Raw genomic sequence first — 69,381 nt, forward strand, 5'->3', positions numbered from 1 at the left:
CCGGTCGGGCTCCCCGGACATCAGCTTTACGCAGTGGGCCAGGAAGCTGTCCGAGAGTCTCTCCAAAGGCGGCATGAGGCCGCTGGAAGCCCGGGAGGAGAAGAAGCCCGGGAGCCCGGGCACCGGGAAGGAGTGGGTCACGCGGGGAGCCGTGACGGGTCGCGACAACGGAGGGTTTGATGCAAGCGGCGAAGGGAGAGGACCTGCGGACAGAGACCTGGAGCTGGGGGCGTTGAACGTTTGCAAAGCAGAGAGGCTGCTCTGAGATGGTGCGTATCACTCGGTCTCCTGATGCTTTAACCCGTGACCGGCTCCAAACGTTACAGCAAGCCTCTTGAGGTGGTTTGGACCCGTGGAACCAGCAGACAAACCATAAATATTCTGTCAGTTTGCTGCAGTTTTTGTCTGTTTCATTATTGCTGCTGGCATGCAGCCCTCCCTTTGCGTTCACTGACAACCTTCTGTCATCTCCAACGGTTTTGCTGGTCGTCAGATGTCCGCCTCTCACAAACATTCCTCCCTCACTGCTCATTAATGCGTCTCTGATCCCTGCTGTGAAAAGAGGAAGCCTGTGGGGCCTTTTAATTAATGAGCCTGACCCGTTCTGCTCACCTTCACAGTTCTGCATTACTGTAGCCATCGGTTTGCATTTAACCAGCAATGGCAGGTAAAGGTGCAATTGCATTTTAATGGAACTCGGCAGTGCGTGTTGTGGCTGCAGGGATCAAATATGTCTCCTGTATTCACGTTCCTCCCTTCCACTCGTTCTTGATAGTTAACTTTAATGTGTTAATCTGATTACCATATGGGTTAAACCAGTTATTCTAAGGTATGGGAGTGTGTTAAATGACATGGTCAAGAACAATGAAAGCATATTGGACCGTGAGGCCGATTCTATGACTTAACTGTTAAATGTGAAAGAGCAGGGCAGGGGTTACAATGGAGGCCACTCATTTAAGCCACATGTTGTTTCTCATCGTCCTGAAGTAGACACTGTGCAATCAAACATGTCAAATGCTGTCTCTAAATGATATGTCTTTACATTCAACCCATCTCAGGGCAAAATATTCATTAAAATGAAGCAACGACAAAAGCATGTATCCAACATAAAAACCTTAATTTACAAAGTTCAGCTATGAAATAAATTAAAGAGTCTTTGCTGTGTCCGGAGTTCCATGCATTCCATAAAATAAACCTTATAGGCAATGATGTTTGGCAGGTAAAAATTAACATCATTTGGCCACAAATTACAAATAAAATGTGTGGTTGTTAATTAGATGGCGTCTTCAGAAACAAACACACTATGTTCTTTTATTAATAATTAATATAAGTATTTTCTGAGGGCGAGTTCTGCACGTCAACATTTTTTTCGTATCCATTATTATTTTCAGATGTATAAAATGACTTGATTGACACGTATCTAGTTGGGACGAAAAAAAATATTTTTCATCAAGTGGGGCTGAAATAAGGAAACCGAATCTCTCATTTCTAAATCCTGGCTTCGATCCTGACTAAGTGCCTGTGATAAGAGTTTTATTGCCGGGCATTCCCAACGAACACGGGCCTCCACCCAAAGACAACATTGCTATTGTAGCAGCCAGCCGCCTCGGCACAACGTGACAATCATTTAGACCTGAGAGTGGACAAATCGCATGGAGAGATAAGGTGGCAGTCTAAGTGATGATTGGCTTATCTGCATGCATTCATGTTTCTGTGTATTGTCAACGTGAAACTAGTAATGATAACGGGATTGTATCGATGTTTCACAGCAGTGGTCAGCTTAACCCTGTAGCCAAATGAACATTTAGACTTCGAAGTCCCTTTCAAAGAGTTAAATAACACAATTATTATGTCTGCTCATTGGATATTCATTTACGGAGGCAGAAGACTGCAAGCAGGATGAAACCGATCAGCCAATGCCAGTAAAGATGCAGCGTGATCGATCTGCTAAAACATTCTAAAAAAAGCAAAGGGTTTATGTATCGTGTTGGGGGGATACGTATGGACTGAAGCTACAGCCTGGTCCATCCCGTCCAGAATGTGGACAGTCTGACTGAAGTACTGTCCAGATGTGGCAGACACATGAGCCGTCATAGTTGGTGTGATTAGTTTCAAAGGGACAGAAGAGAAAAAGACTGTGGCATCATCCTGCTTCTCTGGGAGTACAGCACTCAGCCGACCGCCGACCAGCCGACCTGATGAACTTAATCACGTTGATATTGTTAATATCATTTGCTAATTGCAGCCTGTACTATTATACTAAACCTTTTTCTTTTTACAGGTGATGTCCAGCTGATGATGTTTTCCAAAGACTGCAGCAGATTGAAAACCTGGATCTATGAACTAAGGTCACTTTTTTGTTTTTATTTTTATCAGAAGACACTTTTTTTAATCAGGGAAAAGCCTGCGTCCCCAGCAAGGGAGAAGGGCCGTGCACGGAGGAAGAAAAAGGCCTTTTACAGAATTCCTATTTTGATGCGCTCATTTTGTGACGTATGTAAATATTTTTTCATGGGAATAAAGTTTACGTGAAAGCTGATGTCATTGTTGTCCGAGGGTGTTTGTGCGTGCATGTGACTGAGGAGGCTTTGGTGAAAGCAGCACAGTCACGCCAATACACATTGCGCAAGATATCGGTTTCCTTCTCTTCCTACCTTTTCATTGTTTGAATACGCCACAAAGGAAGCTGTTTTTCTCTCATTGGGGCTTTTTGAAATAAATCAACGAGCACCAGCTGCACTTGTTCTCTCTTTTGTTCCATCAAGCTTTTTCCAATCCACCGCGGTGAGACATCACATCTGGATCAGTGGATCCTTGAACGTAACCTAATCATGAAAGGAAGCCAGGTCCAACAACGGTGTCCTCCTCTCCTACTTACCGGCAGCCCAGAAAAGATCATTTTCTCCCCCAATTAATTTCACTCCCAACATGTTTCAAAACTGCTGATGCTCTGAATTTTTGCAGAAACTCAGCAGTGTCAGTTACTGCTATCACAGATTATCTGGACTCACTTGGCCTCGTCCTTCTTCATTTCATTACATGGCATTTAGCGGACGCTTTTATCCACAGCGACTTACAATAAGTGCATTTCAACCATAAGAATACACACGCAGAAGAACAAAGTGCATTCCGTGGTTTGTCTCGGCTGCAGAGGAGTGAGAGGAGTGGCTCAGGAAACCGTGCCAGGAAATGAGATTTGTGTGTCTCCCTGTATTTGATGCAGTAGGGGCGATCCGGCGAGAGGACGCCAGGAGCCCACAGAGCATTCCCACCGAACGATATAAGAGTATTCTAACAACCCTGCCGTGGTCATCCTTCATTCCGGACCTCCCAAGGACCCAGCTTGTTGCATTGCTAAAGATAAGAGCCAAGTACAAATGTAAGTGGTACAGTCAGTTAGTGTGTTAGTGGAGGTAGAGTCTGAAGATGTGAAGGCTCTCTGTGGTCCTGTACACGTCCTCTACAGCGAGACACTTTCTGGCAACCAATGCTGGTCGAAGTAAACCGAGCGTACAGCGGATGTAGTCTTGGTAGAGATCTACAGATCTCCACTTACACAATCACGCTTGTTGAGTGAAGGATTTCCTTTGTAGCTTTATTCTCAACGGGTGTTTCATCCAGCTAGTGGATGTTTGTGGACGCTTCAAATGCATAAAGGATTATCATGGACACAGCGGGACACGGTTTCAAAGCAGGGTGCACATTTGTAAAATGATATGAACAGAAAGATGAGGAAAGACATCTAAAACACTCCTTTATGACAACCTTCATTCATTCACTTTAACAAATGAACGTTAAATATCGATACACAGGTCATGTTCTAAACTACAGTGAACGGCTGTTGTGATTGTTTTGCATCTCTATGTAGTTGTTTGGCTACTCTTTGTTTTCACTTTGTAGTCAAATGTCCATATTTCGGGTCCTCGCTACAACTATTCGTAGATGAATCTATTGTATTTCAAGGAATTATTAGTATTCTCTCTAAGGTTTTTTGCCTCTTGGGGTACATACCTCAAATTGTTAATTTTCCATGCATATGCACATCGGATATTTCTTGAGTGTCATTTGGATTTAAAGAATTGTCTATAGCGCCCCCTAGAGGTAAACTCTTCCACACTCTTTGCCCCCATTCACCCATTGACTTCAAAATGTTCACATATGTGCTCTTGGTTATGCTCTACAATAAAGTAAATCATGGCATTTAAATGCGCCTGATTAGATTTTCTACCTTTTTTAGAATTTTGTCAAAATCATATTTTTGCCAACTCCTCCTAAACGTTGGTTCCGAAATCTTCTGGGGATCATTATTGGTTCATGGTCATCAAAATTAATAATGATCTTTAACTCTTGGAGTTTAGAAGATATAAATTAAAACAAATAACTCATAACTCATTCATGGACGATGTGGGTTCATTCAGAACGATTTGATTCTGTGACTTGAAATCGATTCAGTAACTTTACTGGACAGTGCAGGCAAAGTGTCTGAGATCCCTGTTGTTTCTTGTAAGGAAATCAGGTTTAAATTAATTATGGATATTATAAACAAGCAAACAAGCAATTCATGGCAAATGTAAAAAAAACATTTTATTTGAATCAAGTGCCATTTTCAATGTAAACATTACACAATAATTACACAATGTTTGGATCAATTCACAGAACCCCGGATTTTCAACCTCATCGTAGGGTCTCATGTCTTTACAGGTAAACTTGCTACTGTGATGTTGAGTTTGGTGCTGGAGGCCTGAGGTGTCTGCAGAGCTGAGTTACCTGCTGCTGCTGCAGCGGTGACGCTGCTAGAGGTCCTGACTGTCGGCGTTGTTTAATCCCACGGCGCCTTAGTAGACGGCCGGAAAGATTCAACGTGTTTCCCTGTTTTTTATTTGGCGTGACTAAAGTGCTAAAAAACAAACAAACACACACACATCCATACCGTTTTTGCAGTTTCCAAGTATCGATACAATCGATCATGTACTATTTCAATCGATTTGTAATCGATATATGTCGTCCGGAATGCCGATTTGCGGAGCACAGATCGGTTCAGTTGGATCGCAGCAATATAAATCGATGAATCGTTACACCCCTAATTTTCACACATTTGGTAGTCCGCCGTGAAACCTTTTATATGATCAGATTGGTTCAATGTGACCAGACGGGCTTCATTAAGTCACGACTGCCCTCTGTTAATATGCACCAGCTTCTGCACATTATTCATGCTGCGAAAAATATCACATCTCAAAATGCTGTTCTTAATAATCGTTTAATTTCTTTATATGCTCATGATGTTGTCTCATATGCTGACAAAGCTCCTATCTCCATCCCTCCTATCTTAAGAACATTTGAACATCTGTTCTTATAATTTACTTTTTAAGGCAGAACATGTAAATCAATAAATGTCAGGGTAGGGTAGGAAGGCAGGACCCAAGCGCAGACTCCTTAAACAAAAGAGACTTTAATCGTCCAAAAGGCCAACAGGCAAAAACGCACAGGAACCAGGGGAAGAACAGCAGGCAGGAACTACGAACATCCACGACCATAGACAATGGGACAGGAGACACACACGGCTTAAATACACTAGGGAGGTGCAGGTGATTGGACACGGCAGACAATCACAGGGGAAGACATGGCAGGAAGTGAAGCCAAAGCAGGGACACAAGAGGCAGGAAGCTACAAAATAAAACAGGAAACAAACCCACACCGTGACAGTATACAGTATGTGCAAACACACATCATTCTGCTTAAAGGCTCCTTTTACGTGCTAATTTAGATATTGTATCTTAATGGGATATTTTTGTAAATTTAAACTTAAGTAAAAGAGTACTAATAAAATCTCCTGAGACTGAACCTCCATCACATCAAAAGCCAGAAGAGCGCTGCTGCAGGACCTACAATGACCACTAACAGCTGAACGTAATCCCCGTCCCCCCTGTGACCCCATGCTGAGTGAAACGCTATCATGTTCCAGTGACCCAGAGAAGGTGTACAAGTGTTTGTGTGCGCACACACAGGCGCTCCCAAGCAGGCTGGCATCATGTGATGGAAAGACACAATAGGTGTGAGGTGAAACCTGAAGCCGTGGAGAAAGACAGACAGAGGGACACCTTAGAATCATATGTGGACTGGTGAGCGGTTCTGGACATTAGGGTGCAGTTCTAAATACACAGCTGAACATTTTCAAAATACTAAACTGTGGGTTGGGCACATGAAGAGTAAAGTGGTGCCTAACCACCCCCCCGATACGTTTTCCAACCCATTCGTTTGAAGACCCAGTTCATGCAGGTGTTACTTCTACACTAGAACATCTAATGTCCTGTTCTCTCCCCGTCGCCACCCTCACCAGCCTCCACTATTGTGCAATACATGCTATGCTTCTCCCACTGGTCTCCAGCTCAGGCCTGAGGTGAAAGGCAGTCCGTTTGGCTCAATGTTAAATCAAGAATACAATTTAAAGTACTTCTCCTTCCATCTCCTTCTACAGTAGCTTACAATGCAATATTAAAGAGCTGCGCTCCGTAAATGTTGGGTTACTTGCTAGAGACTTAAAACGTAGGATGGGAGCCGGAGACTTCCGTTATCAAGCTCCTCTTTTGTGGAACCAGCTTCCACTTTCGGTCCGGGTGGGTCATTGAGGAGGTGAAAGCTTGTAGTTGGCCGGCTCAGGTTGGCCTGGACCAGCTCTCAGGTTAGCGGTTATAGGGTTGCACTGCTTGGGGACAGACTGAGCTCCTCTGTCTTCTTCTCTCTCTCCTAATGTTGTATTCTGCTTACTAAAATATATGAATAATTTATGACACACTCATTGAACATTCAAACATTTTATTTTGTTCATGCTGTACACATCCTGGCAGAGGGATCCTCCTCTGCTGGTCTCCTTGAGGTTTCTTCACCTTCTTCATCTTTGTAAAAGGGGGGGGGGGCTGTACAAAATACATTTAATTTAATTGATTTCAGACATGTTATAACATTGTGGGGTTTAGCAAATCCAAAGCAATTAGAAGTCAACTTTTTGTGTTTCCTCCCTTCGCTGTGGTGCGTGTTGTTAAAACTGAGGATTCTTTTTTTGCGATCAATTGTTTATTTATGTCACGGTGTGGTTTTATTTCCTGTCTTATTTTGTAGTTTTCTGCTTCTTGTCTCCCTGGGTAACTTCACTTCCTGCCTTGTCCTGTCTTCCCCTGTGATTGTCTGCCGTGTCCAATCACCTGCACCTTCCCGGTGTATTTAAGCCATGTGTGTCTTTTGTCCCTTGTCGCGTCATTGAATGTCGTTCCTGAAAGTCTTTCATGGAAATGTCTTCCCCACGTTTGTGAGTTCCTGGTCCCCGTCCTGTCTGCGTTTTTCCCCTCGGCATTTTGATTTTGATATTTTGATTACTAAAGTAGTTTTTGTTGTGTTACACACTAAGAAATGAAGAAAAAGCTCCATCATTGTTTAGGATCATTGCTTAGAAGTAAAACAATTACTCCCCTGTTAGATAGTAATAGTCATACGTAAAAAAAAAAATTTATTTTAAAGATAAAACAATATCTGCATATTTATGTTTCAAGACTAAACAGTAAAACAAAAACGTATGAAAATGGGCAATTTACATAGAAGTTGATTTTTACATGTGGAGATGAAATCCTTTTCAGATATTTATTTCATAACAATAACATACATATTAATTTCCAATACCGATTAACACAATGGAGGGTGAAATTTCTGTCACATGAAATATGAGCGAATGTCTGAGGAGAACCAACGTGAATACATTACAAAACAAATCTTACTGAGATGAGTTGAACAGATTTTACTGGCAAGGTTAAATGTCTAGCACGTTTTAACAGAAAGGAAATTAAAAGCGAGTCACATAACCATTAAAAGGCTAAATGAAAAGAAAAGTACCTCAACAAAACAACAAAACAAGAATAAAAGTTTAAGACATAGAATACGGAAGTAAAAATGGTCAATTAAATGGAATACTTAAAATCATTGTTAATGTGTACAGTAATTATATGACTTAAATGACTATAAATTGTTTTGATTCATATAGCAATTATTTCATCTAACAAGCTAATGTAATAACTAATATCTAATAACACAAAGTGCAATTTTAACCCTAAACATCACTACGTGTATTGGAAAATCCCTCACAGTATATGCGCATTTTATCAAAACCATTTGGATGATTATGCAACATGTGCATTGACCATAACAATGTGTCATCGTGGCGTAACGTGCAGTACCGTAGTTAATGGTAATGGTTCAATACAAGCACTAATCCAATAGCTCTTCTGCATCTCCTGGTTAGGACGTCAGCTCATGACTCCATGTCCTGATTCTCCCTGAGTGACACCGTGTGGTGAATCGACCTGGAGGGGAATCATCATGTAACTGCACTGTTTCCTTTCAAATCCAACCAAAGTTGGCTCATGAATGACATTTTGAAGGGCTTACATGTTTAAATGCTACATAGGAACGTGCTGATATGCTCTGGTGTGTAAATGTATTCTCTATTGATATATGTGAATACGTAGTTACAGATTTAAACGACATTTTCTTTTAATACAGTAATGATTATTGTGTGAAGACACCTATTGCTTCTGCATCATTACATTACTGCACTATTAAAGGGTCACTTTCGGTTTCATCTTTCTTTCATGCTGAGGATGAAGGCCAGTGGGAGAGGAAGAGGAAGAGGGAGAGGGAGAGGAAGAGGGAGAGGAAGAGGAAGAGGAGGCCCAACCCAGTCCCTAACGTTCTGTCGCCTTGACTCCATCCACCTGCAAGCCGCTTGTCCTGCACACAGGGTCGCGGGGGGGGGATCTGTCCCAACTGGGTTCACTCTTAGGAGAAAAACTAAAAAGGGGCCTTTACGAAATGAAATGTCGGGTTCTGTTGTAATGTCTGTGTAACGTCTGTCGTGTCGTTGGGTAGGAACCTTCCGCATGTCCCCGATGTCTCCTGAGGGGGGGGGGTAAATAGAACAGGGTCCTCACAGAGCCGCGTGTGTCCGCGAGTCTCCCCAACACACAACACACCGCTGAGCAGTCTCCGTGCGACACGGAGCTCCACTTTACCACGCTTGTCTTAGAGCGTGAAGGCAACACGCGCCAGCTCTCCCGCTTAACGCGATCCTGCCAAACAAACACGACTCGTCCCTCAGCGAACGGCACCGGTCACGGCCGCGGCGTCTCCGACCAGCAGCCCGCCGACCGCAGCGTCTGAGTGCCGCTCCTCTCCGGCAGCACCAGCCGCTCGCCGGGCGCGTCGCTGGCAGCTGTGACGTAACTGGTTTCTGCTGCTCCGCTACGTTGTTGATCGGCGTGCTTTGTCCTCCTCGTCTCCTTTCCTTGGCCTCTGGTCGGCGGCGCAGAGGAGGGAGGAGGTGGACTGAAGCTCACGGTACGTGAACACGGCCCGGAGGAGCGACTCACAACTTCCTCCTTGAATCACCCACACAACGTCCACACGAGTCCGACTGTTGTCACACACATATATATATATATTACACACGCCATCGTGCCTCGTCTGCAGGCAGGAAGCAGCCAGACGGGCCAACGCGTGACTTTGAGTCATAAAAGCGCCTCACTATCATCCTGCTCGGTTTGCTGTTACATAAATAAACAGGGATTCAATGGATGATCCAATTTGCCGTCATATGGTCAATGCCCCAACATTAAGCTTTAACAAACAGACCTAAATGAATTAGTTAAGTTAGACGTGGTTAAAGGTGTTATGCAGCGTGTTGTCCTCTGTCTGTCTGAGGTGTGGCATAACCATTTCCAGGAACACTGAAGGGTTACTTTCGCTTTCGTTTTTCTGTGTCTGACAATGAAACCCAGCAGGCGAGGAGGAGGAGGAGCAGGAGGCGCTTTAAAAGCCGAAGGAGGAAGGGTGCCGGCCGAAACAAGCGGTTCCACTTCTGTGGAGATGATCCACAGCCGAGTCCTTTGAGCGAATAGGTAAGACCTGATCCCTGTCTCACTTCATCCGTGACCCTGTGCATGTGTTGTGAATGTGTCTGTGATCATAGACAAACCACTGGTTGGCTGTGCCTCTGTGGGGGGTCCGCTGCTTGGTCTTGGTGCGCAGCGTATGCTAATGTTTTCATTCAATGAGAAAGTGTGTCCAAACCTTGGACGGGTCCTGTGGTGTCCCCAGGACATCTCGAACCACACGACGCCCTGATGTTAGCATTGCCTGCCTCTTCCTTCCTCTCTCTACCAGTAAGGGTCATTCTCTGTTCAATACCTGTGTGTCTTTTCTCCGTCTGGCGTCAGTTGAAATGGAGCAGGTCCTGGAGGATGTGCTGGCCCTGCTGAAGGAGAACCCAGCTGGGATCCCCCTCAAAAAGTTAGCTGTGTTCTACAACCAGACATACCGCAGGAACCTGACTTTATCTTCCTTGGGCTTCAAAACGATTTCCTGCCTGGTGGAATCTTTGAGTGAACATCTAGTGGTGAGGGAGGACGTGGTGTTCCATAAGATCCACCAGCCTCACAATCAGCCGGCAGCTGGGACGCCGGGAACAGCCACCGAGGACAACGGGCCCGCAACTCCGCCGAGGAGGGGGGCGCGCGGTAGGACGGGTCGTGCTGGCCCGAGCTGCTCGGCGCCTGAACGGGACGCGAGCGCTCATCATGTGCCTCCCGCCGCCCACTGTCTCCCCGTCCACCCGCCGGCCGCTGCGTCCACGCCAGCAGAGACGTTGGTCAGTTCTGAAGACAAATGCACCACAGCAGTATTCTGATGTCTCTTTGGTTTCTAATGTATAACAGGGCACATTGATTGACGGCAGGTAGGTACGAGCCAGACGCTCCGTCTTTCATCCCAATGTTCTGCTAAATCCTGAATTAAAAAGTTGAAACATTAAGAATCAACAATGCTAATTGGGCTGCCGCTAGCTTGTTAGCAAAAAACCCTTATTTTTATGTCCGACAGAAGCTGTCAAATGCTTTTGGAAACATTCCTCGCTGTTGTGTCTTTTTTAGCTTTTCCTTCAGTTGTGGATTAAAACACATTTGGCAGGTACTACGTAAACGGGACTAGATGAAAATACTCTCTTTTGGCCTTCAAAATACTACAATCCCATATCTAATCTCATTGGGACTCAATAAAAAAGAAAACTTGCAGGCTTATATAATAGCTTGTCTTTGTCTATCTTAACCGTCTGTCCCTGTCTACCTTCTTACTCTACGTAAACCAGCACATATTTCTTTATGTGTTCCAGGTGAAGAACAAACCAAACGCCAACCAGCCAACTGCAGGTAGCCAAACCATGACACCATTACCTTCATGCCTTAAAACACACATTTACTCCTCCGTACTTCTAAAACCAAGTATGCGTTGACCCGTCCTTCCACAGCGGCGCTGGATCTTGAGAGAGACGCTAAAGAAGAAAAGCTGGGACAGTCCATCGTGACCAACTTCCTCTCTGACGCCAACTTCCCAGTGCTCGGGGCGAACGTCTCCTCGACCAAAGAGAAGAAAAACAAAATAAGAGATGCACCCAACTTCTTTCGAGAAGCTTATCACGCCCAGCTGAGAGAGGTCCACGGCGCCAACATGCGGGCCGCAGAGGCCATGGAGGAGAATGCGCGTGGGACCAGGAGGAACAGAGTCTTGGATCAGGATTCTGTCAGTAGTCTGGCGCAAGATGTGATTCGAGACATCGCTGCACAGGGAGAGCTGGTGACCGAAGAAAAGGTCAGTCGGTTGATCCATTCTGCTCCTACAATCATAAATGACTAGATTCAGATGTCTTTATTGGTTGCCTGGCAACTTCAAGGAAGGAAGTCTCTGCGCCGGGCCACATATTTATAAGTAACTTCAGATTTTCCTCCTGAATGTCAATGAAGTTGTGTATTGTTTAGCACAGCAGTCCCTTCCTCTCTGGCCTTTGCTGTTGTGTTACCTGATTACCAGTTCTGGTCACATTGGAACTTTCAGCTCCTAAAATGTCACGTATAGCTTCACGTTTCCTACACAGACTAATGCACTGTGTCTCATTTCCTCATCGTCCTCGCTACGTCCAGGTGATATGCGAGGTGTGCAGACTGATGCAGATTCCCTCTCTGGAGGCATACGGGATCAAACCATGGAAAATCCCCTCTTTAAAAGACCTTCAATACCTAATGAGAGAGATCAACATGTTCATAGAGGTTGGCACACATGCGTTTCCTAATACTGGTTTTTAAGTGGATGTGTGTCACCTATCAAAGAATTGCCTCTCCTTGTGTCAGTCTACTGCAGCAGTCACATCCATCTGCACCTTGTATGAGCTGGGCCAGTGCCTGGCTGGACTGAAGGACAAGAAGCGCTATGAGGAGCTGAACCTGGGGCCCCTCTGCAAACTGCCCCTCATCCACCGCATGTTCAAGATCGACACGAACACAAAGGATGACGACATTCACCAGATCGAGACAATTGACATCTTGAAGGTACGACGCACCAACGTACAGGCAGGGCCGCACCTTCGGACTGTGACTAAATGCCCTTCATTTCATGTCTTTATACAACTCAATGATGTGAACTGAAGCAGTGAATGTTTGGAATCGCAGCTTTGATTCAATGGATATAACAAGTACAGTAACAACTAGGAATTACAGCCGTCCCCATTTACAGGCGCTCGCAAGTCATCGGACAAACTGACATGGTTGTAATTATATGTAATTATATGGATTCTTTGAGAACGTCTCCCACGGACTAATACCAATACTATAGCCTCTGGTCAAATAGTTTGGAGTTACGTGAAGTCAATGAGCCATTTTTCATTGGTATTTTACATGAAAGTTTTTTTTTGATCGTTCATTTAATTCATTAAATTTGTATTTATTGACTTTACTGTACTTTACAGCACAAAGTACATGTAGTGAAATAAAATATCAACCAACTGTTAAAAAAACATTTTCTCATTTTTGGGAAAAAGTCCAAATCACAAAGGTCATGAAAGAAATAGAAATGAGCTAAAGAGGCTTCACAGCAGTGAGTCCATGTAGCTGCTGTGTCTTTGGCAACATGTGACCATCTCTGCCTGGTGGAACACTTGCTTAGTTCTATCTTGTCTGAACTTTTCATCATTTGGCCTTTATGCTTTTACTCTGTTTCCATTATCTAGCAAATCCGTGTGTTTCGGAAGCAGCAGAACAAGCCAAAAGTGGACCTGGCTGAGTTCATGAAGTATCTGGCCGACCACTACAGCTGCGACTCTCCCTACGAGCTGGGCATCAGGATACACAGCATCGCGCTGCCGATAGCGGTACGACTCGTGTAATAGTGAACTCTATCACATCCGTCCTATAAACTGTACCGAGCTGATACGTAACTTAATCTCAGCACATGTGACCCAGACACCGTCTATACTGGTGCCACTGACGGTACATGGGGTAGCGCTTATCTTCCTCTTATTGTAGCTGATTAAGTAGATCGACAGTACTCTTATTTAGTCACGTAAAGAAATGATGTCACTATTAGTCATTTTGATTCGTGGGAGGCGAGACACAGTAAGTATACTCACACCGCTACAATGCTAATGCTAATGTCACTAGCGCTGCCGCACACGAGCTCTGGTTGTCTTGATCACACTTGCTAACATTACGCACCACACACGTTCTTCCTGGAAGCAGTTTGCAACTCGTACAACACACTTTGCTTCCAAAAACACAGTAAGAATACATTTCTAAAGACGTGTTCCAACTGCCTCTCTGTCCCCTTCAGACCGTACTGAAGGTGAGTCGATGTGAGCACAGCATCATGGAGCAAGCCAGGGAGGTCATCCAGAGAGAGCTGGAGCAGGACATCTACGAGCGTCTGAGGAGGATCAAGAAGAGTGTGTTGGAGCCGTTGCAAGGAGCAGGTTGCTTCTCCTCCACAGGCAGCCTCGACCTCAGAAGAAAGTACGCCTCCTTGCCGGCGGCCGAGGTATCGATGGCAGTCTTCTCATGCGCAGAGGGGTTGTTCAATCCCAGGATGGCCAAGGTGGGTTCCACATACTGGCATCCCTCCATTCATTTGTCAAGTCCTTTCATTGCTCAACGATCCTTTGTCATGTCAATGACTTCCATGTCTGTGCCTTTTGTTTGATTTCCATTTCAGCACGTCCAGAACTTCCTTCTACAGGTGTCTGGTGACCAGCTGGCAAAGGCTCTGTTTCAGCTTGCAATATGTGGAGGCTCGCTGGCCGTCCCGTCCGGCCTGGTGCCCAAAGAAAAGGCCTCCATTAGGACCGAACCAACTAAGGTGGAGGACAAACCCACCACCTCCCTCCCCAGTGAAGGTACTGAGGCAGAATCTCGTGTTCCTGCCTCACATATGAACTCCTCTGATAATGTCCTCTTCGTGTGTCTGGTCCATCTTGGTCCATGATTTTGAGACGTGTCTGTCTTGTGTCTCTCAGCCAAAGTGAAGCAGTACCTTAAAGACAGCCTCTTCTCTCAGAGCACGGCCACCACTTTGGCCCACGTGGCCTCTTTGGAGAGGAAGGTGGCCAAACACTTCCAGGTCAAAGATTTTCTCTCTTTAGAGCAGGGCAACTTCCTGGAGTTCCTTGTGAAGCACATGCAGGTACACGTCTCAGTAGTACGTCTGTGTGGGTCCACGGTGTTTTGTCCTCAGGGATATGATGCTAATGTCCCCTGCATGTTGCAATGTGCAGCTGCTGCAGGACACTCTGGGCTCTGCTTTGCCTCTGTGCAGTGGCAGCATGGAACAGGCAGGCAGTGGTATCAGACCCACCAGACAAGACGTGTTTGAATTCATCACACAGTGTGGGGACATAAAGTCAACTAATCCAGACGAAGTGAGTCAGTTAGAGGTGCACACACACACACACATATACACGCTCTTCCTTTTCTCTGTTTCCTTGTAGCGTAAATGTTTCAGCAGGTGACAGAAACGTTCATCTTTGCCTTCGTCCTCCCAGCTTTCCCACATTGAGGCGGCGCTGAGAGACCACTACAGGGTCCGGGACAGTCGGGACCTTGGCTACGGCAACCTGCAAATGCTGGCAGGCCTGGTGCAGCGTCAGAGAGCGCTGGCCGGGGCCCGACTCAGCCCGGTCCACTACGAGTCGGCCCTGTTTGCCAAGCACAGCAAGACAAGGTGAGCAGCTTCTTAACAAGGAGGTACAGAGAATACGGGTGACCATTATCCTTTGAACCTACAAAGTTTTGTCCTGAGTTGTGTCGTCCTCTCTCTCCCCTGTGTGAACAGTGTGGACGGGGGGCAGGCGGTGGGGCGCCTAGGGGAGGTGTCCAAAGCCCAGGCCCTGGCCAGCTTAACCTCCTGCCCTCTACTGGAGGATTTAAGTGAGTGGAGTCAATGGGAACTGATCTTCAAACAAGCCCACGGCTCCCTTGGAGATTTCATCGAAAGAAACGCAGGTAGGATTTGTGCGAGTCCTTTTTAGTCAAACATGCCCGTTTGATGGAAGACAAGTTTTCCTGGGACCAGTTGGTTGATTTGCTTCTTTAATACAGCAAACACAGGCCTGGCAGCGTTGGAGGTGAGACCAGGTTTGCTCCTCAGGATCACCACACACACAGGAGACAAGTACTTCTCCAATGCTGCCATGACCCTTGACCCCGTGGGCACCGCCGGCCACCTGGTGTCCATGGTGGTAGCGGATGGGATCGTCAACGCTCCTACTGCCCTGCTGGCCAATCACATGCACACCTCCCTGGCAGCAGCCGTGGCTACAGAAGGTAGTGGGTCTATACTGGCTGATGGCTTCACACACGGCGTGTGTCATTGGTACTCATGTAGCATTTGTGTTCCTTAGATTTGACCCAGACTGAAGAGGACGTGTCATGTTACAGCAAAGTAGCCAAATTCCTCCTGGCATGTTTGACACGAATCCCCACCAGAACCTGCCAGGCGCTTATGAAGCAGGTCAGTGACTTCTACTCATCAAACAGGCCCCTTGAAGTTCTAATGAAATGACGGCTCACCAAGTGAGTGGAGCTGAGGGGGCGGGGGGGGCAGAGGGGGGCAGTCAGGACGGGGCGGGAATCAAGCCACATTAGTTTCACTCTGCATGCAACGTACTGGCGGGGCGCCATTTGTTACACTATGATACGCTGTAAAAAAGACACATATGGTTGTGTCCTGCTTCCTGGAGAACAGCTTTAACAATCCCAACGTTTCAGCGTGTCCGTGTGTCGGCCGCTTCACGCTGAGAAGCTAATCTGCGTTGCACCAACCATTTGACTTACGGCAGTTTGTGTTGAAACCGTCCTCTTTGCATTACACACAACTTCTTTTCACAACATGGTTGTCACACCAGTAATTACCGCAACATTGTTTTCTGTAATCCTGACCTTTGACTTGATTCCTAAATATGTGCTGAAAGGCGGTGCTTTGCTGTTGTGACTTGGATAAGCAGATGATGTGCATGTTCTGGATGAATGTGACTTGCAGGTGTTTTTGGAGCCTTTCTCTCGTGTCCTGGGCCAGGCCAAGACCAAACAGGTGCTGATCACTGTGGCCCAGTCGGACCACAAGCACACGAACCATCTGCATCGACTGGGGATCCTCCTGGGCATCACCGACTGGGTCAAAGACTACCAGAAAAAGCTGAACCCACAACCGAGCCAAGATTGCTACACGCACACGGCACCTGTGGAACACGCCATGGTCAGAACACCACTCCTAATTATTATTACGTTGGTCGTATACACGCAGCATCTGTTGCATGGAGGTCGTGAAGGAAATTCTATAACTTCAATATAATGATATCACAATCTCCCAAGAAAGTTTACGCTAAATTTCCAGCAACATTCCATGGAAAGTTGAGCTTGGGAATTTCTACCTTTTTTTTAGCAAAAGAATAAAACAGGGAACTTAAATGTAGTTGAGAAGAAGACTATGCAGCTGGTTGGGAACAGAAACCTAAAGGTAAAACGTTGTGCTGTTTCGTATATTGATTACTTGGTAAACTGAAGCCATGTTTGTTTCATGTAAGTCCATTTGTATACAGTCGGCCGGCTCTTCACAGCCGTGAGAGTAGGATGTATGTAGCGCAAGGGTAGAGAGGGGGCACCGGGAGCCGCAAGGTTGGTGCTTCGAGCCCCGGCTGCCCCATGTCGAAGTGCCCCTGAGCAAGACACCTAACCCCTAGTCGCTCTCTGGGCGATAATGGAAAAAAGCCACGGGTTAAATAAGTGGCTCCTGTTCACATGCGATGGCCGACAGTAGTGCGAGATGCACTGGTGGTTTGGTGCAGCATTAGCTTCTGGGGGTCCCGGCTGCCTTACCAGACCCTCTTTGTTCCGCCCCTCACTGGGACCCAAAGAAGGAGATTTGGGATCCAGGTTTGGGTGGTGATTGGTTTGGAGCCTGGAGGACTGATCAGGAGGCATCTATCCATCTTGGCGGCTCTTCGGGTACATCAGTCTCGCGAGAGACCCGAGGGTGGACTGAGAACGTGCTGCAGGGGTGTTACATGTAAAATGTACCATCACGACCGACCCTGGATGAGCAGAACTTTAGGTTATGGTTTCTTCTAAAGCTCAAAGCCCAAATGTACTCAAAGGGCGAACCAAATGGATTTGGTTTAAATATAAAGACGTGTTGCTGATTCAGCGATGCTTTCAGATTGGAGACAAAGCTATCAAACCCAACACTAAGTTCTAAATGCTGCACTACTCAAACCTTTTAGGTAATCAAGGATTTAATAGTTGAATCATCTTCCCTCTTGTTTACACTATATTTAACAAACCGATGTTTTAATCTTTTTTCTTTTTTTTGGACATCAGTCCAATGTGATGGATTCTGAGAGCGGCTCAGCTCTGAATATGAGTGAAGATGAGTGTCTTGAGGACAACACCGTGGACACCAGCTTTGCCTCCTCCCATCTCAATCCGAGTCCACAACAAGGTGAATTTTCACTTCCGACTAATTACGCCAGTTTTGCTTTTGATCTTTAACTGCTAAATGTGTTCCGCTGGCTGAGCAAGGTGAGGGCGCTGAGGGGGGCGAGGATGAGGAGGAGCTCTATGAGTTGTCCACGCTGCCTAAAGGAGACACATCAGATGTCAGCAGTGAAGCTGAAGGAGTCCAGGACCAGTCAGAAATGTCCAATCCCGCCAGTGGCCGAGCCACCTCAGATGTCCAAAGGGCCGTAGTCGAGGACATCAGGTCTGTCTTCATTCCGCCCCCGACAATAAGCTCCGCCACGTCCCCTGAGGTTGTCTGATTTCATTTAGCCGAGTGCTGCACCCTTTCCTGACAGGAAGAATGAGTTTGGTATTGGTGTGGAATTGACCGCTGCAGCGGAGAAGCTGATGCAGATCCACCAGGACCGACTCGGCCGCAGCTTAGACCGCCTGTCCACGGAACTCTACAGCAAAGACACCCACTTCGTCCTAGAACTCATTCAGGTGAATCCAATGTAATATTTACACCCACAAAGATGACTTCTGTCTCTAAATGTTTGGTTCAGATGCATCCAGCGGAGACATTTCTTGATGAAGTGGAGTAAATTATTTGCTTTTCAAACTACGGACCAGTTCAACTCAATTCGTTCAGAATCGTTCATTCTCCGCTTTTACCGCCCGCGGGCCGGCAGCACTGTGTCAAAGAGCAGAGGAGCTTTTTCCCGCCTCGCTCTGAACCTCTTCTATATCGCCCAGGAGCATTGCGCCCTCTAGTGGCCTCGGTTGGAAAAGCAGTGCAGTGACATTTTCCTGAGTAGCGAATTAAAATAAATAACAGAGTGTCTGTTTTTCTCTTGCAATAATGCCATTATTCTTTTGCCAACTTATGAACATAAGAAGCAAAGTGTCCTGCTTGCTACTTAAAAGCTAAAGTGCACGTGTTGCTCCCCAACGTGTCCATGATTACTGGAGGTAAAGTTCTCTTGTTCTGCTCGAGGTTTCTGAGCAAATCAAATACATGCAGATGACACGCGTCATCGATTTGTGAAGAACCGTCTGGCTTCTCCGTCCTCTCTCTTTACAGTGCGTGTCGATGAAGCGGGATGTACGGAGTGCGTGACTCGTGCTGATAAGATATATGGTACCAGGACTGGACTCACAAACACATCCATTTTATTTTCAGAAATGGTTCTGTGTCCATTCTGACTGGGCTCCGGCCTTGAAATGTGTTTTTTACTTACTACCGATTGAAGCCTCGTGGTTTTGCAGGGTTTCCATCCTTTATATAGTGATCGAGTGCGAGTTTTAATGTCTAATAGTTTGATTTGAAATCGGTCTCGTCGACCTCTTGGCCTCTTTGTTTCCGTTGCCTCAGAACGCTGATGACAACAGTTACCCGTCAGAGGTGGCTGCCGATCCCGCGCTGGTCTTTGTGCTGAAGAAGGACAGCATCACCGTTCTCAACAACGAGGTGGGCTTCCAGGAGAAGAACATCAGGGCCATCTGCGACGTGGGTCGCAGCACCAAGGGCAAACACAAATATGGATACATAGGTGGGTATTTACGTGCTGACTTCTGATTAGAAATTCTAACTCCACTTCAATTGAACTGCAGCAACACTTGTGATGCACTGAGCGACTGTGGTCAGTGGAGAGCAGTCGCCATTCTTTTGTTTTAGTTTAGTTCATTTTATTCAATAATTTAATATTTTGTATCTTATTATATTGTATATAATTTGTATCTTTTAATTCTATTTTCTTCCTTGTAATTGCTGCTGTGATACCAAAACCTCCCTCTTGAGGGATCAACAAAGTATCAATCTATCTACCTTCAATCACCGGCAGCTTGACCCCCGGCTCCTCTGGGCTCCTCTGGGTTCCTCTGGGTTCCTCGGGCTCCTCTGGGTTCCTCTGGGTTCCTCGGGCTCCTCTGGGTTCCTCTGGGGTCCTCGGGCTCCTCTGGGTTCCTCTGGGGTCCTCGGGTTCCTCTGGGCTCCTTTGGGGTTCTCGGGTTCCTCTGGACTCCTCTGGGCTCCTCTGGACTCCTCTGGGTTCCTCTGGACTCCTCTGGGCTCCTCTGGGCTCCTCAGGGCTCCTCTGGGGTCCTCGGGCAGGACATCAGACCCAGCGGTGCTCCTGTGGCTGTGACTGCAGTGTGTGAATGTTAGTCACTGGTGACACTGTCAGCAGGGTATGAATGCATGTGAATGGGAGAATAAGGACATGAAGTATATAAGAGCCACGTGTCATTTACTTGGTAACGCTGGTGTTGGGGTTAGAAAAGCGATCTATTGCCACATTAGAAGGTCCGTTAAAGGAAAACATGCCTCCTTTTCTGAGGACCAGTTGAACAAAGTCTCCCAATAGGTTTTGCTCCGTACAGCTCGGGTTCGGGGGGTTTCGGGGGGGTCCCGGCATCCACATGCTCCCCCCTGCAGGCTGATTATGTTCAAATATCCAAGTCAGCCAAATGACTGTAAAAAGCCTCGTCCATGACATGAATGACCCTGATTGCTCTTCTCATCATAGGTCAAAAGGGCATCGGCTTCAAATCTGTGTTTAAGGTGACGGATTGTCCAGAAATTCACTCCAATGGCTTTCACGTGCAATTCGACAAGACCTGCGGCCCCATGGGATACATCCTCCCCAACTGGAAGGAGGACGGGAGGCCTGTGGACACGCACGTGAAGGACCTGCATCAGCACAGGTCGGGCTTTGGATGTTCCTATGCTCCTTAATAACAACCAGCGGTGAGATGCTGATGCTGCCTTCGTTTGGTTCATCAGAGAGTCCCCATTAAATGTCTTATAAAGGACTGTGCTTTTCCTATTGGGAAACGTATTGTGTGAAATAGAATCATTAAAACGCAAAGATGCTTGTCAGTTCGTACACATGGCGATCTAACTGGTTTGGGGTGTGTATGCAAATACTACTACAGGAAGTATTCACAGCACGGTTTGCACATTTTGTTATGTTACAGCCTTATTCCACACAAGAAACCCCATGATGACAAAGTGAGACATGTTTTGAGGAACGTTTTGCAAATCTCTTAGAAATAAAGACCCATGTACATAAGTATCCACACTGATCATCCTGGAGATGTTTCTACAGCTTCTATGGATCTCACGTGACGGGTGTGCAAGCTTGTGTTGTGCGACTCGAGAAGACCTGAGGCTGTGACGGCTGCCAAAGGTGCTTCAGCAAAGTATTGAGCAAAAGCTCTGAATACGTTTTGTTCTTTCTTTTTAATACATTTGAAAACATTTAGATTTTCTTTTCTCACATGAAAATGAATCATTTGTGGAATAAGTCTGTAACATAACAGAATGTGGAAACTGAAGCGCTGTGAATACTTTCTGTACCTTCGGCAGTGATTGGGCTCCAATGCTGAGCATTGAATTCAGGAGAACCATATTCAGTCCGATGTGGTGGATTCCACTTGGCTTGTTGAGCGCTACAGTCAGTTTATTGCTCTTATTCTGCAACCGAAAAATATAAGACCTATAAAATTTAGTTAAATATTATTAAATAAATACATTTTTTTTCAAAGCAATTTAAGAAGAGTCGAAACGATATTAAACCCCAAAATACTTTTCATTTACTTTTTATTTTTATTTTGAATACATTTGTTGCATTTTTCAATGTTCCAAACAAAAACTAGTGGTGCTCATTAACTCCGGTGCGTCCACTCTCCTGATGACCTTCTGCCACGTCCACCTCCAACTTTCATCAGAAGTCACCTTCAACCGCTGAAAACTTCTTCCAGATCCTCTCCTCTGGAAGGAGCCACGGGTCCATATTGATTCATAAACCGCAGTCAGAACACGACATTCTAACTGCATCTGTTCTTCACCAGCTGGACCACCAAGATCTTCCTTCCTCTGCGCTCGGAGAGCCATCAGACCAGAAACCTCTTTCATGACGTGCACCCCTCCTTGCTGCTCTTTCTGCACCGCCTGAGATCCATCTCCATCTACAATGAGGTAGTCCTGCTACACAGGTTACAACTATGGGGGCTGGGGACCCGGAGGAGCACGCTGCTTGTGGATCGCAGGGTGTGAGTGGAGGTTTGGGGAGTAAATAGTTGTAGGTAGGGAGGTGCATGTCCATTTTTGCATGTATGGACCAGTAGAACTGTGTCAATCCGGAGTCGACAGGGAGCCGGTGTAGTAAGCGTAGTAGGCCTGATAAGCCATATATTGACTTATCGCACAATATACGAAAATGAGCGTGAGAGTTTTTCGTGCTGCGATATCCATGTTACATATAAACGAATGTCCCCAACATGTTAGTCGATCGCACCGCCCTCTCCTCTGCTGTCATTGTCGGAGGCGGGGCTTAGGCAGCAGACACCGACAGGTGAAGAGAAGCTAACTAAGTGACGTGTTCGTTTTCGTGACATCTACAGACAATTAGTGACTCACGCTCAACCAATGAGAACGCTGGATTTCATCCACCCGTGTTATAATCAGTGGCATAAAATAGTCGATGAATGTTGGTGCAATGATCACACAACAAAAATGGGTAGGATGGGTACAAGCCATTAAGACTCACCTGTTCTCCACACATCCACCACCTGCTGCATCTGTTTCCCTGCAGATTGAGAAGCGCCATGTGACCATGACTCGAAAGGACCTGAGTCACAATGTCTTAGAGGTGAAGCACACAGAGGGCACGGAGCGCTGGCTGGTGGTCAAAACCACTGTGCAGCCCAAGAAGGTAATGTAGACATTCAATGCATCAATCAGCCCGGCGTCCGTCGCACCCCATCGGCCACCGATCGCTGCGATGTGCTTCTGTGTTTTCACTCAGAACTGTCGTTCTTTCAAAAAATCTTTCCCTCTGCATCTTGTCAGCACATCAAATGGGAATTTATGACACAATCCAGACACTCGCATGAACAACAGCAAACCCCGACGCTCCGCCTCCTCCTTCATTTCCTCTTTCCTGCACCTCTGAAGAGAAGGAATAACTGATGGCTTCCCCTTTAGATCAAAGAAGATGTCGACTCCACCGAGCTCGCCCTGGCGTTCCAGCTCAACGACGACGCCACAGAAGGTGACGTGATCTGCCAACCACAGAAACAACCCGTGTTTGCCTACCTGCCCCTTCGCAGTTTTGGCTTTCGCTTTATCATCCAAGGTGAGAATGCGCTTTAGGATCATCAAACCATCCCAGCGTGGACATCGGTGCAACAAAAACTCCTCTTCTCCTTCAGGTGACTTCGACATCCCTTCCTCTCGTGAAGATGTTGACAGAGACAGCTCGTGGAACCAATGGCTTCGATCCGAGATAGCGCAGCTCTTCCTTCAGGCCATGGACGTCTTCACTGTGAGGATCAGCAGCTCCGCTTCACAGTCTCTAATTCGTCCTTCGCTGTTGTCTGTCGGTCAACAAGTGTCCCGTCGGCTCCTTTTTCCAGAACCACCCAGAGTTCCAGGGGCTGAAGGGCCTCAGCCGGTTCCTCCCGTTTGTCCCGCTGCCTGACGAGGTGCTGGATTTCTTTAAGCCTGTTGCCGGGCAGATTATTCAGATGCTCCGAGGCAAAGCGTTCCTGCCCACGCTCGGCTCAGGTATTCCTCACACGTTGAACGAAGCCCATCTCCGGCATCGCGGCATAACGGCGCTTTGCATGTGACCCTGAGGACGTTCCTCTGCTTGCCTCCTCGCCCAGACGCTACGGTTGTGTACAAGCTGCCCTCCCAAGTGGCCGTCTGTCACGACGCCGTGATCCGCGACGTGATCGGCGGAGACGAGCTAGAAAGGCACCTGTCTCTGTCCTACCTCCACCCGGATCTGAGCCCCGCGACGCCCACAGCGCTGCTCACACACCTCGGGGTGCGATCGCTGCGGGGGTCCGATGTCACCACGGTGACCACGGCCATGGCCAAGGAGCTGATGGAAGACATTCATTCAGGTGTGTGGATGAAAGGACCAAAGTAACACGATCAATACAAGATGATACATTTCTATAGAGCTATGACTCTGGTGGGACAGTAGCACCATGTTAAAATGAGGTATGAAAGTAAGATAGACCTTCATCAGTCATCCTTAGAAAATAGATCCAATTAACACGGATGTAATCTGAACATCAGACTAATTCCTGTGGAATGGAAGCGTCCATGTTTGAGTCCCGCCCGCTGTCTTCCAGATGGCGGCTTGCGTCAGCTGGCCAAGCTGCTGGTTTGCAACTTCCGGGCTCTGGAGCACGGCTACGGGGAGGAAGACATCCTGCAAACCCTCCGGGATCTGCCCATCATCCCACTGGCGGATGGACGTGTGGTGGCACTCAATCGGGAAGGAGTGTTCTTTCCGATGGAGGAAACCAAGACCAGAAAGAAGGACGCTGAGGCTCAGAAAGGTGATTTCCCTTACATGGACGTTGTTGGGATCCTTGAGTGTGCATTCCTGCATGCTTTTATCTTTCTGTGCAGATCATTGTTACAAAAAACTGCATTTAAGTAAACTGAGTAATTAGACATTTTCTCTCACATCCACGTCAAAATAACAATAAGCACTAAAAGATGTTTTCAACAAATAGTAAAAGAGCCCTTTTCTGCTTCTCACAAGGTTTGGAGACTCAAAATAACAAAGTCAATAGTTTTTCTTCAGTCCAATACTAATTAGTACAACTGCACTGCGACAAAAAGGTCCATTAGATGGTTCTAAACATGTCAAATGTGTCTCTGCTCCGGCTGGCAAGTTGATTTTATTCCTTGTCCTTTCACAGGCCCTCTGTCGGCTTTGTACAGGGATATAAATATCGTTCACCCCTCTCTGCTGAGCTGTGTGGAGCCTCTGGAAAGCCAACAGGTTCAAGAGCTGCTTCGAAGACTGGGAGTTCATCAACTGGAGCCTCAAGAGCTGCTGGAGCAGCACATCTACCCATCGATCCAGAACCAGCAGTGGAAGGTGCTGATCAACATCACAAACACGACGCTCTCTCTCTCTCTCCACCTCTCACCCCCTTGTTCCCTCCCTGGTTCCCCCACCAGCTAAAGCCCGAGGCCGTGGTGGTGAGCTACTTGGTTTTCATCAAGCTGCATTCCTCCTCCGGCCACGCTGGCGCCTCCACTGCAGTACCCGTCCTCACCAGCAGGGGCCTGCTGTGCCCGGCTGATGAAAAGGTGCACTTCTCCCAGGAGTACGGCAACGTGGACCTGACCAAGGAACTAGCTGGTGAGTAGATCCCCACAGCGCTCGTTGGCTCGTTCTGACCCCAAGAAGCCTGAGAACGTCTCTTTTATTCTGTTACATGTTTTAGTCATTGAGCAGATTTGCTTCAGTAGCCGTGTCCTCACCTGGGGACATCCTGATCATGTATTCATATTTTTGTATCTTGATAATCAATTATTTGCATTTTCTCTAGATTTTAATTGGGAACAACAGTAAAGAGCTGAACTTTCTGCGCTTTAATACACATAATATTTAAGAGGCTTTTTTGTTGTTTCTAACATAACGTGTATGACAGCAGATTAAAGACCTTCCAGCCAAAAGATGAGCTACCTTACCTTTAACTCATTGCAGCACATCAACTGATCAAACTAATGGTTCACCTGATTAGCAAGGCGAAATCATCTGTTCCATCTCCGAGGCCCTCCTCCGTTTCTTCTTGGTGTCATCCTCGTGTCTCCGTCTCCCTCCACCAGGCTGCGAATGGGTCTTGCTGAGTCCCTGCTATGTGCAGACAGATGGCGACGTCGCTGGGTGGAGGGAGCTCTTCAGCAGTCTGGGAGTCAGAGATGGTCTCATCATCCGCAAAGAGAGACGAACGCTCACTGCTCAAGAACTGGTGAGGAGCTTCTCCCTGAACATTTAGGAGTCGCACTCCAATTGTGCTGCAGAAAGAGCGGTTCGACTTTACAGACCAGAGGGAGTTTGTGAATGATGGAAAGCTAGACCGCTGGTAGACGGGCCGCAGGTGTCCACGTTGTAACATATTTACACAGAAGGATGATGCACAGAAAGAGTTTTTTAGTTTTAATCACCGGAAATAAATGTATTTTTACAAAAAGTGCCTGTAACACGGCACTAAACCGGCAGAAAAACGCCAATAAACGAGTAAGTTCTTCACATCTCCAACGTCTCGCCATTGATTCTTTAACGCCAAGTTTACGTGCAGCCGCTCTGTTTGCTTCTCCGCGGCCAGATGCTTTCCCGTAACTTAAATGCTGCATCATGTACATACATTAGTTGCACCGTTGTTTAAGCCACAGAATTCCAGAAGTCCAGAATTTACAGTAATTGATCCCTCATTTTATATTGGAAATATATATAGCCTGGAATATTATTGGCAAATAAGGTAAAGTGTCTGTGGTCGTCCCCCCAGGCCTCCTCCCCCTGGTCAGTGGAAGGTGCAGTGTGGCATCAGATTCCTGGAGCTGGCTATGTGCTGGATGACTACCCCTGTGAGGAGTTCCAGGCTCTGGCCACAGCCCAGCTTCCCGGACCCGTCCTCCTGCAGCAGAGGACGGCTTTGCTCGAGCTTTTGATGACCAACTGGGATAACGGGTAACAGACCCTCACCTACGTACCTACCTCGCTCTCCTCCCATGTCATGTTGTGTCAGTCATCACTGTAAACACCGAGGCTTCCTCTGCCTGTGGCTGGACCACTGAGTCCTTTCACAACACCAGATTAGCTTGCAGTGCCCTCTGGGAGTCTTAGGGTCATCCTGATGACCGGCGGGCCAGTTTGATAGACATGTGATATCTGCTTTGGAGCGTAGATGACAAGCTGCTTCGTAGTCATGGTGAGGGGACACTATCAGCTGCTACATGGATCCTGCTCACAACATCACATACTTATTGTTTGCACAGAGGGCTTTGAAAGTCGGCCTATTCAAAGCATCACCTTTCCTGTTTTCAGGCACCGCTACTCTCAGTACCTCACAGCTCAGGTGATCGGCGCCGATGGACAATCGATCAAAAGCACCAAGTCCTCCTTCTGCCACTTCCTGAGTTGTCTTGAGTGGGTGCCGGCTTATCGGCCACTGGAAGGAGAACAGAGAGAGAGAAAGTACCTGCGTCCAAACGCCGTGTACCTGGCCTCACCGGAGGTCACCCGCCTCCTGGGCACCCATGTTCATTATGTAGACATCGACCCCAGCGAGTTTAGCAGAGCTCTTGGTAAGATGGGTGAACTGCAGTGGACTCTGTGCTGTCCAGCTCCTTATTGAAACTCTTGTTGGACTTCCTTTAGGAATGAGACAAAGCATCTCGGTGGAGGCTCTGATTAACTACCTGAAGGAGTGGTGTGTTAAACCACGAGCAGACGGCCAGGAGCAGAGACCACCCACAGATGAGTTAGAGGGGGCCGATTTCACTTCCACGGTCCAGCACATCCACGATGTCTACAACTTCATCCATATGAACTGTCCCCAGAGCAGCCTGAGGGAGCTGTTCCATCGCACCCCTGCTGTCTTCATCGAGTACAACAGGTAGATCCTCAGAACCTTTCAGCTTCACGTCCACGTTTGGCCAATTGAGGCCATAAATCCACCCTTTCCCCCAGGCGAGATGGGGGGTGGTGCTCGGGACGTTTCTACCACCTGAAGGAGGTGTGCTGGAGCGACCCGACGGCCGTGTTCCAGCGCTACAGACAGCTGAGTGTCCAGCAGCCCATAGTCCTGGTTCCCTTCTACAACCCGCTGGACGGGATGAAAGCCTTCTTCACCAGAGTAACCACCTGATCCACAGTATTTCCCCACCAGGGACACGCCCTCATCTACACCGCTAACAGTCACAGAGAGATCTGCTCGCTGTGAATGGCTCCCTATCAGGGTGTCTAATAGCTATTTTTATATCTGACAAAGTAGCTTTTATAAATCTAACCAATTATTAGAGATTCGGCTTCAACACAGTTCATGTGCTTGTTACGTGAGGGATCTTTGACCCCACAAGCTAGTGAGATCTGGACGTGCTCCCTGTTTACTCGATGACACAGAATATTGTTCTTTCTATTCGGATATCCTCACGGTTCACATGGCAGTTTTAGGATGAAGGCTGCTCTGGCCGCTCTGTTGATGAACTGCACCATAACTAATGGACACACGTCTCTTGTGTGTAGCTGCTGAATGTAGATCTCAGTCCTACTATGAAGCAGTATGTCGGCTTGTTGGAGGTGATCTGTTCGTCATCGCCTTTACCGACGGCTGAGTTGCTGCAGGACGTGTCCGTGCTCTATGCCAAACTCGGTGAGCACATTTACATTTCCAGTCTTTTCTTCCATCTAGTGGCTCAGATACGTCGTTCCGTATGTCCAGACTTGGTTATTAGAGGCTCAGCAACGTGTTACATCCTCCTTCCGATCTCTGACTCTGGGGCTGTGCGTTGTAATGCAATGTTATGTTATTCTCTCTTTTCAACAGCTCAAAAGTGTAAAACAATATTCAGTGAGCAGGAAAACATCCCCCAGTCCGAACTCGATCCCAGCTACTGCTCCACGCTGAAGGGTAATGAACCCGCCTTCTTCTTTGATCTTTGTCTGTTCCTATTGGCTTCACTATTTACCGCAATGTATTAAATCCACCATCTGCCGGCGCAGCACATGATCAGGGTTTAGAATTACTGTGAGTTTCATGGTTTATTAAGAGGAGTCATAAATAGCTGCTGCGCCACCTCTGGGTATCCACATGACTTGGAAGAGTTGCTTCATTGAGCTGATATATTCTCCATTTGACACCCAGCTTTTAGTAAGACAAAATGGATCAGTATGATTATCTGATACTAATACATTTAATATGAGCTGACCGATATCTAATATTTGAGAGTCCACCTTTAATTCCCCCGTTTTGTTGCACCGTTGTGTTTATTAGGTTATTTAGTTGAAACTGTTGACTGTTTACCTTTAATTTAGATAACTTAAGTAACTAGTCACGGTCCATTTAGGGTTCAAGAGCAGAGAAGTTTGTAACTCTGCTTCCTGGTCTGAACTTTAGATTCTTAGAAATAAGTTCAGCTCCATCCAAAGTGGGATCAGACCAGGCTCGCCCCAAAGCGAAGCCCACGTTATTTACTGGGCACCACCTCCACAACCACACAGCATCATAATAACTGATGGTAATTGGGTTGGCATGGCTACATGGCTACATGGCTACATGGCTACATGTCCCACGTTGAGCTGCTCGGCGGCAGCACAGCGTGGGACGGCTTCCATGCAGAGAAGGTTTCCTCCCCAATGATGTTATTCTTCCTGTTAAAGGTCTTAAGAGGATCCTCAGCACATTTGAAGTCGATTCCATAATTTGTACCCTATGGTTGAATGCACTTATTGTACGTCGCTTTGGATAAAAGCGTCAGCTAAATGACATGTAATGTAATGTAATGTAATAATGTCTGCAGGAGGTGTTTGTTAAAGTTTTTTGGTCCATATCTTCTAAGAACAATGAGATTTTCCATTATTTTTATACATAGCACAGCATAAATGAGTTTTTCACAAAATTATAATTGGTGGACCATTTTGCTATTAAGAGCTTACAGTTCTCATAGACTTTGTTATAGTGCAGATGGAGCTGCGTAGATGTTTTCTTCTAGGTCAATCTGACAGGTTAAGCCATTCAAAGTAGGGTCGGTCGCTATTGGGCCATTTTTATTTTCCAAATCCGATGACCCTAAAATATCAAATGTTTCACTAGTCCTGATGTGTATGTGAAATGTGGGTAGTTTGGGGATACGATAAGGCCCCCAAAAAGGCAATTATTTACAGAATAAGAACTGCGGACGAGGTTGTCCTTTGCTCGGGCCTAATTAGGGAATAAACGCAGTGTGGAGAGTGACGGAGAAAGCCTCCATGCGTTTGGGGAATAATGTGAGTGCAAACATAACTTTGTTACCAGGGCTTTGTCTTCATGAAGCAGCAGTAGGTGATTAGAGATGAAGGGCCTCCACTGACACTGGCTCTCATGTTCAGGTATGGTGTCTGATAAGAGGGTCTTCCCCACCAAGGATAACAGCTGGGTGACTCTGGCACACAAACCCATGATTGCTGACAGCAAAGAGGTTGAAAAGATCTTCAAACCTCACAAGCAGATCTGTCTGCTCAACCTGCCGCCAGCAGGGAAGAAGGCCCCTCCCAGGACCAAGACCGGGAACTCTGGTACGTAACTGCCGCTGTTTGAACAAAATAGTTGATTTTCTGTTTGTCAGAGATCACTCTTCACTACAGCCAATGAGAAGAGCGGCCCGCACTACACACATGGAACCCGAGTTAAAATGACGATCCTGACTATCCTGCCAGGTCCGACCACGCTGGGAGAACCAAACACCGTACCCGCCTTCAACGAGATGGACAGATCTTTGTTTCTGGAGATCTGCGGGATCCGTCAGCTGTCCCAGTGTGTCAAAAGTGTGCCTCAGACTGAGAACCTGAGACCTTGTCCGTCCATGCAGGCCATGGTGCACTCTGTGGTTCCTTACATCCAGAAGTTCCTGTACCACCACAGCGAGCTGACTGAAGTATACCCAGAGCTCATTAACAACAACATCGGAGAGAAAATCAAGCGACTTCACTTCGGACAGGTGAACAATCTCATGTAGTTTGTTTAGAGCCCTTTTTGAAACCTGGAGGAATCGTATTACTAAAAGCATAGCGATGAGACTGAGGCGTGTTGGGAGTCTGCGACCATTTCCTGAGCTCTTTTCAACGTCTTCATACCTGTTTACAGGTGGGTAAGCTTTACATCCGCTACCAGCTGGATGTGGCGGATAATGAGGATGCACTGGTGGAAGTGCAGGATGTTATCTGTCTGCTGAAGGATGACAAGGAACTCTACATTCAGAAAGATCACCTTTCAGCAAAGCTGGACATCTGCAGGTCTGTGTGATGAAGTGATGCTAAAACACCAACTTCTGTCCTGTATTTCCTCCTTTCTATTTGTGTGTTTGTCCATTGAATCAGGAAATGATCGCTGTAGACAAGACACGTTTCCCCCGATGCGACACATACAGATTAAAGTTATCTTCATTGTCTTAATGTATCTGCTGATAGGTCAGTTTAGTTTTTCCCGTCTCATAATGGGTGTCAGGTTGCATTGAAACCTCTTTGGTCCGCGTGCTGAGTGTTTCAGGTATCAGCTGCCAAATGCATCTTGAATCCACTGCAGACTCTTTATCTGCTTCATGTGCCATGGAATAACCAGGACACAGAGCACACCTGGCTGTGAGACTGCTAACGGTTGTCGGGAGCCTTGTGCTCCTCGTAGGGTTTCCTTGGCAAAGTGGTCCAGGCGAGGGGCCAGACTAAGAAGCGTTATCAGTTGGATCTGGTGGGGCTTACCTCTACGCACAGCCTCGGCTCTGGAACCACACTCCTGGATAGGGGATCTATCTCTCTATTCTCTACTCTATTCTCTGGAGTCCATCCCCTATCCTGGACTCTACTCCGGGGTGGCCCATGGTGTGAGGCGCCAGGTGGGTGTGGGGATACTCATAAGTCCCCGGCTGAGTGCTGCTACATTGGAGGTTACCCCGGTGGACAAAAGGGTCGCCTCCCTACGCCTTCGGGGGGTGGGGGGGAAAACTCTGACTGTTGTCTGTGCATATGCACCAAACAGCAGCTCAGAGTATTCAGCCTTTTTGGAGACCCTGAATGGAGTCCTGCATGGGGCAAGTTTCCCCAGCTTCACGTCCACTTCCTGTCAGACAGGAAGTCAGTGATCCACTTGCAGGTGGAGTCGGGCACCTGCAGCTGAGAGAGTTTGTAGAGAACCTTTTAATAGAACCTGTTTTTATAACTGATATTATTGCGATCAACAATAAATTCAACATAAACCAAAAGGCCCTTTGATCAGTCCATCTCCTACTGCCATGTGCGTTACATTTGCATGTTGTGCTGGTACATAACTTATCTGGTGTGTACGTGTGTTTCAGGGAGCTGGTGAAACTCTTCTGCACAGAGAGCAGCCACAGAAAAGAGCTGATGCGTTTCCTCAGTGGCCTGATAACGACTCCCAATGTAAGCGGTCTGTGAGAGGGGAACGATGACTGTTGATTAGGGGCCGTGGAGAGAACTGCTGTCCTTCAATCAGATGATCGGTGGTTCGATCCCCGGCTCCACTAACCAACATCTCTGTGTGTCCTTGTGCAAGGCACTTAGCTCCTAGCTGCTGATGGGCATATATTCTAAATACAATGAGAGAGTAACAAGCTTTTGATCATTTGGGATGCTCTTTACAATAACGATCCACACAATGTTTGGCAATTTTCAGGCACAATGTATAAGAGGAGGTTGCAAAAATGCTTTTTTCATAAGATTTAAAAGGAGCTGGAGCTCAGGGTTCAGGACAGAAGTTACATTTGTCTGTAAAATGTCAAGTGTCAATAGGACATACAGGCTGAGGGGGCTTGCCTTTCCTACTTGGGTCATACTTGACAAAACATCCCATTTTTAGTCTGATTTGGGCAGTTTGGGGTTATGATATGAAGGCCCCCAAAAGGCAAATCAATTTTCCGAATAATAATAACAAGAAGCAAACGTTCATACAGATCAGCAGGCCCTAATAAGCCGATCATCTGTGCAGGACCACGAGTCTCTGATCAGATTCCTGGCAGAGGAGGACGTCAGAGAGCTGCCAAGTGAGGAGGAGCTGTGGAAGGTCCCAGAGCCCCCCAAAGCAGAGATGAACCTGGAGAGAGGTAAAGAGCCTCTGAACTCCCACGTGTTTCCCTCTCGTGGACCCAATACAACATGTACAACATCAGTAGAATGAAGGGAACGGGGGCTCTGCTGGTCACACAGCCTCCAGATTCCTGCTGGCCGCGCGGCGTGGGGAGGAGTATGAATGTTAGTTGTTTGTGACGGACAGGTGGCCCTTGTAATCAGAATAGGTATGAATGGGCGACTAATGACATGGAGTGTTTTAACTACGCACGGTAGCTGGTTGATTAAATAGTGTATGTGGTAGGAACAACTTTCAGCAGCGGAGTAATATGTTTGATTTAATACATTGATTCTGTTTTTTGGGGCTGGACCATCCTCATTAATAGTGTTACAGTGTACAGCTGGTTAATACATAATCAGCTTGATGCAGAACGTCAGCATGTAACTCAGAATCTAGCGCTGCTTGTTCTTTATCCGTGTTTGTGCACTTTCTCCCATTTTTGTACACACACGCACACTCACAGACATGCAGGGATCAATACGACGCTTTGGGCACAAATCAGTCTTTACAAATCACTTCTGCCATCGGTTTTTGACTCTTTTAAAACATTGTGCTTCAGGGTTATCAAGGAGTTACTCCTCCATCAGCTCCCCAGAGGAGCCTGCTCGCCCTGCACATGAGGACGGGGAGCAGACATTGGTTTGCTGGCCTCCTCGAGCATCCATGCTGAGTCCGGGAGCCAGTCGCACTGGTCAGTGAGAAGGATACGCTTGTTTCTGCACGACAACTCTTCAACGTAGCAAACCCGGTTTCTTATTCCCCACAACATCTCTGGACCAACAGGTCAGCCAGGGAGCGCGGTGGTGGAAGCCGTCATGAAGCTGTGGCCACCTCCAGCTGGGCCCGAATACCGAGACCCAGATAAGGATGGCCATGCCATCCCCAGGAGTCCCAGCAGCAGCAGCAGCTACGAGGGGAACCAGCCGCTCGAGGGCAGCAGGAGACCCACAGACCCCCATCGCCCTGCCCCTGGGACCACCAACACTCCTCCATCTCCAGGTCAAACATGCTTCCTCTTCAGCCAATTCTTACTCTACAACAAGGACGTCTGCCCACTGAGGCCCATTCTGGCTTCCTCGTAATACAGAATATCCCAGTTTATGCCACGTCCAACCCTTTCGCTGTTGTGTCTGACAGAGCTCCGACAACAGAGTGACAGCACCAAGTTTGACAGAGCTCCAAATGACCAGAAATGCCTTCCAGCTCCCGGAGCCATACAGGGTCCTCCATCCGCACAGCCCGCCGAGACCGCCATCGACCAGCCCGCTCCAAACGACCTGTAAGCTTCTTCTCCTTGCCCCCCCAAAAATCCAAGAGATTGATGTAGAAAACTACTGCTCATTGATACATAATCTCAAACCTGCTACCTTTTCCTCTCCTTTGTCATCAGCGGCGCCCCTGAGGCTGTGGTGGTTTCCAGTATGTTTAAGGGTGGTGCAGAAACCCAGCGTCCTCCTATCAACCTGGACTTCCCTCCCTGGAACAAAGGGCAGCCTCTGCCCACGCTGGAGGACATGGAGCTGACTTGCCAGAGACCCACCACGGTCAGTACATACCACACATGGGGTGTTTCCTCGGGCTCGGTCTTTGCCAGGATCTTCTAAGCTGTATTGTGCTTGAGCAGGTGGAGTTATCAGACGACCTGATGGACATGGCAGTGATCGGTGAGTGGGGGGAGCAGCTGGTCAACTTCTACCTGTGCCACTGGAGAGACGGTGGAGACCTTGGACGACCCACAGACGTCGTGTGGTGCAACCAGAGTGGAGAGAGCGGCCAGCCCTACGACTTTAAGTTGACCTTTGGACTGGCAGGAGGGCCGGGGATTGTGTACGTGGAAGTCAAGTCTACAATAAAGAAGGAAAAGTCCTTCATCCACCTCTCTGCTAACGAGCTGGACTTTGCACTGAAAGAGAAGGAGCGTTATCACGTATTCAGAGTTTACAGTGCAGGAGACGCCCAGAATGTCCGCTTATGTCGCATTCAGAACCTGGCGCAGCATCTCCACACCAAGGACTTGGCACTTTACCTGTTTGTATAAGTCCTTTATACCTTTTGTGGAGGTGTTTGCAGCATAGAAACTCACACATGAAAGATGAGCCAACAGTATATTCTGCTTTGAATGCTATTTTTATTGACTTTGACTGCACTGATTTTAGCTTTTTCTATGTCCAGCCAATATGTTATTTTTTCTGCTGATCTGAAAAAAGTGGCACTCCTTTTCAATGATTGAGTTGATTATATAGTTGTTGTTATTGAAACTAAACAGCTGTTTTTTATCTGGTATTTGTACAATTAACATAGAAGATATTCTGGATATCTCTTAACCTTTTTTGATTACTCCTACCTCACCTTTCAGCATTCCTTCTAAATAAAATCCTTCTTTAAGTTGAATGAGACTTAAAGACTCATGGTAGTGAAACATCCTGTTTTTATTTCTCGGATAAATAATAGTAAATCATTAGTAAGGACGGATTGTGTCACCTCAACTTCACCGACGCACAGGACGATTACAGCGGGAATATAGAGGTTCAGTTAACCAAGAGAAAAGAATCTGCCGTAGTTTGGCCGGACAGTCTTAAGCCTATAAGCAGGCATGTTATGAACGTGTCGTTGGACGTGTACCACCGTCACGTGTGTCCTTTGTGTTGCAGCTGTATGTGATTGGCTGCACATTGAAATGTAGGTTGATCACCTCGAGATTCCTTTCCGCTGAACATTTCTGACTCGAATGTGAAATCCCTCACTGACCAATCCCTACTCACTCAATACTACAGCTCATTCAATGATCACACCTGATGACATCATCATCCTCCTGTAGCTAATACACTCTCATCACAACACACCTTCAATCATCACCGTCCATGACATCACACACCAGTTTATATGGTCTAATTGATAAACATGGGAAGGCCTTAACTTTACATAGCGGCTGGATGTCATGTGTGCAGTAATTAAATGAGATAACGATTGTGTTTAATTCATATTGCAGTTATTAACCTAACATACTAATATTCAATTTGTTTTATTTAATATAACTAATATGTAATAAACAGATAAAGTAGAAATCAAACGGGTCATGATCACACATTTTAATTTCTACTGATAGGTGTGTTCTTCTGCTAAATCACTAACATACTGAAGTGTGTTTGACTGTCGTTGTTCTATGGTCTATTGTGACCTCTGTCTCCAGTTACTGGTGTGAGGTTGTGTCTTACATTATATTCAAGTGGATTTCAGGGTAGAAGGCTATTGCTCTCCGTCTGCTTGACTCTATTCCTATATTCTATTCCGTTAGCTGCTAATCTCTTCAAACCAGGCTCAACAGGACTGTGTTTCCTAGGTGGACGTGTCCTGGCTAAACGGGACTGTGTTTCCTAGGTGGACGTGGCCTGGCTTAACAGGACTGTGTTTCCTAGGTGGACGTGTCCTGGCTAAACGGGACTGTGTTTCCTAGGTGGACGTGGCCTGGCTTAACGGGACTGTGTTTCCTAGGTGGACGTGTCCTGGCTTAACGGGACTGTGTTTCCTAGGTGGACGTGTCCTGGCTAAACGGGACTGTGTTTCCTAGGTGGACGTGTCCTGGCTCAACAGGACTGTGTTTCCTAGGTGGACGTGTCCCGGCTTAACAGGACTGTGTTTCCTAGGTGGACGTGTCCTGGCTTAACGGGACTGTGTTTCCTAGGTGGACGTGGCCTGGCTTAACGGGACTGTGTTTCCTAGGTGGACGTGGCCCGGCTTAACGGGACGTTTTCCTGGTCTAACGAGTCTTGGTATATTGTGACTATTTTGCATTTCCAAAAGAAAAGGTCTTAAGGTTTGTGACAAAGTGGGAGACAACTCACCTTTGTCCCCATGTTGATGTGTGTTGGATGCTTGCCATGCTCGGCAGGTGTGCTGGAGGCTAGACTGGAGGGCAGGCAGTGAGGCCTGGTGTTTGTGCAGGGGATGATGTCAGCAGTGACATCATCGGGTCGGACCAGGTATACGGGGGGGGGGGGGGGGTGTCATAATGGGTGTCACCTGTGCACATGGTGCAACCTGGGGCGGGTTGATTGACGGCGCTATAAAGATGGAGGACGTTGACTGTTGACTGGAAAATGGTGGAACATCTGTGTAGCTGAGGGCTGATGTCAGATGAGGTTATGTTAAGTTTATTCAGTTAATGAATTAGGTTTTGTTTGGTTTGGTTTATCTGTTTTTCTGTTTTTTTACAAATAAGAGATTTATTTTTCACCTGGACCAAGTCTCGCTCGCCTGCCTCCTAATTCCAGGATTCCCTCGGTTGTGACATCCTCACATGGTTGACTCGTCAAGCCGACGTCATTTTGGATTTTGCCGTCTAACTTGACCAGTCAAGCAGACACCAGTTCTTAATCCCATCCAAAGTTCACCAGTCAATCCTGACAAATCTGGTTTCCCGGTCCGAGGAAAAAGAAGTTCCGAGGGGTTGTCACCAGCTGCAGTAGCTGTGTCTCATTTGGTTGGCTGCATCCTCCGGAGACTACATTCGTTGACTGACTGCATCACTTTGGCTGCGACGCGGCTGTTCCATTCAGTCGGCTCCTTTGGATGTGATTGGTGAACGCAGCCCTCCAGCAATCCACTTTAATCTCTTAACTTTCCCGCTTTAGAGGTTGACTAATGTCTTACTGAGGTTGCAACGGTTTTATAAGATATTCATATTATGAACAGAAATGGATCAACTTAAAGAATAAATACGTTTTTGCAAATGAAACCCTTCTGTTATCTGGACAAGGTCTTGCTTGTTTGCCTCCTGCCAATTCCAGCAGCACACTGCTCCCACTGTGTGGGATGGGTTAAATGCAGAGAAGCATTTTGAGATTAGGAGTTGAATTGTCTTATTAAGTCTGTGTAGGTATATGGATAACCATCTGATACTAGCCCAGAGAGAAGCATATTCATCTAATTATACCTTACAATAGCCAGTATCATTTTATTCCATGTTTCCATCCAGGCAAATTGGTGGATCCAAATGTTATAAAAAAACATCTTTCAAAATAATGTGTATGGGTAGTTTTCCAAGTAGGCCACTGACTGGTCGAAATGTGCGATGCTTTAAAGTGCAGTGTATTGAGTGGGCCGGTCTGACAGTAACTCCCAGGCCACTTTGTACTCCCAGTCCGCCCCTGCACCCAGGAAATCCTCTCCAGTACGCCAGGCTGTCTCAATTCGGCAATTCTATGTGGTCGCCGAAGGACCGAGCCCACGTCCTCCCCAAAGGCTGGGTTCTCTGGAGCAGGGGTACCCAACCTTTTTGGCCTCATGGACCAGTTCCATGCTAGAAAACATCTTGCGGACCGGTCTTGAAGGTGCGCGGACACGCCGAAACAACCGGTCGACTGGGGGGGGATAGAGTCGCTGCGCATGGCTTAGCTGGCGCTTGGGAAATGGGTCAATCAGGACAAGCATCTGTAATTGGGAGAGAATCCGGCCGTGTTTCAAAACTAAATGTTTTTCATAGTGGCCTGGTGGCTGGGTACCCCTCCTCCGGAGGATGCCGCCGCCGAAATGAGACGCAGCTATAGTCTGTTCTGCGATCTCACTTGACCCCGACTGTACTGTTCTGCCAGCTAACATGACCTCAACAATCTTGTCTGCGGTCTTATTTGACAATAGCCTATCCTTGCCTGCGGTCTAACTGGACCACGAGCTATCCCATCCTGTGGTCCGTCGGGACCCTCTCTTCAACTTTGGGATTTGTTCAAATCCCACTATATCTTGGGGGTCTCTTGTAGATCCTTGTTTTTGATCGATTAAGACCCTACTCTATCCTTTGCTGGTTTAACTTGACCTCAATCATAACTGTTGTGTCACCCTAATAAGCTATTTAACATCAGCTTGTGATGACTTTCCTCTCATCGGCTGTAGGTAAAGTATCTATCTTATTCATTCCAATAAAATACATCTGATCTCTGCATCCCAAATACTATGCACTATTTATATTTATGGATGTTTAATAAATTACTTTTAATTCAAATAAAGAAAAAAAAATCTAGTTCACTGTCTAATTCAATGTGCAATCTTCACTATTAGGAATGGCTGTTTGCAAGCTTATTATTAATCTTATAAAATGATCATAATATAGCATTATGAACAAATAATTGTGATACATTTCAAATCAAAGTCACTAAATGATTTGCAGTTGTTGCTGATAATGGCAGCGAAATAAGACATATGGCCTGATAGGAAGCACAAAGGATTTCACCTCTGCATCACGGGGATATTACCGACTACCCGTGAACGCAGCATAGTCTGTACGGAGACAGCGAGCGGAGGCGCCTCCCGGCGGAGCGGCGCGATTGGCCAAGGCGGAAAAAAGGGGGCGGGCTCCTTTCTCCCCAGTCCTGTCGCTCCTGTCCTGCGCCGCTTCCCCCTCTCATCCCTCTCCTCCCATTACAGGGACCGAGCCATGCGGGGATAATAGCACGCAGAGCCGGAAGAGTCTGCAGGATGCTCCGCGCCACATCCACTGTCACACGGCTGCCCGCAGGCCTCCCCCGGCTCTAGTATGCGCTCACCCCGCCTGGCACAGGTGTAGCATCCCGTAGACAGACCTCTCGGCCTGGTGAGTAGCACGACGCCGGATCGACACCCGATCCTCCCTCACCGGTATCCCGGTTTCCCCGCACGTCACTCTGGTCCACAGCAGGCAGCGCATCGCGCCGCGGGCTCTTCGGTGCGTGGTGGACTGGGCCCGGACACAATGCTGTGGTGCTTGATGGCGGTTCTCCTCCCATCGACCTCCAGTAAGCACCAACCGCCGGCTTCGGGTTTGTTCTCGATGTTTCTGTAGATCACCACGCAGCCTCACGGGCCGCCCCCGTCCTGTGTATCGTGGGACAGCCTGATTCCTGCAGACCTGCGTGCGTGCGTGTGCGTGCGTGTTTGTGTGTCATCCGTTTGTGTTTGTGTGTTTGTTTTCCTGCCACGTTCCATAATGAGGGAGAGTGATTGTCCAAGCAGTCGGTGCATCGTGAGGACGCTGCAGGGGGGAGGTGAACGTGACGCAGCCCCCCAGCTGAAGCTGAGGATGTCTGCAGAATCACGGCTTCCATCCTCCCTTCTGGTTGTCGCTGCTCACTGTGGTTTCTGTGCCTAATGAGAAGGAGTGTTTGCACCCAGTAAGGTGCATTGCAATCACCCAGAAAACCTCCTGCAGATGAAACGTGTGATGCGTGAACCATTTCGTTCATCCTCTTTTGCGTTGTGTTTTCTGATCCTGATGTCTGTGTGTGTCAGCATGTGTTTGTGCTCACACATGTTACACTTCAGCGTGATGAGTAAAAGCTCACAGTGTAGGTGCTCGCCAGCGGCAGCAGTGGTGACTTGTGCTGATGTTGCTTGTATATGGATGAGCAAATCAACCTGGATCGCAGTCCATCTCTGTACACACATTCACTTAGTTGCCTCTAATTCTGGTCCAAAATATCCAGTAGATCACAGTAGATCAAGTGTTTTTATTTTAGCTTATGTTCAAGGGCGTATCCATGGTTTAGACATTGGGGGGGTCCAAATGAATACCATTCCCCATATTATTTTTTTTGTTACGTGCATGGCCTACAATTCCATATTTATATATGAAAATTTGCACATTTAAAACATAGTTTCGAGGACTACATTGACCATTTAAATTCACATCTAAAGGAATAGTGTAACAGTGACTGAGTTGCTTACTATTTACTGACCTTAAACACACCTACCAATTACAATTTATGCTTTTCCAGTAGTACTGTAGCAAATAGGATCGCTTTCAATGGAAAAGAAAGCCCACTTACTCAGCTACATACTTACAATGACTGTCTATGTGCAATACTAAATTGCATTAAATTTCACATTAATTTCTCACCTGATCATCTGCATGTCCAGAGCTTGTCCCTGTCTCTTTCCCTGTCTCTCTGTGATGCCGCACTGTGACCACATGCCATTTTATCAGAAAAACAGCGACTCGTGCTCTTATGAGGCTACTCGTTTTATTGGCTTACACATTTACCTCGGTATCAAGTTACTTACTGTTTGAAAAAAACGTGAATGCTCGGCTGCTGGCACAGTTTTCTCTACCCTAAAGGTGTCAAACTGATTTCAGGTTCGCGCCAGATACTGCCGACTTCGACCGAACACGGGCCAAACCATTAAATGATAGGGAAGGGTGGGGGTGACGATCCGACCGGCGAACGGCACAGCCGACGGGGGGTCGATACGGTCGATATATGTACATAGATATATATATGTTACATATTTTCTGCTGTATATTGGGGGGGACAGATTGGTACCTTTTCAATATTGGTGGACACACAACCCCCCCAAAGAATGCGTGGTTACGCCTATGCTTATGTTAGTAAAACTAGGACCGTTGTTGTTGGAATGAGATGGCGAGGCTGTGGTCGTCAGTGAATCTGTAGTCGGCGGCAGGCGTCACAGCGGAGTGGGCGGAGCCAAATCTTCTGAGAACAGCCGTTGTTTGTACGACAGGTCAGCTGCCGTAAATCAATTTTATGATTTTAGCAGACCCCTGAGAATAAAGACATCCACGACCGGTAAATCCCTGGAGGTGTGAAATCATCAACTTGTTGATTAGAATTTGAACGCGGTTTTAGGCTTTAAAAGATTTCCGATTTCAGTGAGGTAATCAGTAAGCTAATGTTCAGGGTTGGTTACAGACGGAGGTAGTCTGAATATCTTTTTAAAATGTCCATCCATCCATCTTCAGCCGCTTATCCGGGGTCGGGTCGCGGGGGAAACAGCTCCAGCAGGGGACCCCAAACTTCCCTTTCCCGGGCCACATCTACCAGCTCTGACTGGGGGATCCCAAGGCGTCCCAGGCCAGTGCAGAGATATAATCTCTCCACCTAGTCCTGGGTCTTCCCCGGGGCCTCTTCCTAGCTGGCCGTGCCTGGAACACCTCCTTAGGGAGGCGCCCAGGGGGCATCCTCACCAGATGCCCAAACCACCTCAACTGGCTCCTTTCGACGCAAAGGAGCAGCGGCTCTACTTCGAGCTCCTCGCGAATGGCTGAGCTTTTCACCCTATCCCTAAGGGAGACGCCAGCCACTCTCCTGAGGAAACCCATTTCGGCCGCTTGTACCCGTGACCTAGTTCTTTCGGTCATGACCCATCCTTCATGACCATAGGTGAGGGTAGGAACGAAGACTGACCGGTAGATCGAGAGCTTTGCCTTCCGGCTCAGCTCTCTTTTCGTCACAACGGTGCGGTAAAGCGAGTGCAATACCGCCCCAGCTGCTCCGATTCTCCGGCCAAACTCGTGAACAGGACCCGGAGGTACTTGAACTCATTCAAGTTCAAGTTCAATTTTATTTATATAGCATGTTTGAAAACAGCCTCGGTTGAAGTGCTTAACAAGCTTGAAAAGCAGCGAGACAATAAAACACAGACAGAACAGTAGAGAAAGAATAAAATCTACAATCAAAGCTCAACTTGAATTAAAAGCCAATGAATAATAGTGGGTCTTAAGGAGGGACTTGAACGTTGCAATGGTCCGAGCTGTTCTTACATGGATAGGTAAACCATTCCAGAGGTTTGGAGCAGCCACTGAAAAGGCTCGGTCACCTCTGGATTTTAACCGGGATCCAGGCACATCGAGGAGCATCTGATTAGACGACCTCAGTGCTTTGATAGGTGTGTGGACATGTAAGAGCTCCAACAAGTAGGAAGGCGACAACCCATTTAAAATTTGAAAAACAATTAATACAATTTTAAATTCGTAGGGGAGGCGACCCTTTTGTCCACCGGGGTAAACTCCAAAGTAGCAGCACTCAGCCGGGGACTTATGAGTATTCCCACACCCGCCTGGTGCCTCACACCATGGGCCACTCCGGAGTAGAATAGAGTCCATCCCTTATCCAGGAGTGTGGTACCAGAGCCGAGGCTGTGCGTAGAGGTAAGCCCCACCAGATCCAACTGATAACGCTCCACCTCCCGCACAAGCTCCGGCTCCTTCCCCCGGAGAGAGGTTACGTTCCACGTCCCCAGAGCCAGCATCTGCCGCCCAGGTCGGTTTCCGTCTAGACCCCCCACTGTCACTGCCACCCTTGTAGCAGCGCACCCAACCCCATTGGTTTTCCCCACAGTTGTGAGTCCATGGGGAGGGTTGGGGTGCCGCGTCACTCCTTCGGGCTGTGCCCGGCCAGGCTCCACGGCAAGCCCGGCAACCACACGCTCGCTGTTGGGCCCTCCATCTGGGCCTGCCTCCAAATGGGGGCGCGGTGCTTCCTCCGGGCCGGGTAACTCCTTCCCTCTTCCGTTTTTTCATAGGGTCTTTTGAATCATTCTTAGTCTGGCCCCTCGCGTGAGACCACTTTGCCAAGGGTAACCCTACCAGGAGCACAAGGCTCCCGACAACACAGGCCTCAGGGTCATAGGGACACACAAACCTCTCCACCATGATAAGGTGATGGTTCCCCAGAGAGGAAAATGTGTAAACTGTAAATACTAATCTACCACAGCGGGGATTGAAGTTGCTGCAAGGTCAGTTTGTGCTGTTGTCTCGTGATGCAGCACACACACCTGCTCCTACTGAAGTGCCCAGCGTCCCTCGCCGCTCAAAGCCCCTCTCATCCTCTCATCCTCTGTCAGTATTCAGTCACTCCCCCGTTAACGCACGGTGACACACACAGGATATTTATATCCATCCGTCGCCTCTGATTATGCCGGCTCTCTGTAAACAGCGGGACAACATAGCATGCAGTGGCTTTAGTTGTGTTCGCTCCTCACAGTAGACGGGAATGTGTGATTTTGGGCTGGTGGCCCCTCGTTGCTGTTTCCACAGTTAAACCTGGTGCACAGAGCGTCGCTGTAGAGAGCAAAGCAGGGCTGGGTTGAAAGGAGCATTGTGTATTCTGTGTTTCCACTGAAAGCCTGTGGAAGTGTACAAGTGAGGTCATTCTTAGAGGACGGGCGGTTTGATGGCCACTATGTGTCCTTGGACGAGACGCTCAACTCCAACTTGCTTCAACAGCCTGTTTTTTTGCTGTAAGAAGATTATAAATGTGAGTGAGTCGTGATGGGCAGTCACATGGCAGCAGTGGACGTGCAACGTTAACAAGCTTTTATTGGGTGAAAGACTAGAGAAGTGCTACACGAGTACAGTCCATTAACAGTTATTTTGAATCCTAAATGAATCTATTGTTTTGATAATCAGTTATATTTGCTTAGTTTATATAATGTCCTTTAGAGTGAAAGTTGCCATCGCAATTGACCACATCACAAAAAATGCTTTTGTCCAACCACAGAAACATAATTAAAGTAGTTTCCTAAGCGAAAACACATAGCAGAAATACAGAAAATCGACTCTGCATAAAGGTTCCGAGCGAGTTGTACGTCGTTACACAGCTTCATTTTTGTCACTGCGACCTTCCTACTTAATATTATTAACTCCAAAAAACGAATTGTCTTAGTTCCAAATTTGATGCTAATGCAAATGTTAGCTGTTGCGGCTAGCCCCGTGTTTGAAAGGGCAAACAAGCTACGTTAAGCTAACTGGTAAATGGACGACTCCAAGCTCTTTAACTGTCATGTCATCGTTCACCCGTTCACACAGTGATGACAGGAGCCACCATGCACAACATTCACTCCCTGCACACACCGTAGTCCAGTGGTTCCCAAACTCTTTCCGTCAGGGAGCCCTTCGACAATATAGGGACCCCCAAATCTCCCCCGAGCAAAATAAAATAGGGATCGTTCCTTTTTTGAAAAGAAATGTTTTTATTCATAAAATAAGTACATATCACTTTACTTTTCCACTAACAGTCTTTTCTAACATGTTGTATACATATTTTCAAGTACCCTCTCTCTCGTCCCCTGAGCCGCTCTGGTTCCAGCACCAACGCACGTCACGGATCATGTCGGTTTGCATGTCACGGATAATGTCGGTTTGCACGTCACGGATAATGTCGGTTTGCACGTCACGGATCATGTCGGTTTGCACGTCACGGATCATGTCGGTTTGCATGTCACGGATAATGTCGGTTTGCACGTCACGGATAATGTCGGTTTGCACGTCACGGATCATGTCGGTTTGCATGTCACGGATAATGTCGGTTTGCACGTCACGGATAATGTCGGTTTGCATGTCACGGATCATGTCGGTTTGCACGTCACGGATAATGTCGATTTCTCTTTAAATTTTTTTTATTTTTACCTACCGGCACCCCCTGTCAGCACACCAAGCCCCCCCTGGGGGTTGGGATTTTTTTTACATTAAAACCAATTAATACATCTCTAATGATTGATGAAGTGATGCTATCACAAAAGAATGGGAAGCCTCAACAGCGTCTTTCCCATTTGAATTGCTGCATATGTGCTTCTGCAACACTACTGTTGTTGGTATCGTGGGGCAGAGTCACTGCAGGCCGACATACACTCACCTCTTAAAGCTGTTATGGACAACAGGAGTCTTTAATAGTCAAATAGTCGTATTGTGATCATGAACATAAAAGGCATTAAAAAAGGCAAATGTCAAAATATAAAATCTGATTGCGATAGAAAGGCCCATTATGTTTTTGACACCTAAGAGAGAGTGGATTCTCTAAACTGGCATAACCTCATCAAATAAAATGATTCTTCTGTATATCACATGTGTGCTGCCATTTATTACCCAAGCTGACTCATCCTGCTCTTCCTGTCCGCCTCACACAACAAATGTCACACAAAGGAACTAAAAGCCTGTGTGTGTGTGTGTGTGTGTGTGTGTGTGTGTGTGTGTGTGTGTGTGTCGTTGGCTCTTGACTTGAAAGCTGGTGATTGAGTAGTGTTTGGAGGGTCACACTGTGGAACAGATGTGTAACAGCATCAGCACTCGGGCTGCGACTGATGAGGTTTCACGAGGACACGAGGACAGCAGGACGCATATTGAGAAAGTGTCCCTCGTCTCCGGCCGGTGCTTTGAATGTGTGTTTTGGTTTGCTCGTGTCCTGAGCCGCGTTTTGCCTTCAGGCATTTTTGATTTGAACTTGAAAGTATTTTTTATATTTGTATGTATTTTAATAATAAGGAAAAGAAAAAAATGACCTTAAAAGAATGTGTTTTCTCTCTGTTTACAGTTACACAAGCTGTTAGCTGCTGCTGTTCTTGTCCCACCTGAGCATCCGTCCCCAAGCTTCTTCTCCCGGTTCGTCCCCTAAAACTGTCCCTGACATGAGTTCCCCCCCACTGGGGTCTCGAGGCAGCATGGACATCCTGGACGAGCTGCAGCTGATCGCAGCCCAGAACCTGGAGAAGCTGGAGGTCAACAAGTACTACGAGGTGATCAGAGAGCTGGGCAAAGGCACCTACGGGAAGGTGGATCTGGTCATCCACAAGATCCGAGGTGAGAGGACATGTCAACACACAAACAATATCCTGCTGCTCTAAATAGCAAAGAACGAGGACTATACAGTTATTTTTCGTACATTTTGCCCATCAGGTACAAAAATGGCCCTGAAGTTCCTAAAGAAGAAGTCAACCAAGCTGAAGTCGTTCCTGCGAGAGTACAGCGTCTCCCTGTACCTGTCCCCCTGTCCGTTCATCATCAACATGTTCGGCATCGCCTTCGAGACGGACGACTACTATGTGTTTGCACAGGAGTACGCTCTGGCAGGGGACCTCTTCGACATTATTCCTCCACAGGTGCTGCTCCATCCTACATGATTCTGGTCATTGCTTTTGGCTTTAGAACATAAAATATTGATTTGACAAATCCCTAAAACAGTTGAGTGTTAATTTACATCAGTTCAGCACAGTGGTGCCTGTAAATACAGCCCAGATGGATAAGTGGCAGGTTCCTTTTTCAGAAGGGCATGAAGTGATGGAGCGGCGTGGACCCGCCTCCTCGTCCACATGCAGTGATCTGCATGTCACACGATTCAGCGCTTCAACCTTTTTCTACCAACATAGATATGATTCATAGCCAATACTGAGCAATACTACATGTATCCTCTGGGCCTGAACACATAGGGGATACTCACACATACATGACATGGGAGGCGGGTCCATGCCCTACATGCCCTTCTGAAAAGGAGACCTTCCACTTTTTGATGTCGGCAACACTCTGTGTGTCTGTCTGACGTCCCCCTGTCCTCTCCTTCAGGTTGGTCTTCCTGAGACTGTGGCAAAACGCTGCGTGCACCAAGTAGCCATCGCGCTGGACTACCTGCACTGTAAGAAGCTGGTCCACCGGGACATTAAGCCTGAAAACATCCTCATTTTTGACCGAGAGTGCCGCAAGGTCAAGCTGTCAGATTTCGGCATGACGCGCCGAGCTGGCTCACCTGTGAAAAGAGTGAGTAACGTTCGGTGACGTTTGAACTCGGTGATGTTTGCACGGTGGCGTTTACCCTCTGAATCCCCCCCTCCAGGTGAGTGGCACCATCCCCTACACGGCCCCGGAGCTCTGCGATGTGTCCCGCCACGAGGGGTTCTGCGTGGACTACAGCACGGACGTCTGGGCCTTCGGCGTGCTGCTCTTCTGCATGCTGACCGGCAACTTCCCCTGGGAGAAGGCCCTGCCCTCCGACTCCTTCTACCAGGAGTTCATCCGCTGGCAGAGAAGGAGGACCAACGCGGTGCCGTCCCAGTGGAGGCGCTTCACGGAGCAGGCCCTCCGCATGTTCCGCCGCCTGCTCTCCATGGAACAAGACCGCCGCTGCTCTGTCAAGGAAGTCTTCGGTTACTTCAGCCACTCCTGGATGCTGGACACAGAGAAGAACAACAACAACAGCAGCAGCTGCAGCGGTGGAGGTGGTGGAGAGCGGGTTGGCGGTGGAGGAGGTGTGCAGGGAGAGGTGGACAGCACAATCTCGTCTTCCTCATCTGGGGAGGAAGACGAGGACCTTCTTCTGGAGAGGATGAAGCAGCAGACTTTATCTCCTCTATCCCCGCTGTCACCGCCCTCTCCCATGTCTTCGGTAGCCATTGACAGGGGCAGCGGGGTCGGAGGCGGGGCTAAGGGCGGAACGATGGAAGCAAGCAGCGGCCACCATTTTGTGTCGGTCTCCACCAACAGCTCCGTGTCGTCCACTAGCAGTTATGATCGAATGGCGCGAGAGAACAGCTCCCCCGGTGGCCACATGCTGGTGGCCACGCCCATTGAAATCTGCGTCTGAGGTGGTCACGATGTTAACTTCCATCCAACCACGTAGAGAACAAACATCCTGCTCTCAGCGTCTTTGGGGAGGAAAAGCACACATGGTCACATAACAGGAAGTAGTTCTTGAATGCAAACATTACAGTAGGAAAGTGAGAAGTCCCTTTTACATTTTGATTTGAGTGACGTGCAAATACAGCTTCATGAAGTCCAGCGGGAAATTTAAAAATGCTTCTATTGGAGATACTGTCACTGAAACTATTAGACCAACATTCATCTCTTAAAGCAATAGTTCCAGCGGTGTGTGATCTCTTCAGGACACGACTGTGTGTGATTTCATGTCTAAGTGAAGACAAAGGGCAAAGAATTTGATTTGTATTTGTGAAGAAGACTGACACAGAGCTCCAGAAGATACCATGTAAGGCACCAACAAGGGAGCATTAGTTTTAAGTGTTTTATGTGTAACAAAAATATGAAAGTGTGAGTGTGTTTTTTTACTGTGTAGTAATGTATTACTGTCTTTGAATCCAAAAGAGGTGGATTTGTTTTGCGTTGAGAGTTGTATTTATTCATTTGAATCAAAAAAGACTACACATTATTTTTTCTATTGTTTTTGTACAGCAGCTTGTGTTTTGGTGTTCTGGCGCAGAAATGTTAAAGCCACGGCTGTACATGTTGGTCCAATGACACCGCGTGACGGTCGTCAGTGAATCGGTCGAAAATCAGTGACAACTCCGTGGCATGCGTCACACCAGCGAGCTGAACTACTCAGTGGCACCATTCTGCTCACTGACGACTCAGTGGCACCTCATTGACGACTCAGTGGCACCATTCTGCTCACTGACGACTCAGTGGCACCATTCTGCTCACTGACGACTCAGTGGCACCATTCTGCTCACTGACTACTCAGTGGCACCATTCTGCTCACTGACGACTCAGTGGCACCTCATTGACTACTCAGTGGCACCTTATTGACTACTCAGTGGCACCTTATTGACGACTCAGTGGCACCATTCTGCTCACTGACGACTCAGTGGCACCTCATTGACTACTCAGTGGCACCTTATTGACGACTCAGTGGCACCATTCTGCTCACTGACGACTCAGTGGCACCTCATTGGCTACTCAGTGGCACCTTATTGACGACTCAGTGGCACCATTCTGCTCACTGACGACTCAGTGGTACCATTCTGCTCACTGACTACTCAGTGGCACCTCATTGACTACTCAGTGGCACATCACTGACTACTGAGTGGCTCAATTACTATAAAAGTAATTATATGCACGTATTATATGGAAGTGTATTATGATCCCTTGATTGAAAAAAACGGCAAAATCAAACTTAAATTAATGAGAAACCAAACAGTACACCATGGAAACTCTAAGAGAACGGGTGGCTCAGGTCCATAAACTATAAAACTAATTTATGGCAGCTGACTCGTCGTACAAACAAATGTGGCTCCGTCCACTGAGTTCACTGTTGTGACCCAACACGGAGTTGCTGAGTTGACTTGGGCCAGTGAGGCAACGAGGATTTAATAGTTGATCATCATATAAAAGGTTTGACCAAAGGTTCTCAGACAGAATATTAGAACACCACAGTGCGTGAACCAATATGTCCATTAGGGACAGATTGGACTTAGTATGTTTCCTCATCTTAAACACATCTACTTCACTGGTGAAAGGCTATTTTCTGCTCTCCAAAGTCAGTTTGTACACCTTATGTTTTTTTCAAAACATTTAGCAATATGTATCGTCTGAAAAGAAACAAATCGGTTAAAGAGTCACCTTTTATAAATTGCATGAGTAGATCAAACGATCTTTACAAATCATTTTAACCGACGTTACAAAAAACAGGAAAAAAATGCTGAAAAGAAAAGCCAAATGTTTAGAGGTGGAATTTTAGCTATTTTCGATAATCCTGGATTAGCGAGTGAGTATGCAAATAAGTTTTGTGACAATTTCTTGAATTATGTCCTTGAGTGAGTATTGCAATCATATGATCTCTTGATCCCAGGGTCAAGGATTTAGAAACATAATTGGCTTTTAATAGTGTTTTTGTATTGCTAACTGCTGTGTACTCATCTCAACGCCTCCCGCAATAGAAGAGAAGCAAAGCATGAGGACACATGCAATTTGAATTGAAACCACAGGTAGGGAATTATTTTATGCAATTTCATTTTTTTTTAATTGCCACCTTTAGTAAAGGAGTGTGTTTTTATGTCAATTTCAAGTAAACAGAAAAAACATAACTCATTCCTTCTTTTGACTTAGTATTATGGAAATAGTTGAAGGAAAAAAAGCGCCGTTGTGTGTGCTACTTTCCACACGTGGACTCGCATGAACTTGTGTGTGTTAAACCCGCTCAGTGTTTCTCCCTTCACAAGCTCCCCAGACCCCCATGAGAAATAACTGCAAATAACATCAGTTCCTTCATCTTGTGAGAGTCGGACCTGCCGAACCGAGGATCAAAACCCGTTCAACCACCACAGAATCCCTCTGGATCACGTTCATCAAAGCTGCTCCCGGATCAGCGAGCAAGTATGCAAATAAGTACATGTTGTGATAATCTCTGACCTGGTTGACGGCCTCCTGATCCACCGGCGCCGTGCTGCAGCGCTTCACACATGTGAAGGCTCCAGACTACAGGCCGGGACGTGACCTCATCAGGACAGTCCACCTCTTTTTATTTTATAGTCATAATCCATACGAATATTGTGGTGTTGGGAGGAAACACCCGGACGGTCCTCATCTCATCCATTACCCAACGTGTTGTGACGGAGTTCCAGTGACCTAATAAATGTCTTAGTGATTAGATGACCACAGCACTAGAACTCGTATCCAAGTCTGTCTTTACAATACAAATGTCTTCCTGTAAACTGAGATTTAGTGAATAAAATGAGAATTTATGGTTGAAGTGATCTTTGGTTTTGGTTGTTTTGCCTCCGTCAAGGACAAAGTTGATTAAAAATGAACACGTATGGTTCAATGTTTCCCGTGATGCTACAAAAGCTATTACAACATGTTGAATTGGTGAATGCGTGTTCACATCAAACCTTTATAGAAATTAGGTCGTTCTTTAGCATTTCTCAGTCTTTTATGACTTTTGTAAGAAATAGTCTAGATTTAATAAGGTATTAAATGTTAGAAGATGAATATTGAATCGTGAGACAAATGAATACCCAGAAGTTAGGTAGAAATGTTTTTTTTCATACATTCTATTTAATAAAAGCATTTTTAATTAGCGTTGTCAAGTCCAGCTCCCACTAGATGTGGACGCAGACATTTAAACATACAACGCGTTTACTTGGCATCTGATTGAATGGACCAGCAATAGCAGAAGCAGCTGCCTTGCTGGATGTTCCTCAGGACAAGAAACATCTGTGAAGAGAAACAAGGATAATGAACCAATGGTTGCTGCTAAACGCTCCACTATTGCTCATGATCTGGAAGGTAGAGTCACAAGTCATTTACTGCCACATGTTACAAATAGAGGAATTGGATTGGTGTGATAGAAGAATTAAATAGAGGAAACATTTATCTAATAAAAGAAATACTACAACGTTGAATAAAATATTTATTTTTGACAACGACCTCTGATGCCTTAAGAGGTGAGCAAGATGGTACAAAAAGATGGCATAAAATAAAGACCCTGAAAGGGACACGAGTTTACAGTCCTCGTCCCACGTTGAACCCGGTCACAGCGCAGAGGTTGGAATGGGAAGTAGCATTGTTCCAGAAAACAAGTCACACAACACTTCAGAACGTTTGAGCTCCAGCCCTGAGATTAACGCGGCATACAGAACATTCTATGATAAACATCAGTTCAAAACCCGGTCTAACGAAAAACTGCCTGTAATTTATTATAATACACTGAACATACGGATGCACAAATGAGAGGACATTGTGTCTGTATGTGTGAACATTCATTAGCATGGAGACGAGGCTTCGTAGCCTCACTGGTCTCAAACAGCAGCCCTAGTGGAGAACGTACAGAACAAGCAGGCAGGTCCATCACCTGAAGAACACCGGTAGCAATGCTGTCGTCAGTACGCGGGTAACGCAGCGTGCACCGGTGTGTGGAGGCGGCATCGCCGCCAGTATTAGAACCAAACAGCACGCAGCGTCACAGGGCGCTCAGGCTGCTTCAGGAGGCCAAAGAAAGGTGACGTACATCCACAATGCAGTAAAACCAAAACTGTATTTAACACATCAGCTGTTTGAGAAAGGTGGTGGTAGAACATAAATGCCAGTCATTCTTATTGAAATCAAGATGGAAATGAGAAAAGATTTCAGGCAGAAGTCTGAAAACAGCTTCTTAGACTTCAGTGACTCAGAAGCCGAGTGGTGCTTTCATTTCTAAATAACGTGCAGCAAAGCTCGAAATGAAACTCAACAGAAGATGGTTTTGCAGTTGTGAGAAAGTGGAGGGGAGATTCAAATAAATGGAAACTGAAAGGAATTCCTTGACTTTTAGGGAAAAAAAAAGAAGCCTGCATGTTTCCAACTTCACAAATCAAATTCAAGTGCAAACTACTTAAAAAAAAGGTCCAAACTGGTTGGAGCAGACAAACAACACACAGCATTATTTTAATTCTCTTAAGTGCTTTAAGCATGTTCAAATCACAAGCGGTCAGATTGATGGCTGAATGAGCTCTGAGAGCTGCATGACGGAGCGCGAAACCAATGATGCAAGGGGGCGTGGCCGGGGGCGTGGCCACAGGGGGGGGTTACACTAAAGTGCTTTCTGCAAAGAAACCTCACATGGGGTGAATACATTCAAGCGCACACGGCCCAGTGCCCCAAGTAGCCCCCAGTGGCCCCCAGTCCAGCACGGGACGTTTGCTACACGTCTACTGGGGAAGCCTCGTGTCGACGGCGGCCAATCACGTGCCCTGTTCACTGAGTCATAGCCCCACCCACCAGCAGCTACTGGACTACACACAACCAAACCTCATGGACAAGGAAAAGCAAAATCCCAGGAATAAATAAAACTTAGTAAATCAAACACTTGCATCATTTTGAAGAAATTCAATCTTTGATTGTAATTCATGTTTAGTCCATAAACAAAAATGTAATATAAATAACTACAGAGAGAAGACACAAAAGAGCACTTGACGAGGTTGGGTGACGGGGGGGTTTCCAGCCACAGTATGAGGGGTTAACCAGCACAAGGGGGGAAGTTAAGGTTTACTGGTGGTAGCGTTCAGTCACAGGAACCCGGCTCCACAGTTGCCATGGATACCAGCAGGCGGAAGGAGAGGCCCACTGGACGTTGCGTGTGAATGTCTGCATGAATAGAAACAAAAACATATATAACACATTTCCATCTGTTCCTTCAAATAAGCTTCACTGGAAATCACAAGTTTCCATCATAAGTTTCAAAATGGTTTCAAAAGTCAAATTGACGTTTGCTGAACAAAATGAACAAGTTCATCCTTTAGCAGAGCTGGAGAAGAAAGTGTCTCGGTGTTCCTTCGGTTCCCGTCTTCTCAAGCCTAGTTTATGCTTCTGCGTTTGCAGAGTGACGCAGACGCAAGACCCCCTCGCGTGTCCCTCGCGTGTCTTTTCACGCCTCCTCGCGTGCGTCGACCCATTTTTGTAGACCAGCGTCTAAAGCGACGCAGCCTCCTGCAGCAGCAGGCTGTGATTGGTCTGCTGACTACGTCCTTTAGAGTCTCACGTCTCCGTTTTCACAGCACAATACGGCCGTTATCAAAAGGAAGAACGTTTACGAGAGAACGGATCAGATTGAAGAGCTTTTAAATATGAGCGCTTGTACAAGCCGTCATTGGCGGACTATGAGGACGCCGGACGGCCTCTGATTCATGGAGGGAGATCTCCACAAACGAGGGGAACAAAGTCGTGGAGGAAAATACGGGACAAATGTGTCCTTGATGAAAAGCAGCAGTGTGGATGCACGGGGCAATAAAGTCTATGATCAATAAATAAAGCAACCAGCGACTTCCACACACAAAGACGTGACTCTCCAGGTCGTCTTCAACAAAACACGTGACTCCACCTGTTGTTCTGGAGGTGAATCGCTCTGCAACACACGCAGGACTTTACAACCAGGAAGTGAAACCAGTGCGTCGACGCGTAAAGACGCAGAAACACGCGGCGGCCTTTGATGGTTTGCACATCTCAACAACAACCATGTTGGAGTCCAAAGGAGCTTCACTGGAATGTTCATTGTTCAGATGTTCAACTCGTCTCTCAAAACGCAACAAAACCCCCAGCAGGCAACATGCCCACCTGCATTGGGGCAGATTAAGGGACACATTAAAGACAGTCCGCATAGGGGACAGGTCAAACAGGTCGCTGCCCCATCAAAAGAGGTGGGCCGATGGTGTTGGGAGGTGGATCCATTCAAGTAGGATGGTGTAAAACACCACTGAAGGGGAATGCACGGCCACCACTGCGTCCCTTTGTGAGCGTCTCTGGTTCATCACACATCAGATCGGACCCGGTTACTGGGCACGCTGCAACCACGGAACACAACGGCTTCACAAACGCTTACGTCGATTACACCTGCTGCAAGAGGCCCGTCGCAATTTAGCTTTTTTGTCCATAAAGTTGGAGACGTGGAGAAAGAAAAACACTGACGGAGGTTTGCAAATCCAGACCTTTAGTTCCTGGTACATGTGGAGGTCCTAAAGCGTTCTACAACCCAACCCTAACAAGTACTTACCGACCGTACGAGGGTTCTGCTGCGTCACCGGTCCTCCCGTCGCTTCCCTGGAGGGGCTCTGAGTGCCCTGTTCTGTGGACGGACGGGGAACCGTTCAATACGGAGCGAATATTAACCAGCAAAGCAGCCGGTTCCTAACAGCAGAACCACACCTCCCGCTGATGATTAACAGGTACAGTTTGACTCATTTCTGCTCACCTTGTGTTTCTTACACTTCATGGAAAAGTTTTCTTCGATGAGTTCACAGTCTGCTGGAAGAAGAACAGAAGTTAGAGGAGCCCCACTGAGTCAGCTCCCACGAGCAGATCCAAGCTCAGCCCATAAGAGCCACACAATCACTGGATGCAACATTATCAGAGACACAACGGAACCCAAACCTGGACAGCACACAGTGAACATGCACACGGGGGGGAGGGGGGGGGGGCGCCTACCTACCTGAGGCCACAGCACACAGTGAACATGCACACGGGGGGGGGGGGGGCGCCTACCTACCTGAGGCCACAGCACACAGTGAACATGCACACGGGGGGGGGGGCGCCTACCTGAGGCCACAGCACACCTGTAGTGGTACTTGTTGGCACAGCCTTTGGAGAAGCAGCCCAGCGTGGCACCGTGGTGACTGCAGGCCGAGCACCTCTAAACACAGAGGAGGAGCATGTGTGGATAGAGGGACAACCGTACGCTTCACATATCCCACAAAAACTAGAAATTATTTAAAAAAATAAAAAGGAGAACATTTAAAATATTTGATGAAAGATCTGTATCTGCCATTAGCATACGGGCAGATGAAATGCAGCGTTCTGATTGGTTGGGAGTGAGTCACAGGGGAACATTATTGAGCGATAATGTACAGTTGCTGTTCACATTGACCCGAGCGTCTCATATCACTGCTCACTCAAAGCCAGTTAGACTTTACGCCGCCGTTAGTTGTCATGAGCGATGTGAACGAATGAGACCCGATGCTGTTTACCTGCACATACGGGACTATTTATTCTCTGGACCACTGAAATGAGACACAACGTTTAGCTGATACGGTTTTGTGCTGAAGGCAGCTATTTACTTATTATAATTCTGCTGGTAACTGTATTATAAAATCAATAAGGTACTTGAGGCAGTACTTTATCACTCTTACAGTTCGAAGGTTTCCAGCTTCCAACAACAGCTGTTACATTATTAAAGTGCAGCTTCTCGTACCTTATTGCTTAAATATAAACATATTTGTCAACTATGCTTGCTGTAATACATTCAAAATCTATTATTCAATTTCAGCACTTCTGTTCAATTTAATGTGTATAGCAAACGTCACAAATTTGCACATGAATAAAAGTGAGGATTCGTCAGGATGGAGTGTGATCGATGTCATGAGTGCAGCATGAACAACATAATAACATAAATGATCCTAATACTAGTAATAGCATTTATTAAATAAAGATGATTATCACTAATAAGAGTGTATCCTAAAAGCCAACAAATCAAAAAGGAAACAACACAAAAATATGATTCCATTATCATCCATAATGTTGCATTCATTTCCAGCTAAATGATATCAAGTGGAATAAACAAGAACAGCTTACGGTCTCCTGAGCCGCCCTGACAGCCTCCTCCAGTCCGTACACTTTGCCTTTGACCAGGAAGACGCCCGCCGACCAGATGCCGCAGTCCTCGTGCAGCCAGTACTCGCAGGGCTGCTGAGGCAACACAGGCGGGCTGTACCAGTCCTCCACAGCCGCCTGGCCGCCGTCTGCCCGCGCCCGCTTAGCCTCGGGGCTGCCGCTTTTGTTGGCGGCCCCCCGGTAGCTGTCCAGGCCCTTCTGCTTCTGCTGAGAAGGCCTGAGGGGCCCCGCTGTGAGTGGAATGGCACGTTTCCTCCTCTTGCCTCGGACTCTGTAGGACGAAGAGTCTGCGTCGCTGTAGTCGTCCCCGTCCTCTTTGAGGCCCGGCCTTTTGCTGATTGGCTGGTACCCTTCTGGGTAATAGGGGCCATGAAGGTCACCCAAGTCCATGGCGTTGGCCGCCCGTTCACACAGGCAGCAGACCAGAGCGCGCTGCTGCCGGCCGAGTGTGGACGGGCGACCCAGCTGCAGGGAGGATGAGCTGGGGACGCCTGCAGAAACAAAGCCCAAGTCCTGAGCCTGCTGCTGCTGGGCCCTCTTGTGTTGTGGGCCCAGCTCCTCGGGGTAGTTGATGATAGTACACAGTGATGATGCCGACTGCTGATGCTCCACGTGGACAAATGGAGACAAACTGTCCAACCTATAGTCCTTTTTGTCCTCTCTAAAGTTGATGTACTTTAACTTTATCTCTGGCTCGTTCGGGGAGAAAATGGAGGAATACTGACTCCATGTGCATTTCTTTGGCCTTTTCTTGCGAATACCAGCTGTCTTGGTCTTGTCAGCGGGGGATTGTTTGCTACCGGTGGTCTTGTCGGCGGGGGATTGTTTGCTACCGGTGGTCTTGTCGGCGGGGGATTGTTTGGTACCGGTGGTCTTGTCAGCGGAGGATTGTTTGCTACCGGTGGTCTTGTCAGCGGGGGATTGTTTGCTACCGGTGGTCTTGTCGGCGGGGGATTGTTTGGTACCGGTGGTCTTGTCGGCGGGGGATTGTTTGGTACCGGTGGTCTTGTCAGCGGGGGATTGTTTGGTACCGGTGGTCTTGTCAGCGGGGGATTGTTTGCTACCGGTGGTCTTGTCAGCGGGGGATTGTTTGCTACCGGTGGTCTTGTCAGTGGGGGATTGTTTGGTACCGGTGGTCTTGTCAGCGGGGGATTGTTTGGTACCGGTGGTCTTGTCGGCGGGGGATTGTTTGGTACCGGTGGTCTTGTCGGCGGGGGATTGTTTGCTACCGGTGGTCTTGTCAGTGGGGGATTGTTTGCTACCGGCGGTCTTGTCAGCGGGGGATTGTTTGCTACCGGCGGTCTTGTCAGCGGGGGATTGTTTGCTACCGGCGGTCTTGTCTTGGCTTTTCTTTGGCGATTTTGACGATGGTCTTGTGGAAAATCTAGCAGTGTGAATTTCCACTAAGGGGTCGGGGTGGGATATTTGCTCCTGCTCCTTTGAGTTGTTGTGCACATCAAACTGAGGACCTGAGTGGGATGAGGGTTTCCTCTTCAACCTCACACGCCTGGTCCGTGGTTGATGTGCAGGGTGAACATCCTCTGGGCCGCTCTTTGACTTCTTGTGAACAGAGAAAGGATGTTTTTTTGGAGATAAGTTGCCATTAGACTTAGTAGAATAATTGCATTCAGGAATGATGGTTTTGCAGATGTCAGTGTTCATGGTGGTTCTATCCTTTGTTGTTGAAGCTACTGCTTTTTGTTTCTTTGTTTTCACTGAGAAAGGCGCCTTCGCTCGGTTTCTCCTTTTTCCTGCTGACAGGGTGGCATTTCTCTCACAAGTGGCTAATTTAGAATCGCCAGCTGGCAACTGGGAAGTTTTTGCTTTTTTATTACGTATGCATCCGGACACTTTATACCGCCTGGAATTTATGTCCATAACTATAGCATCCAACCGTGTACCTCTACCAGGTCGCACAGGCAGCTTTTTTACTTTTAACGTTCCCTGTAGTGCCTTCGCATTCCCGTTCATGTGTGAGGTGACAGTCTTGGGTTTATTTTTGGGAACATCTGACACAAAAACATCATCTGTCGGGACAACCAAAGGCTCCAACACTGCCTTCCGTCTACTGACAGGCTGCTGATTCTCAGCGCTGGCGTCTAACCTTGAAGTAGTATCACTAACCCCCTCTGTCCTCAAGCCAGCCCCTTCATTTACTGTCTCTAGATAAGAGTCATCACCACTGGGTGAGCTGGAGGCCTGAGGCAGGACAAACACATCCTCCACATTGTCCAAGGAAGCAGCTGAGGGGGATACGGGGTCCTCCAGAGGACTCATGTAGTCCCTGCTCGGTAAGCACACATCTCTACCACTCACACTGTCCAAGAGGACTCGTGGGTTCTGTTTGTTAGAATTTACAGCGAGCGCCTCAGAAGTGAGGCTCCCCTGGTCCTCCCCTGTGACAGAGGAGAGCTCCTCCACTGAGGAATCAGCACATGCTCCAGAACTGGCGCAGGTATCATCGTGTTCATCTTCCAAACCCGCACTCCTGTCCAGAGGGAGACCGTGATACTTCTTGCCGTTTCCATGCTTGTCCATTTCTCTGCAGCTGGAGTTGCTTCCACCCTCGAACTTCTGAGACTCCTGCAGTAGACATCCTCCCCCACTGTTCTCGGCTCCCACCTGAGCCGCAGTCACAGACTGAAAGAAGTCCGTCTGAGAGGCAAGATCCCCGGACCCACCGACCTGCTCCAAGTAGTGCTGGTTCAGTGCATAGCCAGACTCCTTACGCCCTTTATCCAAGTCACAAGGAGGGTGGAGGGACAACTTGCCGATAGGCGGAACACCATACAGGGAGTTGTGAGAGGAGAAGACGTGAGACCTGCTCATGTAGGAGAGGGTTACTGTAGTGTGGGAGAAGGCATCTTCTGGTTGAATTGGATCCCCTGATTGGAGAACGGTTTCTGAGGAGCCCGTCTCCAAGAACGGTAGTTCGGGGTTGCTGGGCACTGAATTTGGGTACCAGCAAGGGTCCTTCACCATACGCAGAGCATCGAGGGACGGGCTGCTGAGGACACATTCCTCGCCCTTCCTGGTCAGGTCAATCACATTGGGGATGCTGGCCGTGGGGAGGTCTTGAGGCTGTAGATGATCCAAGCTCCCACGTCGCTGCTCCATCACAACTGCAGTAAATGGAGAGAAGAAAATAATCGATGACTTATAAACATATTGCATTTAATTAGGAGTCATCTTTTCCTACAGTGGTTGACAAAAGAAGCTCCTTTGACCGCTAAGCTTAAGTTGGCAGATTTATTTAACCCGTCATTCTTTACATCTAAAGTCATTAGCAACACTTTGGGGGCTACAACTTCATGAGAGAACATGTTTACATTCATATACTGACGGAATATGCAGAATATCCATGTGATGGTTTCAATAAATGACTTTAACGTCCTCCCTGAAACAGGTAAGAGTTACTAAGTTAGCTCAGCTAGCCGTTGCTAACACTAGCTAGCTAGCTGGCGTATGCGGACTTACACGCGGACCGTGCGCGTCATCTTCTCGTTAGAGACCGGAAGCCGCCCGGTGAGCCGCTTCACGTGTCGGCTCGCGGCTCGGCTTCGCTTACGGCTCATAGTACCACTGCGCACCGGCTCGGTGCTGCGCGTCGATCGGCCGTTGGGGGCCGTTATGGGCCGTTATGGACGTTATGACTCTTCGAAACTTTGTTGCGAGTAAACCCCGTTTTAAAACGTCACCTCTCGCCCCAAAGAGCGACCTTCTTGTGCCGAACTGAGGGGCGGGTCGCAGCCGGTCGATGCGTGACGTTTGGTTCCTACTTTGCTCCCGAACCGAACGGGATTCCAGGTGTTGCGTAATGGTGGAGGACTTTGCCGGAGTTCGGCGGCACGCTGCGGGCGGCGCGCCTCCGAAGGCCCGGCCGCCCGGAACAAAGACGGAGCGAAGGCGAGCGACGCGCGGCGCCGCCTGCGGGACTTACCCGGGCGGGGGGGGGGTCCAGAGAGCGGGTCCGACCCTCAGCGACGCATCTGCTCCACGCGAGCCCCCCAACACGGAGGACACGGGCCGCTCCACGCCGAACAAAGACCCGCGCTCTCCGGGACAACACGCCGATAGCGCCGATGCCAGTTCCATTGAGTCAATCTCAAACTTCCGGATCCCCTTCATAATAAAATGATTATTGATGCGTTTTAGTGTTTTCTTTCTTAAAACATTCAAAATAATCATACAACGTACAGTTAAAGCATTGCTCATTTAAATATTAGCAGGTTCACGTCAGTCCGAATCATTTCCCCTTGAACCGGACGGTCGCATAAGACATTAGGACGCAGCAGCCGGTCATGTGTGTTACTGGGACAGCGGCTGACCTGATGACGTCACCACGCCTGCTGGTCTTAATGCAATTCTTGACTGTTAAGTATATTTACTATCTATCTATCTATCTATATATCTATATATATATATAGATATATATATTCAGACATTAAAATGTATCCAAAATATCATATGAGAATTGCTGTACACTCTGTAATGTTTTACAAATTATTATTATTGTCTCTTTTGGAAGGTTATTCTTTTGTTTCAGTTTTAGTTTATTCAATTAAATTTAATATTTTAATATTTCTATCTTTTTATATTGTATATAATGTGTATCTTTTTATTCTATTTTCTTCCCTGTACATGCTGCTGTGATACCAAAATGTGCCTCTTGAGGGATCAATAAAGTATCAATCTATCTAAAGACGAGAGAAGAGAAGTGGCACTTTGTGGTGCTTCTGAACATTACTTGATTATACTGACATGTGAATCTAATTTTTATTTATATTATTGGATGAAATACACATGTTGAATGTTACTGAAGAAAACCTTTAACTCAGAGAAGAAGAGGTTTGATTCAGTAACAACAATTAAACAGTATTTTAATGGATAGGGCTAAATCCATAAAGAATAAAGAGGACGATAATGTGGTAGCGTCCACATCGTCCAGTTAAATGCACAATTTAAAAGACACCCTCCTTTCTACCCAGTCTTCCTTCTGTTCTCTTATATCACAAGTCTGCACTCTAGAGCGTTTTATCTTTAACCAACTCTCCTCTTATCTCCACCAGAAGCATCTTCTTGACCCTCACCAGTCAGGCTTCTACAGAGACTGCCCTCCTTGGCTGAAGCAGCCTCTCACCTCTCAGTAAACCATCCCATTCTTATTTCCAGGAACTGGGTGTCTGAGGATCTGCTCTCTCCCTTCTCTCATCCTCCCTTAGATTTACAGTGTAAAGCGTCTCTGTGTACCAAGAAAAGCGCTATAACAAACTAAAGTATTAGTATTATTATTAAAGAACGTAACCTGGAGAGGATCTGTGTCTGAACCTCGTCCTCTCGCCACTGGGGTCCCCAAGGCTCTGCTACCAAAGTGATGCTTATGACACTCAAGTAACCCCGATGTGGTCGTCCGAGGCCTGGACTGTAGCACCTCCCTCCCAGCGCCATCCGACCCGTGACTCCACAACGCAGCAGCTCCACCTTCACAAGCGCTACTCTGCTCCTTCCGCTGTCACCGATCGCCGCCCGTTTGAAAACACTGTTCTTATGGACCGTGTGGCCCACAGATGGGGTCCACGGTCAAACCGTGCGTCCCTGCCCGCTCACGCCGCTCTGCATCAGCCTGCATGCGGCTCGCTCACAGAGCTGAAGAAGGCGGTTTGATGTCCTGACTCCTAAGCGGTGGAAGGGGATGTATAGCCCTCACTGACAAATGGTGGATTATGTAAGATAAAGGAAATAGGCTATATGGTTACACCTCAAACCTGTGGCAGAGCATTAATAATGCATTAAATAGGAGTTTTCTTACTCACTGTTTTTTAAATATCTATACTAATCATTTTCCTGTGTAAAAACAGCTGATTGAAAGTTTCAAATCAATCCCACAGCTCAAAGGGTGCAAAAATATTTATTGCCTATAAACCTGTAATCAGTCGGTGTATATTTGCTTTATATTTACAATAATAGAGTACAAAGGAATGGGAACGTGAAAGAAAAATCCAAACCATTTAAATAAATACATTTTATCCAAGGATGATCTTATTATGGAAGCCAGAGGGTCACATGCTTTCTGATGCAGACTTTAATCACTAGCGCGTCAGCTGACGCAGTGGTGGAACCTTCACCTGGACACCACACTCGTTCCTATGCTTCTGCAGAGCACGCGTCACTCACCGATAATAGTGGTGTTCAGCGGTTAGCATCGCAGCTATGTGTTTGGCTAGCAATAGTCTATCAAATTAAAACAGTAGCTTACACGGTCATAGTTTTAATGTATGCAGAACAGATGCTCAGTTTAAAACAGTATTTACAGCGAGACGTGGCAGGAAGAAATAACAGTACAAAAAATGTCACAGTAAACTGAAGTGCATGGAATGCAAAGTCTAGACATGATACTCGAACTTCATAACATGGTTCTTTAATAATATGTGAGCTGTGTTTGACCAGTGTGTAGTGTAACTAAAGTCATTGCAGAGCTAAAATATAGTGGGCCTCTAAACGTGCATCAAGGTCGGTATACATGATGAGTCTTCCTCAGAACTCCTTAGCGTCTTCATTTTCAAACAGATGGAGTCTCTGCTCAGCCGTCAGCCCTTCCTTCAGACTCTGCAAAGGTGTAGAGAGAAACAGATGTTAATGATGAAGCGAAGGACAGACGTGGTGTTCCTGAGCAGGCAGTGATCACACAACGCACCCCGTTACAGCTGTTTACCCCTCTGCCAAACTGAGCTAAAACAAAGAAGCTTTCTCCAGATCGCTGTATCTATTGTCACAGCAGAACAGAGCACAATGAATGCTGGTGCTCCAGTGGGACTTTATTTCAACATTTCTGTTGGTTTGGGGCTCAGCAGTAAGTCATGATTGACTGATTCACAACATATATGACCAATAATAGTTGGTAGACTAGTAATGATTAAATAGCAAGTGATATCTGAGCATCGTCATTCAGTCTTGACCCGGCCGTCCGTGAAGCAGAACCCCCATGCTCATTGTGTGAACCGCTGTTCTATGGAGGGCTTCAGAGGTGGACGTGCTTCAGTCACTGGTTTGTGCGTCTGCTTTGGTTTACCTAAAGAAGGAGGCCTACACGTCCTCAGCCGCCCTAACTGTCCCAGGGCATGTCTCGACTCACAGACTGAGGACAGAAGGGGAAAACACCAGCAAGTGTGAGTTAGACTACCGCGGTGTTTAATCCGAATCACAATCCCAAGACGGCAGCTTTAATATGAGACAGAATTGGTTGTAGGAAAGGCGCCAGCAGGACGGCGCCCTACACTCATGCAGTGCTGCAGGCAGCCAGTAGAGGGCAGCGAGTCGCACATCAGCCTGTGAGGTCAATGATCGGTGAAGCGCTGCTGCTTAAGCAATAAGACACAATGGGTGACAGAGCTCCGTGAGCCACGGCAGGATGAGGGATCACTTTGACCCTAAATGGACTAAAACAAACCCACCTTTGACCTCATCGTGCGCTCGGAGCGTTTGGCCGCAGCAGCTGCCATCTTCAGGATGTCAGGGTTGCTCTTGGATTTCATGATATCTAAGAAGGAAATGCGTTTAGAGACATAAGATCTAGTCCTCGGGTCGTCCCTGATCAGCACATTTGGTTATATTCGTGTTATCATTCAGCCATTTTGACCCCCCTGACTTGGGAGCCGTTAAGCTGCCCATTAGGGGCTGAAGGAGCTGCTGCGTCCCCACGCTGGACGTGGTCCTTTAGGGGCATCGATTCAATTCACTTCTCTGTGACTTGAAATGACAAATATTCTGCAGCCGGCTTCACAATGTGCACACATACGTTTGATCATGTGACCCTTGTTCCTACCGTAGCCTCCTCGCTCCACCTCCTCCAGCGACGCCTCGCCAAGCGCCTCATGAGCCGCCTGCAGCTGATCTCTGAGCCGACCCAGGTCCCGCTCGGCTTTGGCCTTCACAATGCTCAGCTCTGTGTAAATGTCCTTGTACTTATCCGTTGCATATTTCTTGTCCTGAAAAGACATTTTTCAGAAGAAGGGCCCTCATGTCATCTCTTGAACTCATGCAGGTGGAAGTGATATCGTAAACAGCACCGTACTCGTTGGGCAGCTTGGAGTTCCTCTTTCAAGGAGTTGATTTCCTGCTTGAGGTACTGGACCTCGGACTCCTTCACCCTCAACATCACCTAGATAAGAAGATTGGGGTGACACATGAAGCCACTAACAAACGTGTTAACACAAATGCCTTTGTACACCAGCTTTCTGTGAATCTTTACAACCCACTGGTTGGTTCTGAGTGAACGTACTTCTAACTCGTAGAGCTCTTTTCCTTGTATCGTGGTGTGCGTGTCCCCCCCTCCATCCTCAGAGGCCATTGAGCGCATCTTTGTGATCTCTGCTGCCAGCCGGTTGTTCAGCTCCTAAAAGGAAACCGCTCAGAGGAGTTAAGCAGAAAGGCGGGCGTACTTGTGTGTACCTGAACTGTGTGTCGGGTGTGTGTTTGCACCTGGTTGTGTGCGTTGAGCTCCTGGTTCTCCCTCTGGCACTGCCGGAGGGCCTGCCTCTCGGCCTCCAGCGCCTGGGCCAGGTGGGCGTTTTCCAGACACTTCTGGGAATACTGATCCGACAACACTTCAATCTCCCGCTGGAAAGAGCACAGCTCCTCCCTGAAACACGACACGGCGCCACAGCGAACACAGCTCCACGTTACGCCTCCATCCAGCGAAGCAACGCACTCAAAGTACACAGACGTCCAAGGAACAGCAACATCTGACGCCCGAGCACTTTGTCAGCACAATGAAAGCTCCCATGATCCAGATCCACGTCTAATACTATAAATCTCTAGACAAATCTGGATTTTCTACAGTCCATCCCATAGTGTGAACCTCCTGTGGGGTGTGTTCCATTCAGCACTGTCCTCACAGACCTTTGTCCTCATTGTGTTCATATGATCTTAATTAGTACACAGACAGAAGGGTCGAATTTGTAGAACCCAATTGACCAGAGAACCTTCATGGATATTATTCGGACGACTTACTCGTGCTGTCTGCGGATCTCCTCTATGTCTGCGTTCTCCGTGTTGTTGTTGGCCTTGCGAGCTTTGTCCAGCTCCTTCTCCAACTCGGCCCGGTGGGCATTTTTCATTGCTTCAATTGCTAAAATAACAAAAAAGCTTGAATAAGTATCAACAACCTCATTATGTATCGGTGTTATTACCATGGTAGAGTGAGCAAATACAATAGTGATAAATGAGCACGACAGCAGCTCTATGCGATCTGGGCTCTATCCTGTTAGGTCAAAGGTTATTGGATTTAGGTACCAGCAATGGTGGCTGCAGTCTCTTCTGCCAGCAGTCGCTCTTTCTCCTCATGCAGGTTCTCCAGCTCCCTCTGGTGTTTCCTCTGCAGCTCATCTATTACCTTCTGATGGGACACTTCCATGGCAGTAAAGCCCCTCTCACAGGTGGCCTACGAGTCAGGAACACATGGAGCAGCTATGAGTTCATGGGCCACTTGGACACGGACCAAAAGCTTCCGCTGAGCGAAGGAACCCTGGGCCACACAACACAGGCCCTCTTCATCCAGGACAACGTGCAAGCTACAGCCTGTTAGCGGTGGGAAAGTGGAGCTTGAGTGAGTACAGAGAGGCTTCACAACACACAATGAGAGACGGGTAAGACCGCGCAGGCATCTCCCGCCGAGAGGAAAGCGCTCATCAATAACGTTTATGAAAAATGTATTGAGCCTGCAGCTCAAGTGCAAATCTGTGATGTAACGTGGGGCTGAAGATACTTCAGCTCAAACGGCCCTCAGCGAAGGGCTGTTTGCCATCACCTTGCAATTACACTGGTAATATAACTAGTGCGCAACGTTCCACAAACCCAACTAAAGACCTCAACCAGCAACCTGCAGCTGATCCGGGGGCTTCGTCTGTGCACCGGCCTCTGTCTCGATCTAGAACCAGCCACTGGAGAAATGGAGGTCCAGAGTGCTGAGATGAAGCCCCCTGAGCTCCGACCCAGGGAGCTACGATCATGGCTGAACCCCCCCAGGTAAACGTCCTGCTCTGACATCAGGTTTGAATTAGAAGTCCCGCTGTGCATCTAGTGTGTAAATACATACTGTGATGACAGCGCTCACATATTCATCTCATCACATGTCCACATTTTGTTATGTTACAGCCGCATTCCAGAATGGGTTCACGTCAAAGCGAAGAAAGCTTGATCTAAATGTTTTCAAACGTATTAAAACTAAAGAACCCAAATAGAACATGTAGAAACGTATTCACAGCCTTCGCTTGATGCTTTGTCGTTGGCAGCAGCCTCAAGTCTTCTCCAGTCGGACGCTACAAGCTTGCACACCGTTTCTGGCCAGTTTCTCCCGTTACTCTTTGCAGAACCTCTCAGGTTCCATCGGGTCGGATGGGGAGCGTCGGTGCACAGACATGTCACACCTCTCCAGAGAGGTCAGGACTCTGGGACACTCGGGGACATTCAGACATCTACTCCGTTGTTGTCCCCGTGGAAGATGAACTGTGTCCACAGTCTGAGGTCCAGAGCGCGGTGGAGCAGGTTCCCCTCCAGGATGTCTGTGTACGTTGCTGCATTCGCCTTCCCCTCCATCCTGACTCGTCTCTCAGTTCCTCCCGCTGAAGAACATCCCACAGCGTGATGCTGCACTGTAGGGACGCTGCTGGCCAGCTGATGAGCCGTGGCTGCTCTCCTGACGTGGCGCTTGGCCTTTCAGGTCAAATCAAATCAGAGTTTTGCTTCTGGTGTCCGAGGTGCCTTCAGGTGCTTTGTACCGAGGAGTGGCCTCCGTCGGCCCCCTCCACCATGCAGGCCTGATTTGTGCAGTGCTGCACAGACGGTTCTCCATCTGGAAGCTTCTCCTCCCTCCACAGTGACTCTAGGAAGAGTCCTGCTGCTTCCAAACCCCGGTTCCATTTCTGGATGCTGGAGGCCGCTGTGCTCGTTGGGACCTTCAGAAATGTTTCTGTATCCGTCTTCAGATCTGTGGCTCGAGACAATTCTGCCTCAGAGGTCTACGGACAATTCCACGGGCCCTGATGTAGACAGACGTGTGTCTTTCTAACTCATGTCCAATGACCTGAACACAGCAGGTGGACTCCAGCCAAGATGTAGAAACATCTCCAGGATGATCAGTGGAAACAGGAGGCTGTGAATACTTGTGTACATGGTTCTTTATTTCTAAGAGATTTGCAAAACGTTCCTCAAAACATGTCTCACTTTGTCATCATGGGGTTTCTTGTGTAGAATTTTGTGGAACAAAGTGAATTGAATCCCTTTTGGAATGAGGCTGTAACGTAAGTGAAGCGCTGTGCCGATGGCCAGATGGAGGAGGAGAGAACGTAGTAACACACTATTGTGAGACTAGGACCATTGCCCTGGTTACACTGATCTTCTCTATGGACATTTGTGGTTAAAGAAGCGGCTGTAAAACTGGATGAACACGTTTCATTTCCTATAAATGTCATTTTTGCTGCTTACTCTTCCTCCATGCAGTGCTTGTGGACTTTGATCAAACAATAGCTGCATAACAAACATGCCCTGACCTGGTGATCAAACACAGTATTGTTACGTTTCCAAAACAACATGGTTGCTTTTGGTCTTTTCATGGGATTTGTTACCTGTAAGAAGAACACTGAATAGACACCAGCCTTTAAATACATAAAGCATGATGGGTATTTCAGTTAGTATGGTTCGAATTGAACATGTGTTGATTTTTTAGGCACGTTGAACTACGACTGGAACTCATTTCAGAGGCGGATACAATAACAATAACAACAATAACAACAATGCAACATCAAGTCTGACATTAACCCGGAGCAGGTTAGTTTTCATGCAACAGAAAAGAAAAGTGGTTTCAGGAACAAATAACAGGATAGAGGGGGCAAAACGAGGGGGGGGGGGGTTGAGCGAGGAAGGGGCATCTGAGGATGCCACAGAGGATGGAGGACAGCGAGAAGAAGGAGCGCTTCCACCTTCAGGTTTTCCAGGTCTTTCTGGTATTTCAGCCGCAGAGCTGTAATGTCGCGTCTCATCTCCTGGGTCACGTCAGCAGGGACTCGGACGGCCTCCTCGGGGGGGGATGTTTGGGCCGGCGGGTCCTCGTCTGTTGAGTTCACGTCTGGGGTTGTTGGCTTCGTTGTGCTCCTCAGCTCTTCCATTTCCTCGACAAACGTTTCCATGGGCGTTGTCCTCTTCTTTATGTTCTCCACGCCGTTAGCCAGAGATTTGATCTCTTTCACATTTTCTTCTGAGGGGACGCGCAGTGTCAACGTGTCAGCTTCCTGCTCGTAGCTGTCGGTCACATCTTCGAGTTCCTCGCTGTGCCTGGCGATGGCGTCATCGAGCTCATTGGATCTGTTGGGTGCGTCTATGGGCTTTCCTCCTCTGACAGACGCTTTGTGCCCTGCGGCGCTTTTCAAAGAAGCCACTGATGGTTGAATCTGAAGATCTGCCAGTTTGGACTGCAGATCTTTGGTGGCTTTCCACAATTCATGACAATATGTACAATCTAAACGACTAATCTGAAGCTCTGCCTGCTTTTCGTCTAACTCCTTCTCCTGTTGGACTTCCAACCTGGAGATCACATAGGACATCTGGGCTTCTGTCCACAGATGCTGAGAGGTCAGTTTCTTTTCGTCATCAGAAGCAAAGCTTGTCAGCGCCAAAGACACAACCTGCTCATCTTTGGCCAATTTCACATTGGATGCCGCCTGCGTTGAAACATTTGACTTGGCCGCCAAAGTATCGGTTTTCTCTCTAAGAATAAAAGCACGCGTTTCCTGTTCGAGCCACCGGTACATGGCTGCAACGTCTTGCTCGGTCACTCGCTCAATCTCAGCTTCTGCTGGTGGAGAAGTCCTTCTAGTCAGGAGCATCAAGCGCGTCTGTGCCCTCATCTGTTGTGCCAAACCCGCCGCACAGCCGTCCGTCTTCTCTTCTGATTGGATTTCAGAGGAAAACAACAGCTGGTTCCAGAACCCCGCCCCCATTCCCAACTCCACGTGGAGTGGCTCTTCCTTTGAATAACCGAGTAAAGTGCCTTCTAGATCCCAGAGCAGCTCGTCGACAGTAACCGCTACCTTTGCTAACATCTGTAAAACCTGATTAATGGCGCCGGACTTCCTCTCAACCTCTGTTACTGGCTGCTTCATAAGTCCGCCATCGTCAGCCTCAACGCACTGGCTAAGTGTCCTTTCAACTTCCTCTGCCTTCTCTTTCAGCATTCTTATTTTGCTCTCTGCTTCTCGTAGTTCCATCCTCCTGACCGTCTCACATTCCAGGTTTAATGTCATCAGTTCACCGTTCCTGGCTTCAAGTTTCAAAATGCGCTGCTCTGCAGACTGAGGGTCTGCCTTCATCCAAACTACCATCGCGTTCGCTACTTGGAGGAGCGCCTTGTTGGGCTCTTCTTCCCCATAATCAGCACCGTTGGACTGCGGCTGGTTCTCAGTGTCGCCGAGCTTCTCC

At 47.5% G+C, this 69,381-nt stretch overlaps 5 protein-coding genes across 14 annotated transcripts in view; 3 read left to right on the forward strand and 2 right to left on the reverse strand.

Moving 5' to 3' along the window:
- Positions 1-2,539, forward strand: part of LOC120818849 (transmembrane protein 238) — a 2,850-nt gene extending 311 nt beyond the window's left edge. Inside the window, exons 1-2 of the mRNA XM_040175704.2 lie at positions 1-269; positions 2,282-2,539. The exon at positions 1-269 is cut by the window's left edge and continues 311 nt beyond it. Coding sequence (XP_040031638.2) covers positions 1-265 — 265 coding nt within the window. The 3' untranslated portion in view covers positions 266-269; positions 2,282-2,539. The remainder of the gene's footprint in view (positions 270-2,281) is intronic.
- Positions 2,540-9,068: 6,529 nt separating this feature from the next.
- Positions 9,069-34,923, forward strand: LOC120819256 (uncharacterized). Of its 2 annotated transcripts, none has more exons than XM_078102997.1 (48): positions 9,069-9,381; positions 9,822-9,941; positions 10,260-10,690; positions 11,210-11,246; positions 11,345-11,685; positions 12,015-12,140; positions 12,222-12,419; positions 13,097-13,237; positions 13,696-13,956; positions 14,074-14,254; positions 14,375-14,541; positions 14,633-14,776; positions 14,900-15,078; positions 15,190-15,359; positions 15,456-15,680; positions 15,758-15,867; positions 16,396-16,611; positions 17,733-17,853; positions 17,934-18,114; positions 18,209-18,356; positions 19,228-19,405; positions 20,381-20,558; positions 21,708-21,834; positions 22,451-22,570; positions 22,843-22,993; positions 23,070-23,182; positions 23,274-23,424; positions 23,526-23,768; positions 24,003-24,212; positions 24,582-24,763; positions 24,847-25,030; positions 25,501-25,643; positions 26,181-26,362; positions 26,720-26,979; positions 27,053-27,290; positions 27,365-27,530; positions 27,920-28,046; positions 28,221-28,304; positions 29,762-29,947; positions 30,089-30,369; positions 30,516-30,664; positions 31,720-31,804; positions 32,370-32,484; positions 33,070-33,201; positions 33,294-33,509; positions 33,648-33,789; positions 33,901-34,054; positions 34,135-34,923. In XM_078102997.1, the coding sequence occupies exons 3-48, from the start codon at positions 10,265-10,267 to the stop codon at positions 34,546-34,548; spliced, it is 8,283 nt and encodes a 2,760-aa protein (XP_077959123.1). In that variant the 5' UTR covers positions 9,069-9,381; positions 9,822-9,941; positions 10,260-10,264; the 3' UTR covers positions 34,549-34,923. The 2 variants fall into 2 exon arrangements, with proteins under 2 accessions (XP_077959123.1, XP_040032429.2); XM_040176495.2 differs by having other exon boundaries at positions 9,825-9,941.
- A 3,891-nt stretch (positions 34,924-38,814) lies between these two features.
- Positions 38,815-50,524, forward strand: bsk146 (brain specific kinase 146). Of its 2 annotated transcripts, none has more exons than XM_040176503.2 (5): positions 38,815-39,277; positions 45,587-45,852; positions 45,949-46,151; positions 46,612-46,803; positions 46,880-50,524. In XM_040176503.2, exons 2-5 carry the CDS (start codon positions 45,681-45,683, stop codon positions 47,624-47,626), a joined length of 1,314 nt encoding a protein of 437 aa, XP_040032437.1. In that variant the 5' UTR covers positions 38,815-39,277; positions 45,587-45,680; the 3' UTR covers positions 47,627-50,524. The 2 variants fall into 2 exon arrangements, with proteins under 2 accessions (XP_040032437.1, XP_040032438.1); XM_040176504.2 differs by having other exon boundaries at positions 38,874-39,096.
- A 647-nt stretch (positions 50,525-51,171) lies between these two features.
- Positions 51,172-60,225, reverse strand: LOC120819258 (uncharacterized). 3 transcript variants are annotated; one of them, XM_040176500.2, is made up of 7 exons: positions 60,109-60,223; positions 59,852-60,033; positions 55,873-59,033; positions 54,841-54,934; positions 54,497-54,549; positions 54,299-54,370; positions 51,172-52,896 (listed from the first exon to the last, which is right to left on the reverse strand). In XM_040176500.2, the coding sequence occupies exons 3-6, from the start codon at positions 59,026-59,028 to the stop codon at positions 54,323-54,325; spliced, it is 3,351 nt and encodes a 1,116-aa protein (XP_040032434.2). In that variant the 5' UTR covers positions 59,029-59,033; positions 59,852-60,033; positions 60,109-60,223; the 3' UTR covers positions 51,172-52,896; positions 54,299-54,322. The 3 variants fall into 3 exon arrangements, with proteins under 3 accessions (XP_040032434.2, XP_040032436.2, XP_077959127.1); XM_040176502.2 differs by having other exon boundaries at positions 54,497-54,546; positions 59,852-60,225; XM_078103001.1 differs by having other exon boundaries at positions 59,852-60,225.
- A 1,578-nt stretch (positions 60,226-61,803) lies between these two features.
- mprip (myosin phosphatase Rho interacting protein) overlaps positions 61,804-69,381 on the reverse strand; it is a 31,449-nt gene continuing 23,871 nt past the window's right edge. For 2 of the 6 annotated variants that reach the window (XM_078103000.1, XM_040176497.2), the window contains 9 exons: positions 65,203-65,350; positions 64,921-65,038; positions 64,390-64,549; positions 64,190-64,303; positions 63,983-64,069; positions 63,734-63,896; positions 63,363-63,448; positions 62,981-63,046; positions 61,804-62,517 (listed from right to left, as the gene is read on the reverse strand). In XM_078103000.1, coding sequence (XP_077959126.1) covers positions 63,014-63,046; positions 63,363-63,448; positions 63,734-63,896; positions 63,983-64,069; positions 64,190-64,303; positions 64,390-64,549; positions 64,921-65,038; positions 65,203-65,350 — 909 coding nt within the window. In that variant the 3' untranslated portion in view covers positions 61,804-62,517; positions 62,981-63,013. Of the gene's footprint in view, positions 62,518-62,980; positions 63,047-63,362; positions 63,449-63,733; positions 63,897-63,982; positions 64,070-64,189; positions 64,304-64,389; positions 64,550-64,920; positions 65,039-65,202; positions 65,351-67,886 lie in introns of all 6 variants that reach the window. The other 4 variants (XM_040176498.2, XM_040176496.2, XM_078102999.1 and 1 more) reach the window with 3 other exon arrangements.

This window comes from Gasterosteus aculeatus, chromosome 5 (assembly GCF_964276395.1).
Source record: "Gasterosteus aculeatus chromosome 5, fGasAcu3.hap1.1, whole genome shotgun sequence".
Lineage (NCBI taxonomy): Eukaryota > Metazoa > Chordata > Actinopteri > Perciformes > Gasterosteidae > Gasterosteus > Gasterosteus aculeatus.

Coding starts and splice junctions, on each gene's coding strand:
- bsk146 (XM_040176503.2), top strand. CDS start 45,681: ATGAGTTCCCCCCCACTGGGGTCTCGAGGCAGCATGGACATCCTGGAC. Junction 46,152..46,611: donor TCGACATTATTCCTCCACAG/GTGCTGCTCCAT, acceptor CCTCTCCTTCAG/GTTGGTCTTCCTGAGACTGT. Junction 46,804..46,879: donor CTGGCTCACCTGTGAAAAGA/GTGAGTAACGTT, acceptor CCCCCCCTCCAG/GTGAGTGGCACCATCCCCTA.
- LOC120819258 (XM_078103001.1), bottom strand. CDS start 59,028: ATGGAGCAGCGACGTGGGAGCTTGGATCATCTACAGCCTCAAGACCTC. Junction 54,935..55,872: donor TCAGGGCGGCTCAGGAGACC/GTAAGCTGTTCT, acceptor CTCTGTGTTTAG/AGGTGCTCGGCCTGCAGTCA. Junction 54,550..54,840: donor CAGGTGTGCTGTGGCCTCAG/GTAGGCGCCCCC, acceptor TTCTTCTTCCAG/CAGACTGTGAACTCATCGAA.
- LOC120819256 (XM_078102997.1), top strand. CDS start 10,265: ATGGAGCAGGTCCTGGAGGATGTGCTGGCCCTGCTGAAGGAGAACCCA. Junction 24,213..24,581: donor GGACGCTGAGGCTCAGAAAG/GTGATTTCCCTT, acceptor GTCCTTTCACAG/GCCCTCTGTCGGCTTTGTAC. Junction 32,485..33,069: donor AGAGATGAACCTGGAGAGAG/GTAAAGAGCCTC, acceptor ATTGTGCTTCAG/GGTTATCAAGGAGTTACTCC.